The sequence below is a fragment of the Poecile atricapillus genome, chromosome 31, assembly GCF_030490865.1.
Source record: "Poecile atricapillus isolate bPoeAtr1 chromosome 31, bPoeAtr1.hap1, whole genome shotgun sequence".
Classification (NCBI taxonomy): domain Eukaryota; kingdom Metazoa; phylum Chordata; class Aves; order Passeriformes; family Paridae; genus Poecile; species Poecile atricapillus.
In genome coordinates, this window is record NC_081279.1 from 2,975,973 (window position 1) to 3,041,275 (window position 65,303).

The 65,303-nt window shown below is 61.0% G+C and overlaps 9 protein-coding genes across 23 annotated transcripts in view; 3 read left to right on the top strand and 6 right to left on the bottom strand.

The window, feature by feature from the left end:
- Window positions 1-7,284: 7,284 nt before the first annotated feature.
- SIRT2 (sirtuin 2) lies at window positions 7,285-15,940 on the bottom strand. Of its 5 annotated transcripts, XM_058859907.1 has the most exons (17): window positions 15,602-15,940; window positions 15,480-15,519; window positions 14,148-14,264; window positions 12,743-12,784; window positions 12,559-12,665; window positions 12,415-12,471; window positions 12,261-12,329; window positions 11,615-11,744; window positions 11,353-11,412; window positions 11,209-11,264; window positions 11,027-11,103; window positions 10,871-10,922; window positions 10,274-10,338; window positions 9,285-9,351; window positions 7,503-7,706; window positions 7,419-7,460; window positions 7,285-7,376 (listed from the first exon to the last, which is right to left on the bottom strand). In XM_058859907.1, the coding sequence occupies exons 1-17, from the start codon at window positions 15,938-15,940 to the stop codon at window positions 7,299-7,301; spliced, it is 1,602 nt and encodes a 533-aa protein (XP_058715890.1). In that variant the 3' UTR covers window positions 7,285-7,298. The 5 variants fall into 5 exon arrangements, with proteins under 5 accessions (XP_058715890.1, XP_058715889.1, XP_058715888.1 ...); XM_058859906.1 differs by having other exon boundaries at window positions 7,285-7,460; XM_058859905.1 differs by having other exon boundaries at window positions 7,419-7,706.
- Window positions 15,941-15,969: 29 nt separating this feature from the next.
- Window positions 15,970-21,789, top strand: NFKBIB (NFKB inhibitor beta). 3 transcript variants are annotated; one of them, XM_058859914.1, is made up of 7 exons: window positions 15,970-16,184; window positions 16,416-16,521; window positions 18,902-19,064; window positions 19,125-19,241; window positions 21,029-21,117; window positions 21,197-21,448; window positions 21,588-21,789. In XM_058859914.1, the coding sequence occupies exons 1-7, from the start codon at window positions 15,970-15,972 to the stop codon at window positions 21,633-21,635; spliced, it is 990 nt and encodes a 329-aa protein (XP_058715897.1). In that variant the 3' UTR covers window positions 21,636-21,789. The 3 variants fall into 3 exon arrangements, with proteins under 3 accessions (XP_058715897.1, XP_058715896.1, XP_058715895.1); XM_058859913.1 differs by having other exon boundaries at window positions 18,902-19,059; window positions 19,099-19,241; XM_058859912.1 differs by having other exon boundaries at window positions 18,902-19,241.
- An 89-nt stretch (window positions 21,790-21,878) lies between these two features.
- Window positions 21,879-29,339, bottom strand: SARS2 (seryl-tRNA synthetase 2, mitochondrial). Of its 2 annotated transcripts, XM_058859910.1 has the most exons (17): window positions 29,212-29,339; window positions 28,914-29,166; window positions 27,315-27,410; window positions 27,083-27,112; window positions 26,868-27,008; window positions 26,189-26,243; window positions 25,701-25,764; window positions 25,224-25,329; window positions 24,129-24,176; window positions 23,947-24,055; window positions 23,491-23,536; window positions 23,287-23,374; window positions 23,095-23,207; window positions 22,918-23,011; window positions 22,455-22,547; window positions 22,301-22,366; window positions 21,880-22,223 (listed from the first exon to the last, which is right to left on the bottom strand). In XM_058859910.1, the coding sequence occupies exons 1-17, from the start codon at window positions 29,322-29,324 to the stop codon at window positions 22,098-22,100; spliced, it is 1,641 nt and encodes a 546-aa protein (XP_058715893.1). In that variant the 5' UTR covers window positions 29,325-29,339; the 3' UTR covers window positions 21,880-22,097. The 2 variants fall into 2 exon arrangements, with proteins under 2 accessions (XP_058715892.1, XP_058715893.1); XM_058859909.1 differs by having other exon boundaries at window positions 21,879-22,223; window positions 28,914-29,339.
- Window positions 29,340-31,105: 1,766 nt separating this feature from the next.
- On the bottom strand, window positions 31,106-33,032 carry MRPS12 (mitochondrial ribosomal protein S12). Of its 2 annotated transcripts, XM_058859926.1 has the most exons (3): window positions 32,944-33,032; window positions 32,767-32,825; window positions 31,106-31,586 (listed from the first exon to the last, which is right to left on the bottom strand). In XM_058859926.1, the coding sequence occupies exons 2-3, from the start codon at window positions 32,813-32,815 to the stop codon at window positions 31,216-31,218; spliced, it is 420 nt and encodes a 139-aa protein (XP_058715909.1). In that variant the 5' UTR covers window positions 32,816-32,825; window positions 32,944-33,032; the 3' UTR covers window positions 31,106-31,215. The 2 variants fall into 2 exon arrangements, with proteins under 2 accessions (XP_058715909.1, XP_058715908.1); XM_058859925.1 differs by lacking the exon at window positions 32,944-33,032 and having other exon boundaries at window positions 32,767-32,937.
- Window positions 33,033-33,250: 218 nt separating this feature from the next.
- PAK4 (p21 (RAC1) activated kinase 4) lies at window positions 33,251-45,996 on the top strand. 7 transcript variants are annotated; one of them, XM_058859919.1, is made up of 10 exons: window positions 33,251-33,318; window positions 33,647-33,707; window positions 37,396-37,612; window positions 39,326-39,850; window positions 40,544-40,933; window positions 42,274-42,407; window positions 43,189-43,315; window positions 43,398-43,523; window positions 45,022-45,156; window positions 45,232-45,996. In XM_058859919.1, the coding sequence occupies exons 3-10, from the start codon at window positions 37,412-37,414 to the stop codon at window positions 45,385-45,387; spliced, it is 1,794 nt and encodes a 597-aa protein (XP_058715902.1). In that variant the 5' UTR covers window positions 33,251-33,318; window positions 33,647-33,707; window positions 37,396-37,411; the 3' UTR covers window positions 45,388-45,996. The 7 variants fall into 7 exon arrangements, with proteins under 7 accessions (XP_058715902.1, XP_058715900.1, XP_058715901.1 ...); XM_058859917.1 differs by having other exon boundaries at window positions 33,305-33,440; window positions 34,965-37,612; XM_058859918.1 differs by having other exon boundaries at window positions 33,305-33,440.
- A 698-nt stretch (window positions 45,997-46,694) lies between these two features.
- On the bottom strand, window positions 46,695-47,310 carry SYCN (syncollin). Its single transcript, XM_058859934.1, has one exon. It carries the CDS (start codon window positions 47,115-47,117, stop codon window positions 46,710-46,712), a length of 408 nt encoding a protein of 135 aa, XP_058715917.1. The 5' UTR covers window positions 47,118-47,310; the 3' UTR covers window positions 46,695-46,709.
- A 1,561-nt stretch (window positions 47,311-48,871) lies between these two features.
- On the bottom strand, window positions 48,872-59,694 carry LRFN1 (leucine rich repeat and fibronectin type III domain containing 1). Its single transcript, XM_058859927.1, is given in 5 exon segments — window positions 48,872-49,928; window positions 51,284-51,792; window positions 51,795-52,672; window positions 54,031-54,078; window positions 59,613-59,694. Coding segments are annotated over 3 exon segments (1,950 nt in total). The 5' UTR covers window positions 52,659-52,672; window positions 54,031-54,078; window positions 59,613-59,694; the 3' UTR covers window positions 48,872-49,351.
- Window positions 59,695-62,780: 3,086 nt separating this feature from the next.
- Window positions 62,781-64,905, bottom strand: LOC131590005 (collagen alpha-1(I) chain-like). Its single transcript, XM_058859795.1, has 2 exons — window positions 64,372-64,905; window positions 62,781-63,158 (listed from the first exon to the last, which is right to left on the bottom strand). The coding sequence occupies exons 1-2, from the start codon at window positions 64,903-64,905 to the stop codon at window positions 62,781-62,783; spliced, it is 912 nt and encodes a 303-aa protein (XP_058715778.1).
- The window catches only part of SAMD4B (sterile alpha motif domain containing 4B), a 12,442-nt gene continuing 11,923 nt past the window's right edge, over window positions 64,785-65,303 (top strand). Inside the window, exon 1 of the mRNA XM_058859973.1 lies at window positions 64,785-65,099. Within this exon, the coding sequence (XP_058715956.1) occupies window positions 64,904-65,099 (196 nt within the window). The 5' untranslated portion in view covers window positions 64,785-64,903. The remainder of the gene's footprint in view (window positions 65,100-65,303) is intronic.

Sequence of the window (65,303 nt, forward strand, 5' to 3'; positions counted from 1 at the left end):
TTGTTTCTCGTGTTTATTGCAGGATCCTTACAAACCTTAACAGCTCTCTCCAGGCTGGTTACAAGTTTAATCTTTGCAATTTGGTACATTTCTTTCTTCTGATGGTACAAACAAGGCCTTGTGGCTCACTTCATGTCTGATACACAAAATGGCCCCGAATTATGCAGTTCTTTTATCTTTATACCTATTTTTATCCAGTTAACAATAGACACGTATATTATTTTTCTTAATGACCCAATGACCCATCACCTCTGTGATGCACTGCGGCATTTTCTATCCAATCACTAACTATTACCCAAAAACCTCCAGGAGCAGAACATGAAGAAGAAAGAAGAAGGACAAGAGACAACACCCTAAATCCTCCATATTGTCTCCTCTTCTCTAAACTACTTTTTCACCCAGTGATTTAAGAAACTTTCTAATCTACACACCTACCTTTCTTATCTAACTTTAGCATTTGTTTTCATGTATCACTATGAAAACATGCTCATGAATTTCATATAATATGAAATTCAGTGTTCTCTTGAATCTTAGAACTAAAAATTAAAAACAAGGGCACACAGTCTGTATTTCAGACTCCAACAGTTCAGGGGCTCGTTTATGGCTTATCCTGAGAAACACAAACGAAATCTGAATACCCAGAATCACAGGGAGATAAGGATAAAGTTTATAAATATCCCCCTGCAACTCCCTGGCATTGACCTCCAACCTTGGATCCTTCACCTTTTACCCTTAACCTCTGAATTCTGACCTTTGACTCTTCTGCCCTTTGGATTTGATTCCCTGAGAATTGACCTTGGGCCACACAACCTTGGAAAATGAACCCGAAACGTTGGACCTTGGACCTTTCACTCTTGATCTTTGAGCCCTGACCGCTCACTTGTGACCCCTTGTAGTGGTTTAGGTTTGATAATTTCGTTTTTTGGTCAATCCATGAAATAAATGTCGTGGTTTTAAAGCAGTAACTAAAAAAATTACTGGAAAACTTACTTATTTTTTTCTGTGAGATATGGATTAGAACAAGAGCAAAACGGGCTTAAAACTTAAAAAAAATAAAGAAAGTTTACTAACAAAACTACAAGAATAAGAAAACCAGAATAAAACCTTTAGAAACCATTTTTTTCTCTCAACTACTCAACCATTTCTTTGTTCACATGACAACATAGAGACAAAAAAAAAAACTTTGGTGGTTAAAACAGTTCTAATTTTTGCTACACTCATTTCATCAGTCTTTGTAGAGAAAAAAAAAGTCTTTTTCTGCTAATTTATGGAGTTTTTTACAAGAAAACTGTTTTTCCTCATAGTTTCCTATTTCTCTGATGCCAGCTGCCTGGAAATTCTGCCATCAGTCATCCCCTCCCATTTCACATCACTCTGAGGTGCGTTATGGGACAAATGAGTTTAGGGATGTCATTTTTAAGGATGAGTTATTCAAAGGTAAAAGTTCTCCTCATCTGGTTTTCTGAGCACCCCTGGAAACAGAATTTTTCTCTTTGCCTCTTAAAGGCCACAAATCTTCAGCTGTTACTTCTGTTTCTGTTTCAATATCTCACAGCATCACAATCACTTCACCATTTCCTCAAAATCCACACTTTGAACACTCCGTTCCTCCCAATATACTCTGGCATGAATGAGAGGAGCTTGTTACTTCTGTCTCTCTTTTCTTTGCCTCCTTTGGGCTCTGTTCTCTGTGGATATAACTCTCTATAGTCCCCCAGCCTCCTCTGGGCTGAATTCTCTGTAGATACAGTTCTTCTTTAATTCCCCAGCCTCCTCTGGGCTGAATTCTCTGTAGATACAGCTTTTCTCTAATTCCCCAGCCTTCTCTGGGCTGAATTCTCTGTAGATACAGTTCTTCTCTAATTCCTCAGCCTCCTCTGGGCTGAATTCTCTGTAGATACAGTTCTTCTCTAATTCCCCAGCCTCCTCTGGGCTGAATTCTCTGTGAATACAGTTCTTCTCTAATTCCTCAGCCTCCTCTGGGCTGAATTCTCTGTAGATACAGTTCTTCTCTAATTCCTCAGCCTCCTCTGGGCTGAATTCTCTGTAGATACAGCTCTCTATAGTCCCTCAGCCTCCTCTGGGCTGAATTCTCTGTAGATACAGTTCTTCTCTAATTCCCCAGCCTCCTCTGGGCTGAATTCTCTGTAGATACAGCTCTCTATAGTCCCTCAGCCTCCTCTGGGCTGAATTCTCTGTAGATACAGTCTCTCTTTAATTCCCCAGCCTCCTCTGGGCTGAATTCTCTGTAGATACAGTTCTTCTCTAATTCCTCAGCCTCCTCTGGGCTGAATTCTCTGTAGATACAGTCTCTCTTTAGTTCCTCAGCCTCCTCTGGGCTGAATTCTCTGTAGATACAGTCTCTCTTTAATTCCCCAACCTCCTCTGGGCTGAATTCTCTGTAGATACAGCTTTTCTCTAATTCCCCAGCCTTCTCTGGGCTGAATTCTCTGTAGATACAGTTCTTCTCTAATTCCCCAGCCTCCTCTGGGCTGAATTCTCTGTAGATACAGTTCTTCTCTAATTCCCCAGCCTTCTCTGGGCTGAATTCTCTGTGAATACAGTTCTTCTCTAATTCCCCAGCCTCCTCTGGGCTGAATTCTCTGTAGATACAGTTCTTCTCTAATTCCCCAGCCTCCTCTGGGCTGAATTCTCCCGGGATCCTCCCTCGTGGGGAGTTCCACTTATCTCAGTTCTCGTCACTTGAAGAAAGCTCCCGGACTCATTATGTTCAGATTTCTTGGGTTTATTAAAGGATCTTTACAAAACTTGGCAGGTCCATCCAGACTAACTGCACAAGCTTAAATCACCACAGCCTGGCTCATCTTGCTCTAATGATACAAAATGGCCCCGAAACACGCGGCCTTTTCACTCTTATACTAATTTCTATCCTATTAACTACTGACACGTGTATTGTTATCATACTTTAACAAATAAGTTTTCTATATCTACTCACGTAACCAAAAGTGCGACTAACTCTAAACCAATTATATTCTGTGCTTTTATAAACTGCAGAAGCATGGAGAAGAAGGAAGAAGAAGGACTAAAAACTACACCCTTTTTCCTCCATCTTTACTCCACGTGTGGAACCCTCTTAAAACCTATACTTTCACCTCTGTGTCAAAAAAAACTATTTTTCTACTTTTTATTTAATCTCTTACAAACTCTGGCTTATTCAGGGATAATTGGAAGCCTTTTTATCAGTATTATATACAAGTGATGTATTTTTCAGAGAATTACTTAAGCAGAGAAATGTTCCTGCATTTCTAGACTCCTACACTTAAAGGCCACAAATCTTCAGCTGTTACTTCTGTTTCTGTTTCAATATCTCACAGTATCACAATCACTTCACCATTTCCTCAAAATCCACACTTTGAACACTCCATTCCTCCCAATATACTCTGGCATGAATTAAAGGAGTTTTTTTTCAGAACACTATTGTCCATCTCCATAGCTCTAACAGAAAAATATTTCAGCTTAATTGAAGCATCTCCTTATTTCTCTTCCTCCTCTAGACTTCATTCCTTTCTATGGAGGCTAGCTTCGGAGCAAGCTGCCGGCCCCATGGGCTGCCAGCCCTGCCTGAGAAGCTAGCCTGGGAAATTCATGGGAGGATTCAAAACAATCCTCAAAGACAGAAAACAGCCTGCAGGTGCTGTTTGTCTGTTCCCGTGTTTTCCTTGCAGGAGAAGGTCAGGGGGGTGGTGAACACCACTGATCAATGATGGTAATGTAGCACTTTACTAACCAATAAGAGTTTCCTTTCTGTACTTTCGAGGAACTAGTCTATATAACATGACTGAAGCAATAAACTAGAGATTCTCTCCTGTTCTGACTCCCTTGAGAGTCCTGTCGTTCTTCCTGCCGTTCTCAATTAGAACGACACCTTCCTACACTGTTTTTGATAGTTTATGGTGTCTCCTTACATGTTGATCACTCTCTCTCTCTTCTCTCTCTCCGGGAAAAACAAGGATTAATCTGCAAGTCTCATCTGGGCAGTAAAAGAGTTAAAGCCTTGGAAAGCTGCCGATGTTCAGGGTGTCAGGTTTCAGTTCAGGGGCAGAAACTGCAAACCAAGCCAGGCCAGCTCTGCTTTTCCTCCTCCCATGGCCTTGGCTGGCCTGGGGGGAAGGAGGCTGAAGGGGAGCCCTGGTACCTCTTGAAAAGGCGGAAAGCAAAGAGAGCAAGGAATTGCCGGCCTTAGGTCTTCAAGTGGTGTTCCCAGGTTGATGTCACTTTTCAATGGTCCCAACTGCTGTCAGTGCTCAGTCATTTGATGGCCAGGAGAAAAACTCCTCTCAGCCTCCTGCAGTCTGAACTTCCCCAGCTCCCAAAGCCAATCTTAAAGGTGCAGAACTTAATATATAACATTTATATATATATAACATTTATATATATAATTTTTATATATAGATAACAATTATATATATAAACCATGTATATATATACATAATATTTATATAAATATAAAATTTATATACATAACATTTATATATAACATTTATATATATACATAACATTTATATATATAACATTTATATATATAGCATTTATATATATATGACATTTATATATACATAACATTTTATATATATATATATAACATTTATATACATATATAACATTTATATATATATAACATTTTTATATATAACAATTATATATATAAACCATGTCTATATATACATAATATTTATATATATATAAAATTTATATACATAATATTTATATATATAACATTTATATATATACATAGCATTTATATATATAACATTTATATATATATAACATTTATATATATAACATTTATATATATATGACATTTATATATACATAACATTATATATATATAACATTTATATACATATATAACATTTTTATATATATGACATTTATATATATAACATTTATATATATGACATTTATATATACATAACATTTTATATATATATATAACATTTATATACATATATAACATTTTTATATATATAACATTTTTATACATAACAATTATATATATAAACCATGTATATATATACATAATATTTATATATATATAAAATTTATATACATAACATTTATATATATAACATTTATATATATACATAGCATTCATATATATAACATTTATATATATATAACATTTATATATATAACATTTATATATATATGACATTTATATATACATAACATTATATATATATATAACATTTATATACATAACATTTATATATATATATAACATTTTTATATATAACAATTATATATATAAACCATGTATATATATACATAATATTTATATATATATAAAATTTATATACATAACATTTATATATATAACATTTATATATATATGACATTTATATATACATAACATTTTATATATATATAACATTTATATATATATAACATTTTATATATATAACATTTTTATATATATGACATTTATATATATAACATTTTTATATATATGACATTTATATATATAACATTTTTATATATATAACATTTATATATATATAAAAGCTTTTGCTTTTAGAGTAAAACTTTCACTACATCTGGGTTTCTGAATAAAATAAATTCATGTTTGATGGTCACTGGGGGAAAGTTTTGCAGTAGAGAAAAATCTCATTTTTGGTATCACACATCCCATTGTGTCAATAACGGATTGGTTTGGGAATCCGTCCTGTATAAAACAGCTGAGAATTGTTATTCGGAATTTGATGTGCTGGAATTGAGACATTTTGGTACTTTGGGACTCCTGGTATTGTGAATCTGAGTTCCTTTGGTATTTTGGGACTCCTGGTATTGTGAATCTGAGTTATTTTGGTGTTTTGGAATCCATCCCTCCTCCAGCATCATCCTCCCTGCAGCCTGGGTGGGTTCCTGGATCTTGGGAAGAGTTTGGGTGTGGAGAAGTGTCCTGGGCACAGGGTGGGGCTGGATGGCCCTTGGAACATTCTGGAACAGTTCTGTGGAATATTCTGGAACAGTTCTGTGGAACATTCTGGAACAATTCTGTGGAATATTCTGGGACAATTCTGTGGAATATTCTGGGACAATTCTGTGGAATATTCTGGGACAATTCTGTGGAATATTCTGGGACAATTCTGTGGAACATTCTGGAACAATTCTGTGGAATATTCTGGGACAATTCTGTGGAATATTCTGGAACAATTCTGTGGAACATTCTGGAACAATTCTGTGGAATATTCTGGGACAATTCTGTGGAATATTCTGGGACAATTCTGTGGAACATTCTGGAACAATTCTGTGGAATATTCTGGGACAATTCTGTGGAATATTCTGGGACAATTCTGTGGAATATTCTGTGGAGTATTCTGGGACAATTCTGTGGAATATTCTGGGAATATTCTGGGACAATTCTGTGGAATATTCTGTGGAATATTCTGTGACAATTCCATGGAATATTCTGGGATAATTCCGTGGAATATTCTGGGACAATTCTGTGGAACATTCTGGGACAATTCTGTGGAATATTCTGGGACAATTCTGTGGAATATTCTGGGACATTTCTGTGGAATATTCTGTGGAACATTCCGTGACAATTCCATGGAATATTCTGTGACAATTCTGTGGAATATTCTGGGACAATTCTGTGGAATATTCTGGGACAATTCTGTGGAATATTCTGGGACAATTCTGTGGAATATTCTGTGGAATATTCTGGGACATTTCTGTGGAATATTCTGTGGAATATTCTGGGACATTTCCCACCCCCATCTCAGCTCCAAGGGGCCCAGCCAGACCCATCTGTCATTTTCCCAGGAGGAAACCCTGGATTATGGAGGTGCAATCCAAATTTTGGCCAATTTTGGTTTATTTGCCACTCCAAAAACCTCACATTTGCGTTTTCCAACCCCACAGATGCACACACACTCTCCCTTCCATCCCAAACCCCCAGGTATCACACAGCAGACACAGAGCTTTACTTTAAAACTATTTATTTTTTTTAATGTAAATTAATGTTATTTCTCAGTAGGTACAAAAGTGAGAAACTTTACAGGTTTCAGTGTTTTCCACACACTTCCCCTTCACCCTCCGTGTGAATTCCCACACATTTTGGAGCTCTAACACCCCTTTTTAAAGGAGGAAAAAAAAACCTTTTTGCACCCCAAACCTCCCCATTCCCTTTCTTAACTTATTTTTCCTCTTTCCTGTATTTTTCTTTTGTTTTACTCTGTTTTCCTTTAAGGAAAAAAAAAGTGCCCAAGTCCCTCGACCCCCCCCTCCAACCCCCAGTGACAACACAAAGCCAAAACCTCCTCTGTGACCATTTAATTTTGGGGTGTCCCTCCTGTGCTGTTTGGGGGGTCCTCGCTGCTGCCCTGGGACTTTTTGGGGTCACTTTGAGCCTTGGCTTTGTCCCCCTGGGGCTTTTTGGGGTCACTTTGAGCCTTGGCTTTGTCCCCTTGGGGCTTTTTGGGGTCACTTTGAGCCTTGGCTTTGTCCCCCAAGCTCTTTTTGGGGTCACTTTGAGCCTTGGCTTTGTCCCCCAAGCTCTTTTTGGGGTCACCTTGAGCTTTTTCCTTGTCCCCCAGGCTCTCCTCGGGGTCCCTGTGAGCCTTGGCCTCGTCCCCCAGGCTCTTTCTGGGGTTCCCCCCATCCTTGTCCTCCTTTTGGGGGTCCCCCCCCCTGGCATCGATGGCCGCGTGTTCCCTGCGCACGAGCTCCTGCAGCTCCTCCTGAGGGGGGGACACGGGGGGCAGGGGGGGTTTGGGGGTTCAGGGGGGGTTTGGGGGGTCCCAGGAGGTGTCAGGGGGGGTCCCAGGAGGGTTCGGGGGGGTCCCAGGAGGTGTCAGAGGGGTCCCAGGAGGGTTTGGGGTTCAGGGGGGTCCCAGGAGGGTTTGGGGTTCAGGGAGGGTTTGGGGTTCAGGGGGTCCCAGGAGGGTTTGGGGGGTCCCAGGAGGGTTTGGGGGTTCAGGGGGTCCCAGGAAGGTTTGGGGTTCAGGGGGGTCCCAGGAGGGTTTGGGGTTCAGGGAGGGTTTGGGGTTCAGGGGGGTCCCAGGAGGTGTCAGAGGGGTCCCAGGAGGGTTTGGGGTTCAGGGGGTCCCAGGAGGGTTTGGGGTTCAGGGAGGGTTTGGGGTTCAGGGGGGTTCCAGGAGGGTTTGGGGGTTCAGGGGGGTCCCAGGAAGGTTTGGGGTTCAGGGGGTCCCAGGAGGGTTTGGGGGGTCCCAGGAGGGTTTGGGGGTTCAGGGGGGGGTCCCAGGAGGGTTTGGGGTTCAGGGAGGGTTTGGGGTTCAGGGGTGTCCCAGGAGGGTTTGGGGGTTCAGGGGGGGTTTGGGGGGTCCCAGGAGGTTTTGGGGGGGGTCCCAGGGGGGTTTGGGGGTTCAGGGGGGTCCCAGGAGGTGTCAGGGGGGTTCCCAGGAGGGTTTGGGGTTCAGGGGGTCCCAGGAGGGTTTGGGGGGTTCCAGGAAGGTTTGGGGGGTCCCAGGAAGGTTTGGGGTTCAGGGGGTCCCAGGAGGGTTTGGGGGTCAGGGGGGGTTTGGGGTTCAGGGAGGGTTTGGGGTTCAGAGGGGTCCCTGGAGGTGTCAGGGGGGGTCCCAGGAGGGTTTGGGGGTTCAGGGGGGTCCCTGGAGGTGTCAGGGGGGGTCCCAGGAGGGTTTGGGGGTTCAGGGGGGGTCCCAGGAGGTGTCAGGGGGGGGTCCCAGGAGGTTTTGGGGGTTCAGGGGGGTCCCAGGAGGGTTTGGGGGGGTCCCAGGAGGTGTCAGGGGGGTCCCAGGAGGGTTTGGGGTTCGGGGGGGGCCGGGAGGGTTTGGGGGGTCCCAGGAAGGTTTGGGGTTCAGGGGGGTCCCAGGAGGTTCAGGGGGTCCCAGGAAGGTTTGGGGTTCAGGGGGGTCCCAGGAGGGTTTGGGGGTTCAGGGGGTTCCCAGGAGGGTTTGGGGGGTCCCAGGAGGGTTTGGGGGTTCAGGGGGGTCCCAGGAGGGTTTGGAGGCTCCCAGGAGGGTTTGGGGGTTCAGGGGGGTCCCAGGAGAGTTTGGGGGGTCCCAGGAGGGTTTGGGGGTTCAGGGGGGTCCCAGGAGGGTTTGGGGGTTCAGGGGGGGTCCCAGGAGGATTTGGGGGTTTGGGGGGGTCCCAGGAGGGTTTGGGGGGTACCAGGAGGGTTTGGGGGTTCAGGGGGGTCCCAGGAGGGTTTGGAGGCTCCCAGGAGGGTTTGGGGGTTCAGGGGGGTCCCAGGAGGGTTTGGGGGTTCAGGGGGGGTCCCAGGAGGGTTTGGGGGGTCCCAGGAGGGTTTGGGGGGTCCCAGGAGGGTTTGGGGGTACCTTCCAGCCCAGCAGCTCAGCCAGAGCCAGGCACCCACTGTCACAGTCCCCCAGCCAGGCCACGTCCCTGCAGGGACACAGGGACCCCAAAATCACCCTGGGGGGGCCCTAAAAAACCTGGGGGGCCTCAGAACCAACTTGGGCTTGCCCAAACCACCTTGAGGGTGCTCGAAATCACCCCAAAACCACCTTGAGTGGCCCCAAAAGCACCTTGGAGTGCTCCAAACCTTCATGGGAATGCTCCAAACCACCTTCAGAGATCCCCAAAACCACCTTGGGGGTCCCCAAAACCACTTTGAGGGTCCCCAAAACCACCCTGGGGGTCCCAAAACCTCTTTGAGGGTCCCCAAAACCACCCTGGGGGGTCCCAAAACCATCCTGGGGGTCCCCAAAACCACTCTGGGGGTCCCAAAATCTCTTTGAGGGTCCCCAAAACCACCCTGGGGGTCCCAAAACCTCTTTGAGGGTCCCCAAAACCACCCTGGGGGGTCCCCAAACCACCCTCAGGGTCCCAAAACCACCCTGGGGGGTCCCAAAATCTCTTTGAGGGTTCCCAAAACTACCCTGGGGGTCCCAAAACCTCTTTGAGGGTCCCCAAAACCACCCTGGGGGGTCCCCAAACCACCCTCAGGGTCCCAAAACCACCCTGGGGGATCCCAAAACCACTTTGAGGGTCCCCAAAACCACCCTGGGGCGTCCCAAGACCACTTCGAGGGTCCCCAAAACCACTCCGCGGGGGTCCCAAAACCACCCTGGGGGATCCCAAAATCTCTTTGAGGGTCCCCAAAACTACCCTGGGGGTCCCAAAATCTCTTTGAGGGTCCCTAAAACCACTTGGAGGGTCCTCAAAACCACTCTGGGGGTCCCAAAACCCCTTTGAGGGTCCCCAAAACCACCCTGGGGGGTCCCCAAACCCCTCTGAGGGTCTCCAGAGCCCCAGTCCAGTTCCCAACCCCACGGGGGGAGGACAGAGCCCCCCCTGCCCGTACCTGTAGGCCTTGTCTGAGTCAAAGTCCATCCCCCCAAAGCCCATCAGGGACATCAGGGGGTCACTCTGGGGGGACACAACGGGTGACAGGGGGGGGAACCTGCCCCACACCCCCCCAGTGCCCCCCAACCTGCCCCACACCCCCCCAGTGCCCCCCAACCTGCCCCAAACCCCCCAGTGCCCCCCAACCTGCCCCAAACCCCCCCAGTGCCCCCCAAGCTGCCCCAAACCCCCCCAGTGCCCCCCAACCTGCCCCACACCTCCCCAGTGCCCCCCAACCTGCCCCAAACCCCCCCAGTGCCTCCCAACCTGCCCCACACCCCCCCAGTGCCCCCCAACCTGCCCCACACCCCCCCAGTGCCCCCCAACCTGCTCCAAACCCCCCCAGTGCCCCCCAACCTGCCCCAAACCCCCCCAGTGCCTCCCAACCTGCCCCACACCCCCCCAGTGCCCCCCAACCTGCTCCAAACCCCCCCCGTGCCCCCCAACCTGCCCCAAACCCCCCCAGTGCCCCCCAACCTGCCCCACACCTCACCTGCCCCACACCTCACCTGTCACTGACCTCACCTGCCCCACACCTCACCTGTCCCCCCCTCACCTGTCCCGTCTTCTCCTTGTTGATCAGGAGTCTGGGGGTGTTGGTGGGGACCCTGCAGGAGCAGAGAGTCTCAGGGTGGTCTGGGGGGGTTCTAGAAGGTTCTAGAAGGTTCTAGAAGGTTCTAGGAGGTTCTAGGGGTTGTAGGAGGGGTCTCACCTGCTGATGAGGGAGGCGAAGGGCTGCACCTGCAGCGAGGTGCCCATGATGAGCAGGAGATCAACCTTCTCAAAGTCCTGTTGAGGGAGGGGGTGTCACTGAGGGGTGGGGTGGCCTCAGCAGCCCCCACCCCAAATTCAGGCTGGGGAGGGGAATTCTGGGCCCCCCCAAACCCCACTCACCGACTCCAGGAGGGTGAAGAAGCGCGAGGGGAGGTTCTCCCCAAAAAACACAATGTCTGGGGAAGAGGGGTGGCAGGTGAGGGGAGGGGGGTGAAGACCCCTTACCCCCCCCCAAATTCCTCCTGAGCACCCCCCAAAACTCACCAGGCTTCACCAGCCCCTGGCACTTCTCACATTTCGGGACCAGGGAGGAGAAAATCCTCTCTGGAAAACAGGGGGGGGTGGAACCTCAGTGGGGAAAGGGAGCAGGGGAATTTGGGGGCGCACAGGGAAATTCGGGGGGTGCTGGGGAAGAACAACCCGAGGCAAAGCAGGGGGGGGACACCCCCCCAGCCAGCTGTGGGGGGATGAGGGGAGGTCCCCGTGGGTCCCCAGCACCCGGGGGGTCCCCAGAGCCCTCCCCTACCCCTCATCCAGGCCAGGTCGTAGCGCTGGCGGCACGAGGAGCGCAGGCAGTGCGACGTGAAGAACGTGCCGTGAGCCTCCACCAGCAGCTCCGGCTCCAGCCCTGCCACCCTCTCCAGAGTGTCGATGTTCTGGGGGGCACCACGGGGACATCAGGGGTCCCCAAGGTCCCTGTGACCCCCAAAGCAGCCAGGGGAGAGGGGGCTGTGTCCTACCTGGGGGAGGGGTCCCCAAGGTCCCTGTGACCCCCAAAGCAGCCAGGGCAGAGGGGGCTGTGCCCTACCTGGGGGACATCAGCGGGTCCCCAAGGTCCCTGTGACCCCCACAGCAGCCAGGGGAGAGGGGGCTGTGCCCTACCTGGGGGACATCAGGGGGTCCCCAAGGTCCCTGTGACCCCCAAAGCAGCCAGGGGAGAGGGGGCTGTGCCCTACCTGGGGGACATCAGGGGGTCCCCAAGGCCCCTGTGACCCCCACAGCAGCCAGGGGAGAGGGGGCTGTGCCCTACCTGGGGGACATCAGGGGGTCCCCAAGGTCCCTGTGACCCCCAAAGCAGCCAGGGGAGAGGGGGCTGTGCCCTACCTGGGGGAGGGGTCCCCAAGGTCCCCATGACCCCCAAACCAGCCAGGGGAGGGGGGGCTGTGCCCTACCTGGGTGTAGCAGCGCAGCAAGAGCCCCTTGTCCTGCAGCAGCCTCATGAAGTAGTGACACACGGTGGGCTGGGGGAATTTGGGGAGTCATTTGGGGGATTCTTGGGCCCCCACGTGAGGGGGGAGGTTGGAAGGAGGTTTGGGAGAACATTACCTTGAACTGCCCTGGGTAGAGCTCACGGGCAAGGGCGAAAAAAGGCTCTGGGTGTTTCTGGGGAGCACAGGGAGGTCAGGGGGGGCTTGGAGAGCCCCCAGAAACCCAGCCCCCCCTCAGAATTTGGGGAGGAAAGGGGGGTACCTTGAAGAAACCGATCTCAAAGATGGCCTCGGGGTAGGGGAGGTTGTAACTCTGCAGGTTGGAGTAGAGGCCGGTGCCGGGGGAGCGGAAATCCGGGATCCCGGCAGCTGGGGGGGTTGTGGGGCTCAGGAGCCACCCCGGGTGTCCCCGAGCCCCCCCGGTGCCCCCCACAACGAGCACTCACAGGTGGAGATGCCAGCGCCCACCATGCACACGATGTTCTTACCTGGGGGAGGGACACAAGGGTGAACCCCAAATCTGCCCCCAAGAACCCCAAAACCGCCCCTTCCCCCCCAACCCCGCACTGTGAACCCCCAAATCCACCCCATTCCCAATGCACCCCCCTCCCCATGCCCCATTTTCCCCCTCCCCATTCCCGATTTTCCACCTCCCGGTTCTTGGTGCCCCCCATTCCCGTTCCCATTCCCGGTGTCCTCCCGTTCCCGTTCCCAGTGTCCCCCTCCCGGTTGTTGGTGCCCCCCATTCCCGTTCCCATTCCTGGTGTCCCCCCCCTCCCCATTCTCCATTTTCTTCCTCCCCGTTCTTGGTGCCCATTCCCGTTCCCGGTGTTGTTCCCCTCCCCGTTCCCGATTTTCCTCCTCCCGGCTCTTGGTGTCCCCCATTCCTGTTCCCGGTGTCCCCCCCTCTCCATGCCCGATTTTCCCGCTTCCCCTTCCCCGTTCTTGGTGCCCATTCCCGTTCCCAGTGTCCCCCCACCCCGTTCTTGGTGCCCCCCATTCCCGTTCCCATTCCCGGTGTCCTCCCGTTCCCGTTCCCAGTGTCCCCCTCCCGGTTCTTGGTGCCCCCCAATTCCCGTTCCCGGTGTCCCCCCTCCCCATGCCCGACTTTCCCGGTGTCCCCCCCCCGTTCCCGGTGCCCATTCCCGTTCCCGGTGTCACCCCCCTGTTCCCGGTGCCCATTCCCGTTCCTGGTGTGTCCCCCCCATTCCCAGTGCCCATTCCCGTTCCTGGTGTTCCCCCTCCCCATGCCCGACTTTCCCGGTGTCCCCCCCCTGTTCCCAGTGCCCATTCCCATTCCCGGTGTGTCCCCCCCATTCCTGATTTTCCTGCTTCCCCATCCCCGTTCTTGGTGTCCGTTCCCGTTCCTACTCCCATTCCCGGTGTCCCTGTTCCCGTTCCCGGTGTCCGTTCCCGCTGTCCCAGTGTCCCGCTGTCCCCGTTCCCGGTGTCCCCGTTCCCGTTGTCCCTCCCTGTTCCCGTTCCCGGTGTCCCGGTTCCAGTTGCCGGTGTCCGTTCCCGGTGTCCCCGTTCCCGGTGTCCCCGTTCCCGGTGTCCCCGTTCCCGGTTCCCTCCCCCGGTTCCGGTTCCCGGTGTCCCCGTTCCCAGTGTCCCTCCCCCGTTCCCGGTTCCCTCCCCCATTCCCGTTCCCGGTTCCCTCCCCCGGTTCCGGTTCCTGGTGTCCCCGTTCCCGGTGTCCCTCCCCCATTCCCGTTCCCGGTTCCGTCCCCCGTTCCCGTTCCCGGTGTCCCTCCCCCGTTCCCGTTCCCGGTTCCGTCCCCCGTTCCCGGTTCCGTCCCCCGTTCCGGTGTCCCGGTGTCCCTGCCCCGTTCCCGTTCCCGGTGTCCGTACAGCGGTCACTCCTGAGGAAGCGGCTCACGCCCTGCAGGCTCAGCTCGTCCAGCACCGGCTCCGGTTTGTCCCCGCCGAGCCCGAGGCTCCGGGACAGGAGCGTCCTCAGCAGCTCCACTGCGGGGACAGCGAGCAGTGTCCGAACAGCGCCACAGACACCCCAAAACCCACAGAAACACCCCAAAAAAACCCACAGAAACACCCCAAAACCCACAGAAACACCCCAAAAACTGCCCGGAATGGCCCCAAAACCCACAGAAACACCCCAAAACCCACAGAAACACCCCAAAAAAACCCACAGAAACACCCCAAAAACTGCCCGGAATGGCCCCAAAACCCACAGAAACACCCCAAAACCCACAGAAACACCCCAAAACCCACAGAAACACCCCAAAAACTGCCCGGAATGGCCCCAAAACCCACAGAAACACCCCAAAACCCACAGAAACACCCCAAAACCCACAGAAACACCCCAAAACCCACAGAAATACCCCAAAACCCACAGAAACACCCCAAAACCCACAGAAACACCCCAAAACCCACAGAAACACCCCAAAATCCACAGAAACACCCCAAAACCCACAGAAACACCCCAAAACCCACAGAAACACCCCAAAAAAACCCACAGAAACACCCCAAAAACTGCCTGGAATGGCCCCAAAACCCACAGAAACACCCCAAAACCCACAGAAACACCCCAAAACCCACAGAAATACCCCAAAACCCACAGAAACACCCCAAAACCCACAGAAACACCCCAAAACCCACAGAAACACCCCAAAACCCACAGAAACACCCCAAAACCCACAGAAACACCCCAAAACCCACAGAAACACCCCAAAACCCACAGAAACACCCCAAAACCCACAGAAACACCTCAAAAACTGCCCGGAATGGCCCCAAAACCCACAGAAACACCCCAAAACCCACAGAAACACCCCAAAACCCACAGAAACACCCCAAAAACTGCCCGGAATGGCCCCAAAAATCCCTAAAATTAAAATATAAAAATTAAAATAAAAATTAAAAAACCCAAAGGACCCCCAAGAGACCCAAAACGTCCCATTCCAACATCCCCGTCCTAAAAACATCCCAAATGTCCCACAGAGCGCCAAGGGCCCAAGAAAAGTTCCCAAATATTCCCCAAAATGTCCCCAAAGGGCCCCGTGATGTCCCCAAAGGCCCCGAATTGTCCCCAAAGCCCCGGGATGTCCCCAAAGGCCCCGAATTGTCCCCAAAGGCCCCGGGATGTCCCCAAAGGCCCCGGGATGTCCCCAAAGGCCCCGGGATGTCCCCAGAGCGTCTCCGGTGTCCCGGAGCCCCCACACCCACTGTCAGCGTCCGCTGAAGCGCCCGCCTCGGGCTCCGACACCTGCGGGGAGGAGAGCGAGGGGTCACCGGGCTGCCGGGGGCGGTCACGGGGGCGGGGACCGAGGGGACACCGGGGGCGTTACCGGAGACTCGGCGTCCTGCTCCGCCTCCTCCTCGCGGGCACCGGGAGCTGCGGGGACAGCGGGGGGATCCCCGGCGGGATCCCCGGCGGGGGCGGGAGGAGAGGCAGCCCCAGCCCCCGGGCCGGTGCCGGCGCCGCCGGTGCTGCCCCGCTCCTCCATGGGCGCGGCCTCGCCCTCACGGCGGCTCCCGGCGTGCCCCGCGCGCCCCCCGCGGCTCCGGTTGGCGGGAGCAGCGGGCGCGGTCACACGGAGGCCGCTGATTGGCTGAGGCACCCGGAAGCGCGGCCGCGGACTACGGGTCCCGGGAGGCGCCGGGCCGGGGATTCCCCGCTCCGCCATGGCGGCCGCGGCCTGAGGCGGCCCCGGCGATGGCGGCCGCGGCCCCCGCGGCCCCCGCGGCTCCCGGCGAGGCGAAGCGGGCTGATGGCGACGAGTGGTGCGACAGCGGGCTGGGCTCGCTGGGCGAGGGGCCGCTGGGGCCGCCGCTGCCGGCCAGTCCCGGAGCGGAGTCCCCCGAGACCCTCACCGACCCCGCGGCCTGGCTGCGGCACGTCCTGAGCTTCGTCACCGAGGACGGGGACACGTGAGGGCGGGGAGGGACGAGGGACCTTCCCCCCACACACCCTGGGCTTGGGGGGTCGCGGTCCTGGCTCCTCCGGGGGCTCCGGTGCGACCCTCCCGGGAGCGCCGGGCCCCGCGGGGCTCCCTCGGTAACCCCCAAAAAAACCGCCCGGAACCCCCCCCGCTCTCCCGGGGACCCCCGGTGGGTCTGGGGGTGTCGGGACAGCCCCGCCCAGCCCGTGCCCACCCGCAGGGCGCTGCACCTGGCCGTGATCCACGAGCACGAGGAGTTCCTGGAGTCCATCCTGCGGCACACGCGGCACTCGCCCTACCTGGACCTGCAGAACCACCTGGGACAGGTGCGGCACCGGGAATTTGGGGGTCCTGGGGGGTTTGGGGGGTCCTGGGACCACCCCGGGCACTCGCCCTACCTGGACCTGCAGAACCACCTGGGACAGGTGCGGCACCGGGAATTTGGGGGGTTTGGGGGGTCCTGGGACCACCCCGGGGCACTCGCCCTACCTGGACCTGCAGAACCACCTGGGGCAGGTGCGGGAGGGGGGGAATTTGGGGGGTTTTGGGGGTCCTGAGATCACCCCGGGCACTCGCCCCACCTGGACCTGCAGAACCACCTGGGACAGGTGCAGGAGGAATTTGGGGGTCCTGGGGGGTTTGGGGGGTTCTGGGACCCCCCTGCGGCACTCGCCCTACCTGGACCTGCAGAACCACCTGGGACAGGTGCACCAGGGGGGGAATTTGGGGGTCCCAGACGGGGTTTGGGGGGTCCTGGGACCACCCTGGGGCACTCGCCCTACCTGGACCTGCAGAACCACCTGGGACAGGTGCGCCAGGGGGGGAATTTGGGGGTCCTGGGGGGTTTGGGGGGTCCTGGGACCACCCCGGGGCACTCGCCCTACCTGGACCTGCAGAACCACCTGGGACAGGTGCGGCACCGGGAATTTGGGGGTCCCAGACGGGGTTTGGGGGCTCCTGAGATCACCCCGGGGCACTCGCCCCACCTGGACCTGCAGAACCACCTGGGACAGGTGCGGGACCAGGAGAAATTTGGGGGTTCTGGGGGGGTTTGGGGGGTCCTGGGACCACCCCGGGGCACTCGCCCTACCTGGACCTGCAGAACCACCTGGGACAGGTGTGGCAGGAGGGAAATTTGGGGGTCCTGGGGGGTTTGGGGGGTCCTGGGACCACCCCGGGCACTCGCCCTACCTGGACCTGCAGAACCATCTGGGACAGGTGCGGGACAGGGGGAATTTGGGGGTCCTGGTGGGGTTTGGGGGGTCCTGAGATCACCCCGGGGCACTCGCCCTACCTGGACCTGCAGAACCACCTGGGACAGGTGCGGGAGGAATTTGGGGGTCCCAGACGGGGTTTGGGGGGTCCTGGGACCACCCCGGGCACTCGCCCTACCTGGACCTGCAGAACCACCTGGGACAGGTGCGCCAGGAGGGAAATTTGGGGGTCCCGGAGGGGTTTGGGGGGTCCTGGGACCACCCTGCGGCACTCGCCCTACCTGGACCTGCAGAACCACCTGGGACAGGTGCGCCAGGAGGGAAATTTGGGGGTCCGGGAGGGGTTTGGGGGGTCCTGCGGCACTCGCCCTACCTGGACCTGCAGAACCACCTGGGACAGGTGCGCCAGGGGAATTTGGGGGTCCCAGACGGGGTTTGGGGGGTCCTGAGATCACCCCGGGCACTCGCCCTACCTGGACCTGCAGAACCACCTGGGACAGGTGCGGCACCGGGAATTTGGGGGGTTTGGGGGGTCCTGGGACCACCCCGGGGCACTCGCCCTACCTGGACCTGCAGAACCACCTGGGACAGGTGCGCCAGGGGGGGAATTTGGGGGTCCTGGGGGGTTTGGGGGTCCTGGGACCACCCCGGGCACTCGCCCTACCTGGACCTGCAGAACCACCTGGGACAGGTGCGGGACAGGGGGAATTTGGGGGGTTTGGGGGGTCCTGAGATCACCCCGGGGCACTCGCCCTACCTGGACCTGTAGAACCACCTGGGACAGGTGCGCCAGGGGAATTTGGGGGTCCCGGAGGGGTTTGGGGGGTCCCGGGACCACCCCAAATGTCCACAGCGTCGGGTGGGGGTGGGTGAGGAGCTGGGGAAGGGGAAATTTTGGGGTTCCAGCGGGGTGGAGCTGCAGGAGGAGGGGACGAGTCTCTGGGGGAATTTTGGGTGAGGTTTTGACCCTCCCAATCGTGCCGCACCTCACACCCCCCGAGCACACCGCGCATCGGGCCGGGGCCGAGGTTTTTGGGGTGGTTTAACAGCAGTTTTGGGGTGCTTTAACAGCAGTTTTGGGGTGCTTTAATAGCAGTTTTGGGGTGCTTTAACAGCAGTTTTGGAGTGGTTTCTCCCGCAGAGCACTCTGCACATCGCCGTGGTGCTGGGGCTGGGGTTTTTGGGGTGGTTTAACAGCATTTTCTCCCGCAGAGCGCTCTGCACATCGCTGTGGTGCTGGGGCTGAGGTTTTTGGGGTGCTTTAACCACAGTTTCTCCCCACAGAGCGCTCTGCACATCGCCGTGGTGCTGGGGCTGGGGTTTTTGGGGTGGTTTAACAGCACTTTTGGGGTGGTTTAACAGCATTTTCTCCCGCAGAGCGCTCTGCACATCGCCGTGGTGCTGGGGCTGGGGTTTTTGGGGTGGTTTAACAGCAGTTTTGGGGTGCTTTAACAGCAGTTTTGGGGTGGTTTAACAGCATTTTCTCCCACAGAGCGCTCTGCACATCGCCGTGGTGCTGGGGCTGGCCGGGGCCGTGCGGCGGCTGCGGGCGGCGGGCGCGGGGCTGGCGGTGCGGGAGCGGGGCGGGCACACCCCGCTGCACCTCGCCTGCCGAGAGGGGCACCCCGCCTGTGCCCGCGCCCTGCTCGGGGAGCCCCCCGAGCCCCGGGAGACCCCCGAGCCCCGGGAGGAGCCCCCCGAGCCCCGGGAGGAGACCCCCGAGCCCCGGGAGGAGACCCCCGAGCCCCGGGAGGAGCCCCGGGAGCCGCCCCGGGACCCCCGCAAGGAGGAGGAGGAGCGGCGGGCGCAGCTGGAGAGCGTCAACTACGATGGTGCGAGGGGGAACCGTGGGTTGGGGGGATGGTTTTGGGGGATCGCGTGGATTTGGGCTCATCGGGGTTTTTACAGGGGTCGCTCAGTTTTTGGGATGGGGGATGTGGTTTTGGGGATGGTGACAGGGTTTTGGGGATGGTGACAGAGTTTTGGGGATGGTGACAGGGTTTTGGGACAGGGTTTTGGGACAGGGTTTTGGGGATGGTGACAGGGTTTTGGGACAGGGTTTTGGGGATGGTGACAGAGTTTTGGGACAGGGTTTTGGGGATGGTGACAGGGTTTTGGGGATGGTGACAGTTTTGGGACAGGGTTTTGGGGATGGTGACAGGGTTTTGGGACAGGGTTTTGGGGATGGTGACAGGGTTTCGGGGATGGGAACAGGGTTTTGGGGATGGTGACAGGGTTTTGGGGATGGTGACAGGGTTTTGGGACAGGGTTTTGGGGATGGTGGCAGGGTTTTGGGGATGGTGACAGGGTTTTGGGGATGGTGACAGAGTTTTGGAGATGGTGACAGGGTTTTGGGGATGGTGACAGGGTTTTGGGGATGGTGACAGGGTTTTGGGGATGGTGACAGGGTTTTGGGGATGGTGACAGGGTTTTGGGACAGGGTTTTGGGGATGGTGGCAGGGTTTTGGGGATGGTGACAGGGTTTTGGGGATGGTGACAGGGTTTTGGGGATGGTGACAGAGTTTTGGAGATGGTGACAGGGTTTTGGGGATGGTGACAGGGTTTTGGGGATGGTGACAGAGTTTTGGGGATGGTGACAGGGTTTTGGGGATGGTGACAGGGTTTTGGGGATGGTGACAGGGTTTTGGGACAGGGTTTTGGGGATGGTGGCAGGGTTTTGGGGATGGTGACAGGGTTTTGGGGATGGTGACAGGGTTTTGGGGATGATGACAGAGTTTTGGAGATGGTGACAGGGTTTTGGGGATGGTGACAGGGTTTTGGGGATGGTGACAGAGTTTTGGGGATGGTGACAGGGTTTTGGGGATGGTGACAGGGTTTTGGGGATGGTGACAGGGTTTTGGGACAGGGTTTTGGGGATGGTGACAGGGTTTTGGGACAGGGTTTTGGAGATGGTGACAGGGTTTTGGGGATGGTGACAGGGTTTTGGGACAGGGTTTTGGGGATGGTGACAGAGTTTTGGGACAGGGTTTTGGGATGGTGACAGGGTTTTGGAAATGGTGACAGGGTTTTGGGGATGGTGACAGGGTTTTGGGGCAGGGTTTTGGAGATGGTGACAGGGTTTTGGGACAGGGTTTTGGAGATGGTGCCAGGGTTTTGGGGATGGTGACAGAGTTTTGGAGATGGTGACAGGGTTTTGGGGATGGTGACAGGGTTTTGGGACAGGGTTTTGGGGATGGGGGCAGGGTTTTGGGGATGGTGACAGGGTTTTGGGGATGGTGACAGGGTTTTGGGGATGGTGACAGGGTTTTGGGACAGGGTTTTGGAGATGGTGACAGGGTTTTGGGGATGGTGACAGGGTTTTGGGGTGGACACAGTTCGGGGGTATGGCATGGGTTTGGTGGGGGGAGAGGGGTCAGGAGGTTTCGGGTACCCCCCCCCTCCACCACTCCAGGGACACCCCAAAATGGGGGTCCTGATCCAGCAGAAAGAAAGGGGAACCATAAACAGGGAATAAAGGGGGGGTATCACCCTGGGCACCTCTGAATTTTTAGAGTTTTCCCAGAATTGGTTTTGGGGGGAGGTCCCAGGCAGCGGGAGGGGGTCCCACGTGCTCAGGCAGGGTTTTGGGGATCCCCGGTCCCCGTTTCCCCCCCCACAGGTTACACCCCCCTGCACGTGGCCGTCCTGCGCCGGGACCTGGAGCTGGTGCAGCTCCTGCTCCGCGCCGGCGCTGACCCCGACCGGCCGGTGGGTGCCCCCAAAAGAACCCAAAAGCGGGGCTGGGGGGGGGTCCCCGGCGCCCCCTGACCCCGCCGTGCCCCCCCAGGAGCCCAGCTGTGGCCGCAGCCCCCTGCACTTGGCCGTGGAGGCTCAGAGCCCCGAGGTGGCCGAGTGCCTCCTGCGGGGGGGGGCGCGGCCGGAGCCCCGCACGTTCTCGGGGTTCACCCCCCTGTACAGCGCCCGGCGCCGCCCCGACCCCCGCCTGCCGCCCCTCCTGCGCCGCTTCGGGGCCCGAGACCCCCCCAGCAGCGACAGCAGCGACAGCAGCGACAGCCAGAGTGGAACCGAGGACAGCGAGGTCAGCCAGGGACCCCCCCCCCATCCCCAGTGTCCCCCCGCCCCCCCGGGACAGCCCAGCAGCACCGGGGGGACCCCCAAACCCTTCCAAGCTTCCCCCCCATTCGAACTTTTCCAGCCCCCACAAACTTCTCCCCCAGGACGAGTACGACGACATCGTCATCAACAGCGGGCACTGCCCGGCCTGAGGGAGCCCTTGGGACCCCCCTGGATGGACTTGGAGGACCCTGCCACCCCCAGCCGGGGGGACCCCCTGAGGAGGCGCCCCCACCCCCCAAAATCCCAGGAGAGCCCCGAGGGCTGTGGGGGGCAGCGGGAAATAAAGCGGAGGCTGCGCTCGGAGCAAGGACAACGTGACAATGGAGGGGACAGGTGGGGGGACATTTGGGAGTGGGGGGGACACGTGTGGCACTGGGGGACACCCGAGTGTCCCCAGAGCACCCACGGAGCAAAGGACACGCGCGTGGCAGGGGAGGATTTCCAGGTTTTATTCTGGGGATTTGGGATTTCACCCTGGGGACACGCTGGACAGGGTTCTCAGTGTCCCCCGTGTCCCCTGTCCCATGTGTCGTGTCCATCCCTCGAAGTCCCAGCTCCAGCCATGCTCTGCCTCCTCCACGGGGACCCCTCCCCACCTCAGGACCCCCTCTCTATTTTGGGGGGCCCCCCCCGGGCTGGTTGGGGCCGATGTAGCGCAGGAGGGGGGCGGGGGGCCGGGCCAGCACCTCCTGCCCCACCAGCGGCTGCAGCACAGGGGGCACCCGGACACGGCCGTCCTGGGGGGGTGACACAGCGTGGGGTGAGCCCCCCCGAGCCCCCCAACTCCCGCGGGACCCCCCCCAAAAACACTCACCGGGAGCTGGTTGCACTCGAGGAGCGCGATGAGCATCCGGGACACGGCGCAGGCGGTGCCGTTCACCTGGGGGGGGGACACGGGGTCAGGGGGGGCTCAGGGACCCCCCCCGGGGGTTTTGGGGCTCTCCTGTGGATTTTGGGGGGTCACCCACCGTGTGGGCATGGCTCAGCCGGCCCCCCTCCCCGCTGTACATGATGTTCAGCCGCCGGCTCTGGTAATCCGTGCAGTTGGAAGCACTGGAAATCTGCGGGGGTGGGGGGAGAGGGGTCAGGAGGTTTTGGGTACCCCCCCCTCTCCACCACTCCAGGGACACCCCAAAATGGGGGTCCCGATCCAGCAGCAAGGGCAGGAAGAAAGGGGAACCATAAACAGGGAATAAAGGGGGGTGTCACCCTGGGCACCTCTGAATTTTTAGAGTTTTCCCAGAATAAAGTTCTCCCCAAGTTATTGGGGCTCTCCCCGAATTATCAGGGTTCTCCCCACATTATTTGGGGCTCTCCCCGAATTATCAGGGTTCTCCCCACATTATTTGGGGCTCTCCCCGAATTATCAGGGTTCTCCCCACATTATTTGGGGCTCTCCCTGAATTGTTGGGGTCCCAGACTCCCCCTCACCTCCCCGAATTTGCCCCGTCCAGGCATCCAGGCCTCGATGTCAAACTTGCGGTAGGCGGGGAGCCCCAACTCCTCCGTGGGCATGTCCAGGACGCTGGGGGGCCCGGGGGGGGAACAGTTACGATGGATTTTGGGGTCCCACGGATTGGGGGAGACTCCCCCAAAAATTCCCCTCACCGGTAATGGAGCCCCAGCTCTGAGAAAATCTCCTTCTGGAGCGCCAGGAACTCCTCCAGCAGCTCCTCGCTCTCCGTCCCGCGCTCGGCCGCCGTCACCCCGAACATCTCCACCTTGTGGGGTGGGGGGACACGGGGTCACCCCCTGCCTTTCCCCCCACCCTCCCCAGGGGTCTCCCAGTGCTCCCAGTACCTTGGTGAACTGGTGGACGCGGTAGAGCCCCCAGGGCTCCTGGCCCGTGTCGGTCTCAGCGCGGTAGCAGGTGCTGGAACACACGACCCTGGTGGGGGGACACGGGTAAGGGGGACCCCAAAACACCCCAGACCCCCCCAGAGGATTGGGGTGGGGTCCCCAGAAGGGGAGGGGGTCTCTGGGGGGGACACAAGACCCCTGTACCTGACAGGCAGGTCCTGCAGCTGCACCGCGTGGTCCATGAAATAGCCTGGATGGGAGGGCACAGGGTGACCCCTAAATCCATCTGCTCCCCTCTTTCTCCACTTTTTCCCTGTTTTCCCCCATTTTTTTTCCTGTTTTCCCATGGTTTTCCTGCTTTTCCTCCTCCTTTTTTCCCTATTTGCTCATTCTCCTGATGGTTTTCCCCATTTTCCCTCCTGGATTTTCCCTGCTTCTTCTCCCCTTTCTTCCCCATTTTTCTCCCATTCTCCCCCTATTGTTACTTCTTTTTCCCCTTTTCCCCCTATTTTTTCCCATTTTCCTCATGTTCTTCCCTGGTCTTCCCCATTTTCACACGTTTTCCCATTCTCCCCCTGGTTCTCCCCGATTCTCCCCCTCCCCTGCTCCATTTCTCCCCCGGCTTTTCCCAATTTCCCCACATTTTGCCCCATTTCCCACCTGCAATTCCCACTTCCGAGGTGCCAGCCAGGCACAGATCCTCGAAGCGTGCAGGGTCAATGGTGTAAACTGGGGAGGGGGTAGCGCTGGGCTGGACCCCACAGCCCTCCTGGGGGGCACAGGGGGTCACTTGGGATCACAGAGGGGCCGGGAAGGTCTCGGGGGGCTCAGGGCTCACTCACAAAAACGGCTCCTCGCAGCAGGTCCGGCACCGTCATGGGCAGGAAACCCTGGGGAAAAGGGAGGGCTGGAGATCCCCACCCTCCTGGGAGCCCCCCAAGCCTCCCTGGAGCCCCCCAGAGCTTCCCTGGAGTCCCCCAGACCATCCCAGAGCCTCCTTGGAGCCCCCCAGACCATCCCAGAGCCTCCTTGGAGCCCCCCAGATCATCCCAGAGCCTCCTTGGAGCCCCCCCAGATCATCCCAGATCATCCTTGGATCCCCCAGACCATCCCAGATCATCCCTGGATCCCCCCAAACCATTCCAAAGACTCCCTGGATCCCCCCAGAGCTTCCCTGGATCCCCCCAGATCATCCCAGAGCTTCCCTGGATCCCCCCAGAGACCCCCAGACCATCCCAGAGCCTTTCCTGGATCCCCCCAGACCATCCCAGAGCCTCCCTGGATCCCCCCAGAGACCCCCTGGATCCCCCCAGACCATCCCAGAGCCTCCCTGGATCCCCCCAGACCATCCCAGAGCCTTTCCTGGATCCCCCCAGATCATCCCAGACCCCCCTGGATCCCCCCAGACCATCCCTGGATCCCCCCAGACCATCCCAGAGCCTCCCTGGATCCCCCCAGACCATCCCAGACCCTTTCCTGGATCCCCCCAGATCATCCCAGAGCCTTTCCTGGATCCCCCCAGAGACCCCCTGGATCCCCCCAGACCATCCCAGAGCTCCCTTGGATTCCCCCAGACCATCCCAGAGCCTCCCTGGATCCCCCCAGATCATCCCAGAGCCTCCCTGGATCCCCCCAGAGACCCCCTGGATCCCCCCAGACCATCCCAGAGCTCCCTTGGATTCCCCCAGATCATCCCAGAGCCTCCCTGGATCCCCCCAGACCATCCCAGAGCCTTTCCTGGATCCCCCCAGAGACCCCCTGGATCCCCCCAGACCGTCCCAGAGCCTCCCTGGATCCCCCCAGATCATCCCAGACCCCCCTGGATCCCCCCAGACCATCCCTGGATCCCCCCAGATCATCCCAGAGCTTCCCTGGATCCCCCCAGATCCCCTCAGAGACCCCCTGGATCCCCCCAGACCCCCCCAGCTCAGCCCCACCTTGCTGAGCAGTTTCCTCAGGGTGAAGGTGACGAGGGCGTGCTGCAGCAGGGCCCCAGCCCCGCACAGGTAATAGGAGCGATGGCCTGACACGTGTGACAGGCGCCTGCGGGGGACAGGCGGGGACAGGGGTTGGTGATGGACAGGTGATGGACAGGTGTTGGACAGGGGTTGGACAGGTGATGGACAGGGGTGGGACAGGGGTTGGACAGGTGATGGACAGGTGATGGACAGGGGTGGGACAGGGGTTGGTGATGGACAGGGGTGGGACAGGGGTTGGACAGGTGATGGACAGGGGTTGGACAGGTGATGGACAGGGGTGGGACAGGGGTGGGACAGGGGTTGGACAGATGATGGACAGGTGTTGGACAGGGGTTGGACAGGCATTGGACAGGTGTTGCACAGGTGTCACACAGGTGTCACACAGGTGTCACACAGGTGTTGCACAGGCCTGTCCCCTCTCCAGGTGTTGCTCACCTTTGCCGGATGATGTCCAGCCCCTCCCCCAGCTCCAGGTGTCCCTTTGGCTTGAAATCAAACACTGGGGGAGGGGGGGAGAGAGGGGGAACCTTCATCCCTTTGTCACCTTTGTCACCTTTTGTCACCCCAAATCCTCCAAACCTCCCCCCAATCCTCCATAACACCTGAGACCCCCCAGACCCTCCATTTCCCCCCCAAACCCTTCATCACCCCCCCAAACCCTTCATCACCCCCAAACCCTTCATCACCCCCCCAAACCCTTCATCACCCCCAGACCCTTCATCACCCCCCCAGACCCTTCATCACCCCCCCCAGACCCTCCATTTCCCCCCCAAATCCTTCATCACCCCCCCAGACCCTTCATCATCCCCCCAAACCCTTCATCACCCCCAGACCCTTCATCACCCCCCAAGGACCCTTCTCCTCCTTCCCCCCACAACAAAACCCCCCCAGGACCCCCCAAAACCCCCTCAACCCCTCCTTACCTGGTTTCTCACCAACCACTTCCAGCAGCCGGGCCTGGCTCTGGTCCCCAACAGGCTGGGGGGGCACAAGGGGGAGTTTGGGGGAGCCACGAGACCCCCGAACCACCAAAGGGGGTGTTGGGGGATTTTGGGGGGGTTTGTGGGGGTCTCACCACATCATGGTGGGTTCTGTTGGGTTTGGGGGAATTTTGGGGAGGTTTTTGGGGGTCTCACCACATCATGGTGGGTTCTGTTTGGTTTGGGGAGGTTTTTGGGGGTCTCACCACATCAGGGTGTGTTCTGTTGGGTTTGGGGGGATTTTGGGGGGGTTTGTGGGGGTCTCACCACATCAGGGTGGGTTCTGTTGGGTTTGGGGGGATTTTGGGGAGGTTTTTGGGGGTCTCACCACATCAGGGTGGGTTCTGTTGGGTTTGGGGGAATTTTGGGGAGGTTTTTGGGGGTCTCACCACATCATGGTGGGTTCTGTTTGGTTTGGGGAGGTTTTTGGGGGTCTCACCACATCAGGGTGTGTTCTGTTGGGTTTGGGGGGATTTTGGGGAGGTTTTTGGGGGTCTCACCACATCAGGGTGTGTTCTGTTGGGTTTGGGGGGATTTTGGGGAGGTTTTTGGGGGTCTCACCACATCAGGGTGGGTTCTGTTGGGTTTGGGGGGATTTTGGGGAGGTTTTTGGGGGTCTCACCACATCAGGGTGGGTTCTGTTGGGCAGCTGCAGAGCCCCCAGGTAAAATCTCTGCTCCAGGTCAGATTCCTCGGCCTCAAGCTCCCGGAGCTGCCCCCGGAGGCTCCGGCCCCGTTCCTTCAGCGCTGCCAATTCCGGGAGCTGCCGGGGGGCTGCCATGAGGGCACGGGGGGAGCAGGAATCCCCCCGAGACCCCCCCAAAATTCGATTCCTACCGTCTTGGCCGCTGATTTGTCGTGGGAAGCCTGGGAGGGAAAAGGAGTCAGGAGGTCCTGAGGGTCCTGAGGGGTTTGGGGGCAGGAAAGGGGGTCGGGGGTGGGGGGGAACCTTGGAATGGTTTAGGGGGAAAGGCAGGGGGGTCCTGGGGGGTTCCAGGGGGAAGCGAGTGGGGAGCAGAGGGACCCAGGGGGGAGTTTGGGGGTCCAAGGGGGAACGGAGGGTTCTCACCATGATCCTGCGGACCCCCTGGGCCACGCGGCCCTTCTCGGCCTCCAGCCGGGCGATGCCATCCCGGACCTGCCCCAGCCGCCGCCACGTCCGCACCTGAGGGGGCGGCGCAGGTGGGCTCAGGCAGCCGAGCCCAGGGAGCCCAGGGAGCCCAGAGCTGAGCCCAGAGAGCCCAGAGCCGAGCCCAGAGAGCCCAGAGCCGAGCCCAGAGCCGAGCCCAGGGAGCCCAGGGAGCCCAGAGAGCCCAGAGCCGAGCCCGGGGAGCCCAGAGAGCCCAGAGACGAGCCCAGAGAGCCCAGGGAGCCCAGAGCCGAGCCCGGGGAGCCCAGAGCTGAGCCGGGGGAGCCCAGAGCCCAGAGCCCAGCCCGGGGAGCCCAGAGAGCCCAGAGCCGAGCCCAGAGAGCCCAGAGCCCAGAGCTGAGCCCGGGGAGCCCAGAGAGCCCAGAGCCGAGCCCAGAGAGCCCAGAGCCGAGCCCGGAGAGCCCAGAGCCCAGCCCAGGGAGCCCAGGGAGCCCAGCCCGGGGAGCCCAGAGCCGAGCCCGGGGAGCCCAGAGAGCCCAGAGCCGAGCCGGGGGAGCCCAGAGAGCCCAGAGCCGAGCCCGGGGAGCCCAGAGAGCCCAGAGCCGAGCCCGGGGAGCCCAGAGAGCCCAGAGCTGAGCCTGGGGAGCCCAGAGAGCCCAGAGCCGAGCCCGGGGAGCCCAGAGAGCCCAGAGCTGAGCCCGGGGAGCCCAGAGCCCAGAGCCGAGCCCGGGGAGCCCAGAGCCGAGCCCGGGGAGCCCAGAGCCGAGCCCGGGGAGCCCAGAGCCGAGCCCGGGGAGCCCAGAGCCCAGAGCCGAGCCCGGGGAGCCCAGAGCCCAGAGCCGAGCCCGGGGAGCCCAGAGAGCCCAGAGCCGAGCCCGGGGAGCCCAGAGCCCAGCCGGGGGAGACCAGAGCCCAGCCCAGGGAGCCCAGAGCCGAGCCCGGGGAGCCCAGAGCCCAGCCCAGGGAGCCCAGAGCCGAGCCCGGGGAGCCCAGAGCCGAGCCCAGAGAGCCCAGAGCCCAGCCCGGGGAGCCCAGAGCCCAGCCCAGAGAGCCCAGGGAGCCCAGAGCCGAGCCCGGGGAGCCCAGAGCCCAGTCGGGGGAGCCCAGAGCCGAGCCCGGGGAGCCCAGAGCCCAGCCCAGGGAGCCCAGAGCCGAGCCCGGGGAGCCCAGAGCCGAGCCCAGAGAGCCCAGAGCCCAGCCCGGGGAGCCCAGAGCCCAGCCCAGAGAGCCCAGGGAGCCCAGAGCCGAGCCCGGGGAGCCCAGAGCCCAGTCGGGGGAGCCCAGAGCCCAGTCGGGGGAGCCCAGAGCCCAGTCGGGGGAGCCCAGAGCCCAGCCGGGGAGCCCAGAGCCCAGCCGGGGAGCCCAGAGCCCAGCCCGGGGAGCCCAGAGCCCAGCCCGGGGAGCCCAGAGCCCAGCCGGGGAGCCCAGAGCCCAGCCGGGGGAGCCCAGAGCCCAGAGCCCAGCCGGGGGAGCCCAGAGCCCAGCCGGGGGAGCCCACAGTCCAGCCAGGGGAGCCCAGAGCCGAGCCGGGGCAGCCCACAGCCTCTCACCCCGTCCCGAACCGGCCCCGCCACTCACGATCTCCCGGAGCCCGGCGCTCCCCAGCGGCCCGCGCCGCTGCTCCACGTCCCGCTCGCTGAGCGCCGTCACGTCCAGCTGCGGCCGCGCCGAGAGCCCCTCCCGGACGTGCTCGTACAGGCGGCTCCGCCCCGCCGCGGGCCCGGCAGCGGGACCCGGGCCGGGAGCGGCTCCCCCCGCCGGGGCCCTAGCAGCGGGACCCGGGCCGGGAGCGGCTCCCGCGGGCCCGGCAGCGGGACCCGGGCCGGGAGCGGCTCCCCCCGCCGGGGCCCTAGCAGCGGGACCCGGGCCGGGAGCAGCTCCCCCCGCCGGGGCCCCAGCAACGGGACCCGGGCCGGGAGCGGCTCCCGCGGCCCCGCGCCGCCCGCCCACCGCCCGTCCCGCCGCCAGCAGCGCCCGCCGCGCCGCCATCTTGGGCGCGGGTCACGGGGAGCACGAGCCGGGGGCGGAGCCGAACGCGCGTGCGGACCGCGCCTCCCCCTCACGGCAAGGCCACGCCCCCTCACGGCCAGGCCACGCCTCCTCACCACCAGACCACGCCCCTTCAGTGCTTTGGTCACGCCCCCTCACCACCAGGCCACGCCCCTCGTTGCCAGGCCACGCCCCTTCATGGCCAGGCCACGCCCCTTCATGGCCAGGCCACGCCCCTTCATGGCCAGGCCACGCCCCTTCATGGCCAGGCCACGCCCCTCGCTGCCAGGCCACGCCCCTTCATGGCCAGGCCACGCCCCCTCACGGCCAGGCCACGCCCCCAGGCTCATGGCCGGAGCTCTCCGGGTCCGGTGACCTCGCTGACCTCGGAGAGGCTTTAAAAGAGGGGGAGAAACAGAAATTACAGCTCAGAAGCGTGGAAACACCATGTATGTATGTTAGATTGTGGAAAAAGCGTAAAGATCTTATATCTATTGCAAATAATTCCTGAACAGTCCTTTTTAAACAAGTCTGTTACAAAGCCAATTCCATCCATTACCAGGCATTCTTCTAACAGTACTCAAGCAAAGTTGAGAGAGAATTCTTTGGTTCTGGTCAAAGATTCAGAAGTGAGAAGATTAAAAATCCATTTCAATTAATAATTTGGAGGAAAGTGTATGTTTGTGTATTCAGAGGTTCAGAGTGGAAGTAATTTCCTAACGAAGAACACGGAAACTCATCAGCTGCAGAGACAAACAGCCCAAAGAGCAGCAGAGCGAGCACGCAGATGCAGGAAATGTACACAGGTACATCCTTCTGATGGTACAAACAAGATTTTGTGGCACACTTCGTGTCTGATGCACAAAATGCCCCCAAAGTACGCAGTTCTTTTATCTTTATACCTATTTTTACCCAATTAACAACACACACGTAGATTATTTCTCTTAATCACCCAATGACCCTTCACCTCTGTGCTGCACTGCGGCATTTTATGTCCAATCACTGTCACCCACTGACCCCCCCGGTGACCCCTGTGACACCCCCGGGCTCCTCTCACTGAACACCCTGAGCGACCCCCCCGAACCCCCGGATCCCTCCCCGTCCTCCTCCGTGCCCTTGCAGCCACTTCCCAGCACTCCCAGGAGCCTTCCCTGCCCACCAGACCACCTCAGTCTCTCCAAAGGCTCCTTCCCAGCACCTCCAGGACCCTTCCCCTGCCCACCAGACCACCTCAGTCTCTCCAAAGGCTCCTCCCCAGCACCTCCAGGAGCCTTCCCTGCCCACCAAACCACCCAGAGTCTCCAAAGGCTCCTCCCCAGCACCTCCAGGAGCCTTCCCTGCCCACCAAACCACCCAGAGTCTCCAAAGGCTCCTTCCCAGCACCTCCAGGACCCATTCCCTGTCCACCAGACCACCTCGGTCTCCAAAGGCTCCTTCCCAGTGCCTCCAGGACCCATTCCCTGCCCACCAAACCACCCAGAGTCTCCAAAGGCTCCTCCCCAGCACCTCCAGGACCCTTCCCCTGCCCACCAAACCACCCAGAGTCTCCAAAAGCTCCTTCCCAGCACCTCCAGGACCCTTCCCCTGCCCACCAGACCACCTCAGTCTCTCCAAAGGCTCCTTCCCAGCACTTCCAGGACCCCTTGGTCTCTCCCAAGGCTCCTCCCCAGTGGCTCCAGGACCCTTCCCTGCCCACCAGACCACCTCAGTCTCTCCAAAGGCTCCTTCCCAGCACTCCCAGGGACCCTTCCCAACACCCCCACCACACACCACACCCCACATCACCACCAGCTTTTATTCCAAACAGCACCCAGGGGCAGCATATCCCCACCTGGGGACCCTCATCCTGGGCTGGGCACCTTCCCAGGACCCCCATGCCAGGGTCCCCCCATCATTTCTTGGCCTGTACGTGGGCACAGTCGTACTTCCCGCGCACCACGGTGAGTTTGACGCCGGGCAGGTCCTGTGTGCGCCCGCCCTGCACCAGCACGATGTGGTGCTCCTGCAGGTTGTGGCCCTCGCCGGGCACGAAGGCGATCACCTCGCGGCCGGTGCTGAGCCGCACCCGCACGCATCGCCGGTTCGCCGAGTTCGGCTTCTTGGGCTTTCGGATCAGGTTCTTCAGCACCACCCCCTTGATCTGGGGCCGGCCCAGGGTGGGCCCCGGTTTGCGGGGAGGGGGCGCGGGGCGGCCCTGCCGGTGCATCTGGTTCAGGGTGGCCATGGAGGCAGAGAGAGGAGGGGGCGGCAGCGGGAACGGCCCTGAGGAGGGGAGGGGAGAGGAGGGGAGAGGAGTCAGGGGCTTTGTGGAAGGTTTAGAGAGGAGGGATCGGCCCTGAGGAGCGGAGAGGAGTCAGGGGCTTGGCAGAGGGTTTAGAGAGGAGGGCACGGCCCTGAGGAGGGGAGCGGAGAGGAGTCAGGGGCTTTGCGGAGGGTTTAGAGAGGAGGGCACGGCCCTGAGGAGGGGAGAGGAGAGGAGTCAGGGGCTTTGTGGAGAGTTTAGAGAGGAGGACACGGGCCTGAGGAGGGGAGGGGTGAGGAGTCAGGGGCTTTGTGGAGGGTTTAGAGAGGAGGGCACGGCCCTGAGGAGGGGAGAGGAGTCAGGGGCTTGGCAGAGGGTTTAGAGAGGAGGGCACGGCCCTGAGGAGGGGAGAGGAGTCAGGGGCTTTGTGGAGGGTTTAGAGAGGAGGGATCGGCCCTGCGGAGGGGAGAGGAGAGGAGTCAGGGGCTTTGCGGAGAGTTTAGAGAGGAGGGCACGGCCCTGCGGAGGGGAGAGGAGAGGAGTCAGGGGCTTTGTGGAGGGTTTAGAGAGGAGGGCACGGCCCTGCGGAGGGGAGAGGAGAGGAGTCAGGGGCTTTGCGGAGGGTTTTAGGAAGGCACGGCCCTGAGGAGGGGAGCGGAGAGGAGTCAGGGGCTTTGCGGAGGGTTTTAGGAAGGCACGGCCCTGAGGAGGGGAGCGGAGAGGAGTCAGGGGCTTTGCGGAGGGTTTAGGGAGGAGGGCACGGCCCTGCGGAGGGGAGAGGAGTCAGGGGCTTTGCAGAGGGTTTTAGGAAGGCACGGCCCTGCGGAGGGGAGAGGAGAGGAGTCAGGGGCTTTGTGGAAGGTTTAGAGAGGAGGGCACGGCCCTGAGGAGGGGAGAGGAGTCAGGGGCTTTGCAGAGGGTTTAGGGAGGAGGGCACGGCCCTGCGGAGGGGAGAGGAGTCAGGGGCTTTGCGGAGGGTTTTAGGAAGGCACGGCCCTGAGGAGGGGAGAGGAGAGGAGTCAGGGGCTTTGTGGAGGGGTTTAGGGAGGAGGGCACAGCCCTGAGGAGGGGAGAGGAGAGGAGTCAGGGGCTTGGCGGAGGGTTTAGGGAGGAGGGCACAGCCCTGAGGAGGGGAGCGGAGAGGAGTCAGGGGCCTGGCGGAGCGCGGCAGGGTTTAGGGAGGAGGGGGAATTTACGCACTGCAGAGGGGCAGCGAGGCGGCGGTCCTGAGCAAGGCGCGCAGCGACATCTCCGAGGCTCTGAGGGAAGAATGCGCGGTCAGCACTGCCATGAGAAGGCACCGGGAACCTCCCGGGAACCAGAGGAGAGCGGCGGGACCGGAACCCCCACCTTCCCCTCAGCGCGCCGCCATCTTACCCAGATCCGAGCGCGCCACGCTGCGATTGGATGGCGGAGATGCCAATCTCCGTGATTCGTGCGGTGATTGGTCAGACTCCTCTTAGTCCCGCCCTAATCGCTGCAAAACCGCCGTCTGGCGACTCGGCCCCGCCCAGACCCGCCCTAAGCTCCGCCCCAAACGGCCGGGCCCGCCCATATAAGGCTTCGCTCCGCCCTAGGCCACGCCCCCTTTCCCATATTAGGCTCCCCATGGGCCGCTCCATGCCCATATATGGGTGGCCACGCCCCTTTCTCCGCTGGCCCCGCCCCCTGAGGGCTCGGCCTGTCTCCGCGGCGACGCGGGCGTGGGAGGACCCGGATGTGGCTCGGTCCCAACATGGCGGCGGCGGCCGAGTGAGGCCTGAGGGGGCCCGGCGGGGGAGGGGCTGAGCGCGCCCGGGAGGAATTTCGGGATTTCGGGGGGAATCTGGAGTTTGGAGAGCCGCCCTCCCCTCCCGGGGAAAAGGAATTCTGTGGTGATGGAGCTGGGAGGTTGGGGATGGGCTTTGGGGCAGTTTGAGGATCTCTCAATCCCTGGGGGGGGGCGGAAGCAACAGCCTTGGGGAACTCTGGAATTGTCGGAGAGCATCGGGATATGGGTTTAAACACCCCCCGCCCCAAAAACACCCCAAGAGGGGAGGTGTGGGGTGCTCCTGAGGGAATTCCCTTCTTCCCCGTGCAGCACTTTTCCCGGAGGAGCCGGAATGCGGAGCTGAGGCAGGAAAGTTTTCCCTTCCTGGAAGGTAGGAAACGGATCCGGAATTAATTCCCAGAATTTTTTATCTCACGGGGATTTTTGGGGGTCTCCTCCCCACGCTCCCATCCAGGAGCCCTCGGATGGATTTTTCCAGCGTTTCTTATGGATTTGGGTCAGGAACTCCAAGGCAGAGGAGCACTGGGATTCCTCAGGAATGTTCTAACTCCTCAAAATCAGCGTTTTCCCCCAATTTTGGTGCAGTGGAAAGGGAAATCACCATCCCCACTGGGTTTTTTTGTGCTGTTCCTGTCACCGCTCCTCGATGGAAAAGGAGGAAAATCAGAAAAAGCCTCTGGATTTGGGCTTTTAGTTGTGTTTTTTCTGTCCTTTAGTGAATTTTCAAATAAGGAATGGTGGGACAGAGGGATTGGCCCGTGCTCGGCTTGGAAATAAGTGGAAATTTGGATTATGGGGAATATCCAGATGTGGAAAAGATCCAGCAATCCTTTGGAAATGGCCAAAAACTTCTCCCTCCCGCCATTCCCTGCTGGGGTTTGGGGGCAAAAGGTGGGAATTTGGTCACCAACATCTTGTTAATTCCATGCGGGATGAGCAGAAATCTCTCCGGATTTTCCAGGAAGAAATTCCAAGGATATTCCTGCCAGAGGTTTTAATTAATCTTTTAATTTGTTCGTTCCCATGGGATAAAACCTGGGCTCCCCGGAGCCCTGGGAGGAATATCTGGGTTTTCTGGAGGTGTTCCCGAAGCAGCCCCAGCAGGGATTTGCCGTTTTCCTGGATTTTAGTGAACCGGATCCTCACGGACAGACGGGATCGTTACTGATTAATTGGTTCCAATTAATTGGCCCTTCCTTTGCCCCAAGCTGGAGATTCCCGACGTTCCTCCCTCTCTCTCCCCCTGCACTTCCAGCTCTGGGGAAACTTCCTGCTGCAGGAAGGGAGGTGAATTCTGCCAGAATTCCTATTCTTCCTCTTTCTTTTCCACTTTTTTCCCTTCTCCTCCCCTTTCCTGCTTCTCCTTTTCCCGTTCCTTCCTCCTTTCCCTTCCCTCCCGTCCTGGTTTTCCCAGGGATCAGGGAAGCTCTGAGCAGTGGATTCCCTTTTCCCAGGAGTTCAGATCTCCTCTTTCCCTTCCCGGGTTTTTCCCGTGAGCTTTGGAGGCTCCTCGTGGGTCACCAGATTCCTGGAATTCCGGGATTCCTCCAGGCAAAGGCTGACTCTTCTCCTCCTCTTCCTCCTCCTCCTCTTCCTCTTCCTCCTCCTCCTCCTCCTCCTCCGGCAGATCCAGCTGGGCCAGTCCAACCCGCCTTTCCCGGCCGGAGCGCTCCGGCCTTCCCGGCCTCTCCTTGCCGGGAATGTCATCCCTTCCCAGGGAATCCCGGCGTTCCAGCCCAGGGCAGTGACCCTGTTGTGAGGAAAACACCCCCTGGGAGCAACCTGGCCCTGCTCCCTGCAGGATCCGAGCTCCAGGGATCACCGGGATCACCGGGATCACCGGGATCACCGGGATCAGGAGAACGCGCTTTCGCCCATCCCGCTGCAATTCCGGGAGCTTTGAGCCGTCCCTGTGAGGAGCTGCTTCCCCAGGACCCCAAACTCCTGCAGCTGGAAGTTTTTCATGGAAGATGTGGATTTGGAGGGTTTGGAGTCTCTTCCTGTTGTGGCTGACACCAGGGAAATAATTCCCCAAAAGGAAAAAAAAACACCAAACAGCTCAGGGATTTTCCAGCAGAGACTTTGGCTCTTCCGTTTCCTTCCCAAAAGGATCAAACCCAGCATGAGTTCAGGATTCAGGGAACTTTAGGGGGAAAAAAAAGCCAGGAATAAGCGGTGGGAATACGAGGTAAGTTTTTCAGCTGGTGGAGTTTTCTCACAGTGTCCCCTGAGGGATCCCAAGGAGGCTCCAGAGCAGGGATTCCATGGGAATCCCTTGGTGTTCCCTTGGGATCTACCCTGACTTTCCCTGGGGGTTCTCCTCATCTTCCTGGGACTCTCTGGTTCCGTAGGAATCTCGGGGGAAAATGGAGCAATTTGGGGCAAAGAGAGGAGAGATGGGATGGATGGACCAGCTCCACACAGGGGGTGAAGAAATGGGAATATTGGAATTTGGGAAGCGGGATGAAGCCAAATGCAATGTCTGGAATGCCATGATGCCACCCTGGCTGTTTGTTTTCCTGAAGTTCACCTACCTCCAGTCTGAAAATCCTGAAATCCCATTTCAGTCCCTTCCTGGATGCTCTCCTGCCCTATCAGCAGTCAGAAAATCAGTAACATCTGATTTTCTGGGATTTGGGGTTTATGGGAAGGTGTGAAGCGCCTCCATCCACCTTTTTATCCCCTTTTCCATCCCAAAGTACGATTCTCACCAGGATACAGCCTAAATGCCACTGATTTGGGAGGGAATTTTAGGGAAAATACAAGAATATTCCAGCTGGTGTGGCCTCAGTTCCTTGTTAATTGGTAACTAATTAAACCGAGCTGGGATCCCAGGAATGCAGCCTGGGAAGGGCTGAGGAATAAGTTCACCCCTCTGGAATTCTTCAGGACCCCTCTGCCCCTGCCAAGTGCCACCAGTTTTTCCCCAACCATCTGAAAAACAAAAAAAGAGTTTTTTTTGGGATGAAATCCTGTGGCTTTGGTGTCCAGAAGCCCTGGATTCTGCACTTCCCCGACTTTCTGACCGACCTGGGCCATCCTTGGATATTTCCCGTGCAGTTCCCAGCAGGAAAAGCCCAAATGCAGCAGGTTTTAATCCTCCCACTCCAAATTCAGCTACGATTTCCCCAAACCAGGAGAATTTTCCATGTGAAAATGGGATTTAGGCAATCCAGGGAGGATCCCAGCAGTGTCTTGGAAAGGTGGAAGGAAGGATCAGCCTAGGATGAGAAAGGAAAATGGGGAATATGCAGAATTCTGACGGTTTTTGGCTGGGGTCGAAGTGGAGGAGGAGAAAAACTTCATAATGGATCATTGATTTAAGGAGAAATCCTTCAATACTGGGAAAAACCAGTGAGAAAACCTTAGAAGCAGTGGGGTTCTGGAGCCTGGAAAATGGGATTGAGCCAGGGAGCTGGAAAGAGATGGAAGGAAGCAGCAGGAAATTGGCACTGGGAAAAATGGAAGTGGGAAAAATGGACCTGCCCGGGATCCTTGGGATTTTGGGGCCATTCCCAGTGGGATTCATGGCCCCACTGAGATCACATTCCCAAAACCCTCCCAGCTCAGCTCGTTCTGGGCCTGGAAACTGCAGGAAAAACAGGGAATGAAATCAGTCAAATCCTCAGATTGTGCCCCAGAGCACTGATCCTGGCACTGGGAAAAGTGGATTTTTGGGGCTTTTGAGGTGTTTTAAATCTGTTTGTTGGTGCAGGTGAGGTAACTGATGCATTAATCCCATTTCCAAGCGGGAATTTCAGGTGCTCCTGGTGTTTCCAAGCTTGGATTTGGGAAAAAATGGGAAGTAATGGGATCAAAGTGGGGGATGTTGGACAGAAGTGGCCAATGGATGGATAAAAACCCTTCCAACAGCGGGACTTTTGGGGTCCATCCCAACACATTTCATCCCAACATTCCCAATTTATCTCATCCTAACGCTGGGATTTGGGCACCGATCCCATTCCCAGGGACATCCCCGGATTTAAGGGGCTGACCCGGTTCCTGGTGCCGGTTCCTCTTTCCCTCAGCCGGGGTTTTGGCTCTGCTCCCGTTGCCAGGAGCGTGTCCTGGGCCATGTTCTCCAAGAAGAAGAAGCGGGTGGAGATCTCGGCGCCGTCCAACTTCGAGCACCGGGTGCACACGGGCTACGACCCCTCGGAGCAGCGCTTCACCGGGCTGCCCCGCCAGTGGCAGGGGCTGCTCGAGGAGTCCGCGCGCCGCCCCAAACCTCTGGTGGACCCCGCCTGCATCACCGCCATCCGCGGGGCACACAAGGTGAGGAACAGCAGCAGGAGTTCGGGGCAGGGACGGGCTGAGGGAGGGGCAGGGTTTGGGTCTGGGGTCTCAGAAAATGTAGTTCTGGGTGTTCTTTGGGGGTTGAGTTGGGGGTCTTGGAACAAGGGAATTTTTGGGATCAGTCGATGTTCAGAGGTTGTGGAGCAGGTAAAGGAGTTGGCGGCCGTCCTTGGAGCTCCAAAAGACAAATTTGGGGGTCAGGGAGGTGGGAGCTGGGTGCCCACCCCTTTCCTATCTTTTAAAAACACAAATTTGGGGTAGTTTGGGGCTCAGGGAGGTGGGAGCCGGGTGCCCACCCCTTTCTTACCTTTTAAAAACACAAATTTGGGGCTCAGGGAGGTGGGAGCCAGGTGCCCACCCCTTTCCTACCTTCCAAAAACACAAATTTGGGGCTCAGGGAGGTGGGAGCCGGGTGCCCACCCCTTTCCTACCTTTTAAAAACACAAATTTGGGGCAGTTTGGGGCTCAGGGAGGTGGGAGCTGGGTGCCCACCCCTTTCCTACCTTCCAAAAACACAAATTTGGGGGCCAGGGAGGTGGGAGCTGGGTGCCCACCCCTTTCCTACCTTCCAAAAACACAAATTTGGGGCTCAGGGAGGTGGGAGCTGGGTGCCCATGCCTTTCTTACCTTCCAAAAAGACAAATTTGGGGCAGTTTGGGGGTCAGGGAGGTGGGAGCTGGGTGCCCACGCCTTTCCTACCTTTTAAAAACACAAATTTGAGGCAGTTTGGGGCTCAGGGAGGTGGGAGCTGGGTGCCCACCCCTTTCCTACCTTCCAAAAACACAAATTTGGGGCCAGGGAGGTGGGAGCCGGGTGCCCACCCCTTTCCTACCTTTTAAAAACACAAATTTGAGGCAGTTTGGGGCTCAGGGAGGTGGGAGCCGGGTGCCCACCCCTTTCCTACCTTCCAAAAACACAAATTTGGGGCTCAGGGAGGTGGGAGCTGGGTGCCCACCCCTTTCCTACCTTCCAAAAACACAAATTTGGGGCTCAGGGAGGTGGGAGCTGGGTGCCCACCCCTTCCCTACCTTCCAAAAAGACAAATTTGGGGCAGTTTGGGGCTCAGGGAGGTGGGAGCTGGGGTGCCCACCCCTTTCCTACCTTCCAAAAACACAAATTTGGGGGTGTCATGGACCAGGCGATTTTGGGATCATGGGAGGGGGGGGGCTCATTCAGTCCCCGGGGTGGGTTTGGGGGAATTTGGGGTCTTAGAGTACGTGAAGGGGTCCTGGATGCTCTTTGGGGTCAAACTGGGAGGAGTTTGGGGGTCTTGGGGCAGGGAGGTGACAATTGGGTCCCCAGGACAGGGGTCCCCCCGCAGTGAGAGTCGTCCCCACACCTGGAACCAGCCCACATTTTGGGAACTCGGGGTCATTCCTGCCTGATCTCCCCATTGTGTGTGTTCCCAATTGTTTTAGCCCCCCATTCCCACATCCCCTCATTCCCACCCCATCAAACCCCCCCAGTATTCTCCCCCCTTGCCATCGAGGCTGGACCCCCATCCCTGGGGGGCACCCGGGGTCATTTTGGGATCTGGGACTCTTCTCCAGAGGGAGCCCCCAGCCAAGCCCCGTCCCCTCTGCTCATCCAGCCATCCCCCTGCAGCCATTCCACGTCATCTTTCTGTTGTTTTTGTTTTGTTTTTTTTCCTTTTTTCCCCCGTTTTCCCCATGTGTTCCCCCCTCCCCGCAGCCCATCGTGCGCGGCTCCAAAGGGACCCAGGATGGGAGCCCCGGGGGCCGGGACGGAGCCCTGGCGTGGCTCCTGGACGAGCTGGAGGCCGTGTCCGTGTCCCGCTCCAACTCCCTGCGCCGGGACAGCCCCCCCTGCCCCTCCCGGCACCCCCCGGAGAACGGCCTGGCCCCGGGGCCGCCCCGCTCCCGGCCGGAGCCCGGCAGGAGCCGCCGCCGCGGGGAGCCGGAGCCCAGCCCGCCCCGGGCCCGGGAGGACCCCAAAGCTGCGGCCGGGCGGGAGCCCCCCCACCCTCACCCTCACCCCCACCCCTCCGGGGGCCGCCCCAAATCCAGCTCGGCCGGAGAGGGGCCCCCACGGCCCCCGGCCCGCGAGCAGCGCCCGCTCTCGGGGCCCGACCTGCGGCCCCCCGACATTGCCGGCGTTCCTGGGGCTCCCACGGCGGGGCTGAAGACGGCGCCCGGACGCCCCTTCCACACCTATCCCCGCGCCGACACCGACCCCGGCCGGGGCGGCAGCGCGCAGGTAAAGGGCTGTCCCCAGGCCCTTCCCTGTCCTCCTCTTCCTGCTCTTCTTCCTCTTCCAGAGCGGCTTCTCTGCTCTTCTTCCTCACAGCTTCCCGTGCTCCGCTGGGATCAGCAGCAGCTTCCTTACCCAGGGTCACTCACTTGGCTCTGGAGCGATTTCCTTTTCTTCTGATTCTGCTGCTTCTGATTCTGCTTCTGATTCTGCTTCTGATTCTGCTTCTTCTTCTGATTCTGCTTCTTCTTCTGATTCTGCTTCTGCTTCTGATTCTGCTTCTTCTGATCCTGCTTCTTCCTTCTTGCTGTGCTTGCCCCGTTCTTCCTCGGAAGCAGTTTCTCTGCTTCCCTTCTCCGCAGCTTCCCAGAGCTGGGATGTGCAGGGGCCACGGCTTCCCCTGCCCAGCGCTGCATCATCATCATCGCCACTAAAGCCCTTTCCTCTTCTTCGCTCTGCCTCTTCTCTTCCTCCTTGGAAGAAACTCCTCTGCTCCTCTTCCTCACAGCTTGTCCCAGTCGGAGCTGTGGCATCCCGAAGGGGCTGGGGGCTCCGTGGCTCCGGAGTCTTTTCCTCTTTTCCACTGGGCCCTTCCCTTTGGCCTCTGCCCAGAGGGAGGGGCGCCGGCCCCCCACATTCCCAGCGGGAATTCCCAGCGGGAATTCCGGGGGCTGACACCCCTCTGTCCCGTCCCCACAGGCCGAGCAGCGCCCGGGACGGCCGCAGGAGGTGACCCCCAACGGGCCGGTCCCCGCCGGCCCTCCCGGCGCCTCCCACGGCGCCCCCGGCCCCCCGCGCCCCAAAGCCCCGGAGCCGCCTCCCCCCGCCCCGGAGCCCCCGGCCCCGCGTCCCCCCGCGCCCGCCGCGGCCGGGGGTCCCCAGCGCGTGTCCCACGAGCAGTTCCGGGCGGCGCTGCAGATGGTGGTGGACCCCGGAGACCCCCGCACGTACCTGGACAACTTCATCAAGATCGGCGAGGGCTCCACGGGCGTCGTCTGCATCGCCACCGTGCGCGGCTCCGGCAAGCTGGTGGCCGTCAAGAAGATGGACCTGCGCAAGCAGCAGCGGCGAGAGCTGCTCTTCAACGAGGTGAGGGCAGCCCTGGGCACCCCTGGAGAGCCTCAGGAACCCCTTGGATCCCCTCAGGAGGCCCTCAGAGCCTTGGTGGCCCAGTAGGGACCTCCCGAAGCCCTGGAGAGCCTTGGGGACCTTCAGGAACCCCTTGGATCCCCTCAGGAGGCCCTCAGAGCCTTGGTGACCCACTAGGGACCTCCCAAAGCCCTGGGGACCCCTGGAGAGCCTTGGGGACCCTCAGGGAGGGAACTTTGGAGACCCTCAGGAGCCCCTTGGATCCCTTCAGGAGACCCTCAGGGACCTCTTGGTGACCCACTAGGGACCTCCCAAAGCCCTGGAGAGCCTTGGGGACCCTCAGGAACCCCTGGGATCCCTTCAGGAGACCCTCAGGGACCTCTTGGTGACCCACTAGGGACCTCCTGGAGACCCTCAGGAGCCCCTTGGATCCCTTCAGGAGACCCTCAGGGACCTCTTGGTGACCCACTAGGGACCTCCCAAAGCCCTGGGGACCCCTGGAGAGCCTTGGGGACCTTCAGGAACCCCTTGGATCCCCTCAGGAGACCCTCAAGGACCTCTTGGTGACCCACTGGGGACCTCCCGAAGCCCTGGAGAGCCTTGGGGACCCTCAGGAACCCCTTGGATCCTTTCAGGAGACCCTCAGGGACCTCTTGGTGACCCACTGGGGACCTCCCAAAGCCCTGGGCACCCCTGGAGAGCCTTGGGGACCTTCAGGGAGGGAACTTTGGAGACCCTCAGGAACCCCTTGGATCCCTTCAGGAGACCCTCAGAGCCTTGGTGACCCACTAGGGACCTCCTGGAGAGCCTCAGGAACCCCTTGGATCCCCTCAGGAGGCCCTCAGAGCCTTGGTGACCCACTAGGGACCTCCCAAAGCCCTGGAGAGCCTTGGGGACCCTCAGGGAGGAACCTCCCGGAGACCCTCAGGAACCCCTTGGATCCCTTCAGGAGACCCTCAAGGACCTCTTGGTGACCCACTTGGGACCTCCCAAAGCCCTGGAGAGCCTTGGGGACCCTCAGGAACCCCTTGGATCCCTTCAGGAGACCCTCAAGGACCTCTGGGTGACCCACCAGGGACCTCCCAAAGCCCTGGAGAGCCTTGGAGAGCCTTGGGGACCCTCAGGAACCCCTTGGATCCCTTCAGGAGACCCTCAAGGACCTCTTGGTGACCCACTAGGGACCTCCCAAAGCCCTGGAGAGCCTTGGGGACCCTCAGGAACCCCTTGGATCCCTTCAGGAGACCCTCAGGGACCTCTTGGTGACCCACTGGGGGCCTCCCGAAGCGCTGGGGACCCCCAGGGACAGTCCCGGGGTGTCACCCCCATGTGTCCCCCCCCAGGTGGTGATCATGAGGGACCACCAGCACGAGAACGTGGTGGAGATGTACAACAGTTACCTGGTGGGCGACGAGCTCTGGGTGGTCATGGAGTTCCTGGAGGGCGGCGCCCTGACTGACATCGTCACCCACACCAGGTGACAGCGGCTGGGGAGACCATGGGGCGGGGACAGAGGTGGCACAGGTGGCAGGGTGGTGACAGGGCGGTGACAGGGTGGTGACAGAGGTGGCACAGGTGGCAGGGTGGTGACAGAGGTGGCACAGGTGATAGGGTGGTGACAGAGGTGTCAGGGTGGTGACAGGGGGGTGACAGGACAGTGACAGAGGTGACAGGGCAGTGACAGGGTGGTGACAGGGCGGTGTCAGGGCAGTGACAGAGGTGACAGGGCAGTGACAGGGCAGTGACAGGGCAGTGACAGAGGTGACAGGGCAGTGACAGGACAGTGACAGTGCAGTGACAGAGATGACAGGACAGTGACAGGACAGTGACAGTGCAGTGACAGGGTGGTGACAGAGGTGACAGGACAGTGACAGGGCAGTGACAGTGCAGTGACAGGGCAGTGTCAGGGCAGTGTCAGAGGTGTCAGGGCAGTGACAGGGCAGTGACAGGGCAGTGACAGGGCAGTGACAGGGCAGTGTCAGAGGTGTCAGGGCAGTGACAGGGCGGTGACAGGGCAGTGTCAGAGGTGTCAGGACAGTGATAGGGTGGTGACAGGGTGGTGATAGGGTGGTGACAGAGGTGACAGGGTGGTGACAGAGGTGTCAGGACAGTGACAGTGCAGTGACAGGGCGGTGACAGGGTGGTGACAGAGGTGACAGGACAGTGACAGGGCAGTGTCAGAGGTGTCAGGGCGGTGACAGGGTGGTGACAGAGGTGACAGGACAGTGACAGGGCAGTGACAGGGTGCTGTCCCCCAGGATGTCGGAGGAGCAGATCGCGGCCGTGTGCCGCTCCGTGCTGCGGGCGCTCGCCGTGCTCCATGCCCAGGGCGTTATCCACCGCGACATCAAGAGCGACTCCATCCTCCTCACGCACGATGGCCGGGTAGGAACGGCCAGAAATCCCCCCCAAACCTCCCCCTGAGCCTTGGGGACCCCTCCCCAACCATCCCCGCCCTCCTTGGCAGGTGAAACTCTCAGATTTCGGCTTCTGCGCCCAAGTGAACAAGGAGGTGCCGCGGCGCAAGTCCCTGGTGGGGACTCCCTACTGGATGGCCCCCGAGCTCATCTCCCGCCTGCCCTACGGCCCAGAGGTGATCCCGGGGCTGGGGAGAGTCTGGGGGGTCCTGGGGTGCACTAGGGGGTGTTTAAGGTGGGTTTTGGGGGGTTTGGGGTGGGTTTAGAGGGGTTGGGAGAGTTTGGGGGGTCCTGGGGTGCACTAGGGGGTGTTTAAGGTGGGTTTTGGGGGGTTTGGGGTGGGTTTAGAGGGGTTGGGAGAGTTTAGGGGGTCCTGGGGTGCACTAGGGGGTGTTTAAGGTGGGTTTTGGGGGGTTTGGGGTGGGTTTAGAGGGGTTGGGAGAGTTTAGGGGGTCCTGGGGTGCACTAGGGGGTGTTTAAGGTGGGTTTTGGGGGGTTTGGGGTGGGTTTAGAGGGGTTGGGAGAGTTTGGGGGGTCCTGGGGTGCACTAGGGGGTGTTTAAGGTGGGTTTTGGGGGGTTTGGGGTGGGTTTAGAGGGGTTGGGAGAGTTTGGGGGGTCCTGGGGTGCACTAGGGGGTGTTTCAGGTGGGTTTTGGGGGGTTTGGGGTGGGTTTAGAGGGGCTGGGGAGAGTTTGGGGGGTCCTGGGGTGCACTAGGGGGTGTTTAAGGTGGGTTTTGGGGGGTTTGGGGTGGGTTTAGAGGGTTGGGATGGGGGTGTGGGTCCCCAAGCTCATCTCCTGCCTTCTTTACCACCCTGAGGTGTCTTGAGGGGAGGTTGGGATGGGTTTGAGGCTTCCCAGGGTGGGTTTGGAATGGGATTAGGGTTGCCCAGGGTGGGTTTGGATTTGGGATTAGGGTTGCCCAGGGTGGGTTGGAATGGGATTAGGGTTGCCCAGAGTGGGTTGGAATGGGATTAGGGTTGCCCAGGGTGGGTTTGGAATGGGATTAGGGTTGCCCAGGGTGGGTTTGGAATGGGATTAGGGTTGCCCAGGGTGGGTTTGAATGGGATTAGGGTTGCCCAGGGTGGGTTTGGATTTGGGATTAGGGTTGCCCAGGGTGGGTTGGAATGGGATTAGTGTTGCCCAGGGTGGGTTTGGAATGGGATTAGGGTTGCCCAGGGTGGGGTTGGAATGGGATTAGGGTTGCCCAGGGTGGGTTGGAATGGGATTAGGGTTGCCCAGGGTGGGTTTGGAATGGGATTAGGGTTGCCCAGGGTGGGTTTGGAATGGGATTAGGGTTGCCCAGGGTGGGTTTGGATTTGGGATTAGGGTTGCCCAGGGTGGGTTGGAATGGGATTAGGGTTGCCCAGGGTGGGTTTGGATTTGGGATTAGGGTTGCCCAGGGTGGGTTGGAATGGGATTGGGGTTGCCCAGGGTGGGTTTGGAATGGGATTAGGGTTGCCCAGGGTGGGTTTGGATTTGGGATTGGGGTTGCCCAGGGTGGGTTTGGATTTGGGATTAGGGTTGCCCAGGGTGGGTTTGGGGGTACCCAGCGTAGGTACGAGGGGCTCCAAGTGGCCTCCCCTCCAGACCCCCCCCCATTCTGGGGCACGGAGGGGGTTGAGGGGCTCCCCCCTAGCCCCCTCCTCACTTTTGGGGTGACCCTCCCCACCAGGTGGACATCTGGTCCCTGGGGGTGATGGTCATCGAGATGGTGGATGGGGAACCCCCCTATTTCAACGAGCCCCCCCTCAAAGCCATGAAGCTGATCCGGGACAACCTTCCCCCCCGGCTCAAGAACGGCCACAAGGTAACTCGGGGGGAGTCCCCCCCTTTTCCAGAGAGTCCCGGGGGGTGTCCAACACCCCTGATTTGTTCCCCTCAGGTGTCCCCGTCCCTGAAGGGCTTCCTGGAGCGGATGCTGGTGCGGGACCCGGCGCAGCGGGCCAGCGCCCCGGAGCTGCTCCGTCACCCCTTCCTGGGTGTGGCGGGGCCCCCCGCCTGCATCGTGCCCCTCATGCGGCAGCACCGGCTGCGGTGAGACCCCTCCCCACCCTGGGGGGGTCCCCTGGCCCCCTCCCGCTCCTCCTGCTCCTCCTCCTCGGCAGCACCCCCAAACAGGAGCGGGATTGGGGTGTTCCTGGGGGGCAGCGGCCCCCCCAACCTGTACTACTGAGCTGGGGACCACACAGCGAGATTCTGGGGGGGAGGGGAGGGCAGCTGTCACCCCAGAGATTTGGGGGTGCAGGGGCTCATCCTGGTCCCTCCCGCCTTTGGGACCCATTTTGGGGCATTTTCCCCCCTTTTTTTTTTTTTAGTCCCCTCTTTTCTGCCCCCTTTGGGCACTGGGGTATGGCCCCCCTACATCTCTGTGAGAGGGGGGGTCCCCGAAACTGCAGTCCCCCCTCTCCCCCCACCACACCACACTACTGATTCGGGGTGTGCCCCCCCCGGGCCCTCCTCGCCTGTTTTTTGTTGATTTTGGGGTTTTTTTTTGTTGTTGTTGGTTCCTCCTCCCCGGAACTCCCCCCCGCTCCCACGGTTTTGTTTTTTAACAAAGTGATATTTATATGGTCAGGTTTTGTACCGCGCGGGACGGGGGGGCCCCGGGGGGACACGGGGCCCCCCCAAATTACACGTGTCCTTTTGGAGCCCCTGTGTGCTGTGTGCTTCTTTTGGGGGGGCGGGAGGGCACAGGGTGGGGGGCACAGGGTGGGGGGCACAGGGCGGGGGTCCCCACGGGGTGGAGGGGCACAGAGACCACCCCCCAGCAATAAAGGACCCCCCAGGCGGGAGCTGCTGCTGCCTCAGGGCTTTATTGACTGCAGGGGGGGCGGTGGGGGCGGCTCTGTCAGCCCAGGGTCACGCAGGGTCCCACCAGAGGCTCGGCCCGGGTTGACTCACACTGGCCAAGGCTGGCTTGGTTTGGCCACCGATGGCGGATCTTGGCCGATGCCGGCTCGTGTTGACTCGGCCAAGGTCGGCTTGAGTTGGTTCATCTTGGCCAAGGTCGCCTTGTGTTGGTTCATCTCGGCCAAGGTCGGCTCGTGTTGGTTCATCTCGGCCAAGGTCGGCTCGTGTTGGTTCATCTCGGCCAAGGTCGGCTCGTGTTGGTTCATCTCGGCCAAGGTCGGCTCGTGTTGGTTCATCTCGGCCAAGGTCGCCCTTGTGTTGGTTCATCTCGGCCAAGGTCGGCTCGTGTTGGTTCATCTCGGCCAATGTTGAGTGTGGCTGACCCATCCTGGCCTGGACGGACTCGTGGTGGCCACGCCGGCACGTCCTGACCCGCGCTGGCTGGTGTCACCTCTCAGTGTCACCCGTCGTCGCCCGGTGTCACCCCCGCCCCGTCCCCGGCGCCGCCGCTCACTTGCAGGTGCAGTAGTAGCCCCGGATGGCGTCGTTCCAGTCCCCAAAGAGCCCCCGGCGCACCTCCTGCAGCCGCGGCACCGCGCCGGCACCGAACTTGTGCTTGTCGCCCTTCTTGCCGCGGCGCGACCACACGGTGAGCTCGCACCTGGTGCCCACCACGAGGGAGGAGGCGCGGGCGGACCAGCCTCGGGGCATGTAGGGCGCGTCGCTGTCGGGTGGCACCAGCAGCACGTCCCCGGCGCAGCACTGGTCGTAGTAGGGGCTGTTGTCGGCGTAGAGCTGGGCGCACACCCGCGTGCCGTTGACGGGCCGCAGCTCAGCGGGTTTGGGGCACTGCGCCTCCACCCCCGCGGCCAGCACGGCCACCGCGGCCACCAGCGTCACCAGCAGCGCCGACGCCATCGCCGTCACCTCCCGTCACCTCCCGGGCTGGGCCGGGGACTTCACCGGGCACTTATAGACCAAAGCAAGGCCACGGGGCGGGGCCCACCTGGGAGGGGACACAGGTGTGTGACAGGGGAAGGGACACAGGTGTGGTGGCACCCACGGCCAGCAGACACCCCCTGCCACGGGAAGGGACACAGGTGTGGGGACACCCCCATGGTGACAGCCCCTCCTGCCACGGGAAGGGACACAGGTGTGGGGGACACCCCCATGGTGACAGCCCCTCCTGCCACAGGAAGGGACACAGGTGTGGGGACACCCCCATGGTGACAGCCCCTCCTGCCACGGGAAGGGACACAGGTGTGGGGACACCCCCCCATTGTCACCCCCTGCCATGGGAGGGGACACAGGTGTGGGGACACCCCCATTGTCACCCCCCCGTGCAATGGGAAGGGACACAGGTGTGGGGGACACACCCCCATTGTCACCCCCTGCCACGGGAAGGGACACAGGTGTGGGGGACACCCCCCCATTGTCACCCCCTGCCATGGGGACAGAGGCGTTGGGGACCTTCACACTGGCTGTGTCCTCTGGAAGGGAGGGGCCGGGACCCCCCAAATCTGCCACCCCCCAAGGGGGGATCCCCCAAAGTCTGCAGCCCCCCAAGTGTTTGGGGATCCCCCAAAGTCTGCAGCCCCCCAAGGGGGGGATCCCCCAAAGTCTGCACCCCCCAAGGGGGGGATCCCCTAAAGTCTGCAGCCCCCCAAGTGTTTGGGGATCCCCCAAATCTGCCATCCCCAAGGGGGGATCCCCCAAAGTCTGCAGCCCCCCAAGGGGGGATCCCCCAAAGTCTGCAGCCCCCACAGGAGAGGTCTCGGCTGTTGGGGGGAGCACCAAAGGCCCGCCAGGGGCCCGGGGCTATGTATGCAAATGAGGCATAATTAGCTGGGGGCTTTGCTGCTGGGCCCCGCCCCCTCTTTGCATATTCATGAGCCCGTCCTGGCCTCGCTGCGCTGCCCCCGGCGGTCACCGTGGCAACCACGGGGGCGGGGATTGCAGCCTCATTAGCATATCCCAGACACGCCCACATCGGGGGCCTCGTACGGGGCCGGGACCCCTCGGAAATGAGAGACCCCCCCCCCCCCCAAAACACAGCGGGGACCCCCCAGGCTCACCCAGCCCCCCCTGCCCCACTCACACTCGTGTTTCTGCCCCGGGGGGGGCACCGGTTTTTAATGTAAAAACTCGTGTTAAACACTGCGGGGGTCCCGGGGGGGGCGGCTGGTGGGGAGGGGGGCGTTCTGGGGAGGGGAGGGGGATGGGGAAGAGCCGAGGCTTTTGGGGGGGGGGGGGGGAATCGGGCTGGGAGGGAAATGGGGGGGGGCTGGGGGAGCCCCCCCAGGGTTATCCAGACCAGCCAGATAGGAACCCCCGGGTCGAGTTGGGGAGGGGGCAGAGGCCACGGGGGAGGGGGACACACGGGGGGGTCCCCAGGCATCCGGGGGAGCCCCCCCCTTTTTTCCCCCCCCCTCCCCACGGGGGGGGGTTATTTTTGGGGGGGGGCTGCGGGTCTCGTGTCATCTGTGCAGAGATGTCGGGGGCGTGTGCGGGGTCCCCCCCGGCCCGGCCGAAGGCACCGCGGGGGGCGAGGGGGGCACACAAATGTTGGGGCGCACACACAAGTCCCAAGTGCGCATTCCGGGGGGGCACGGGGGGGGCTGGACACGCGTGGGGGCGACACGCGAGAGTGTCCGGGGTTTTTTTTTTTGGGGGGGGGGGGGGGGGGGAAGGTTTCCGGACACGCCAGGCGCGATTCGGGGCGCACCGGAGCCCCCATCGCTGCTGGGGTGGCCCCTGTCGCGGTCCCTGTCGCGGCCCCTGTCGCGGTCCCTGTCGCGGCCCCTGTCGCGGTCCCCACGCGTGTGGCGCTGCCCCCGCACGCCGGGGGTCCCCACGCGGGTTTTTTCGGGGGGGGAGGTTTGCATACAGGTACCCCCAGGGCAGGGGAGGGGCACCTGGGGGGCTCCCAATGGCACCCACGGGGGATCCCGGATGGGTCTGGGGGGGCACCCGGGCGAGCTCGGACGCTCCCAGGACGCCCCCCCCCAACAAGAGCCGCCGGGGCCGGGCTCGGTCGCCCGGGACCACCCGGGGGAGCCGCCCAAGGGGGGGTCCCGGGGGTCCCGGTGGGTGCCGCCGCCGAAGAACACAAGAGAGGGGACCGGGGGGGGAGCTCCCACCGCTCCCCCCGCTCAGACGGTGCTCTCCAGCATCCAGTGGGTGCTGCCGAAGGAGGGGCGCAGGGGGGGTCCCAGGGGGCTCCCCTCGGGCGCGTCCAGCCGCGGGAGGGACCCGTGGCGCCGGGGCCGCGCCCGCCGGGGGTAGCTGTGGCTGGGGAACAACCCCCGCGCCCCCCCCGCCACGGGACCCCCGCCCGCGGGCGGCGGCAGCGGCGGCAGCGGGGGCAGCTCGGGGGTCTCGGCGGGCCGGGGGCCGCCGTTGGTCTGGGAGCAGACGCTGGTGAGCGCGGGCGGGGGGCGCCGCGCCCCCGCCGCCTTCCAGCGCGCCGTGAGGATGAGGATGAAGACGAGCACGGAGGCGGCGATGGCGGCGCCGATGACGATGATGACGGTGCCCCCCAGGAAGTGGGGCCGGGGGGGCGCGGCGCAGCCCGGGGGAGCGGCGGCCGTGGCGAAGGAGACGCAGCCGAGCGGGCGGGGGGCGGCGGGGGGGTCCCCCAGGACCCGCAGGGTGGACACGCAGAGCTCGTACAGGCGCCCGGGGGCCAAGTCCCGCAGCACGAACGTGCGGCTGGAGGGGGGCAACAACCTGGGGAGGGGGCGAGGGGGAGCCGGGGCTGGAGGTGCGAGACCCCGGCACCCCCAGTTCACCCCCCTGCAGGCGCTAAGAAACCTGCCCAAAAAACCCTCAAAGCCAGGAGCCCCCAAAACACCTCCTCAACCCCCCCCAACACCTCAAAGGCTCCTCAGGACCCCCCTGAGTGACCCCAAGACCTCCCCAGGGACCTCCCTGAAGCCTCCCGGACATCCAGAATTGCCTCGAAATCCCCCACATCCCCTCAGACCCCCCCAGACATCCAGAATTCCCGTGAAATCCCCCACATCCCCTCAGACCCCCCCAGACATCCAGAATTCCCTCGAAATCCCCCACATCCCCTCAGAGCCCCCCAGACATCCAGAATTGCCTCGAAATCCCCCACATCCCCTCAGAGCCCCCCAGATATCCAGAATTCCCGTGAAATCCCCCACATCCCCTCAGAGCCCCCCCAATGCGCACCTGAACATCCTCCCCCAGAACCCTCCAGAACACAGAAACCTTCCCCAGACCCCCCTGGAGCCCTCAAGGCCCCCCCAAAACCCACTTGAACCTCTCCGACCCCTCCCCAGCACTGCCCAAATCCACCTCAGCTCCCCCCGGAGCCCCCCAGACTCTTCCCAGCTCACCCTGGAGTCCCACAGGGCCCCCCAAAACCCACCTGAGCTCCCCCCAGAGCCCCCCAAGCTGTTCCCAGCTGCCCCTGGAGTCCCACAGAGCCCCCCAAAACCCACCTCAGCTCCCCCCAGACCACCCTGGAGCCCCCCAAGCTGTTCCCAGCTGCCCCTGGAGTCCCACAGGGCCCCCCAAATCCACCTCAGCTCCCCCCGGAGGCCCCCAGACCACCCTGGAGCCCTCAAGGACCCCCAAAACCCACTTGAACCTCTCCGACCCCTCCCCAGCACTGCCCCAAACCCACCTCAAGCTCTTCCCAGCTGCCCCTGGAGTCCCACAGGGCCCCCCAAAACCCACCTGAGTTCCCTCCAGAGCCCCCCAAGCTCTTCCCAGCTGCCCCTGGAGTCGCACAGGGCCCCCCAAAACCCACCTCAGCTCCCCCCAGAGCCCCCCAGACTCTCCTGGAGCCCTCAATGTGATAAACAGGCCCCCCAAAACCCACTGGAACCTCTCCGACCCCTCCCCAGTACTGCCCCAAACCCACCTGAGCTCCCCCAAGACCACCCTGGAGCCCCCCAAGCTGTTCCCACTGCCCCTCGAGTCCCACAGGGCCCCCCCAAAACCCACCTCAGCTCCCCCCAGAGCCCCCCAGGTCTCCCCGAGACCCACCGGAGCCTCCCCCAGCCCCTCCCCAGCCCCTCCCCAGCCCCTCGGGGACACCCCCCGGTCCCCACCTGTAGACGAGCGCGTCGTCGGCGGAGCTGTTGTACTGGATCTGCACCATGCGCACGCCGGGCACGTGGCGCTGCGGCAGCCACCGGATGCGCGCCGAGGACCCGGTCACCTCCGCCGCCACCACCCGCCGCTCCCCGGGGCCCCCCCAGGTGTCATTGCCGCCCGCCTGGGCCATATCCGAGGGCCCGGGCCCGGCCTCGGGAGCCGCCGCCGCCGCCGCCTCCCCGTCCCCGTCCCGTCCCCGCGGCACCGGCAGCGGCACCACCACCACGTCCACGCGCGCCGCCGCCTCTCCCGCCGCGTTGGCGGCCACGCAGGTGAAGCCGCCGTGGTCCCTCAGGGTGGCCACGCGGAGCTCCAGGGAGCCGTCGGCGCCCACCGAGCGCCGGGAGCCGTTCTGCACCAGGCGCCCGTCGGGGCCCAGCCAGTGCAGCGCGGGCGGAGGGTCCCCGACGGCGGCGCAGCCCAGGCGCAGCGGCTGCCCCTCGGTAACGGCGGGCGGTGGTGCGCGGCGGCGGCGGTGACGGCGGGGGCCCGGCAGGTCAGCTCCTCCTCGGGCACGGCTCCCAGCAGCCGCCCGGCCAGCGGCGCCGGTGTGGCGCAGGTCTCCAGGCGGCCCGGCTGGGCCACCCGCCGCAGCCACAGCAATTCGCAGTTGCAGTGCAAGGGGTTCCCCCCGGCCGCCAGCGCCGGCCCCGGCGGCCCCGGTACCGGCGGCAGCGCCCGCAGCCGGTTCGCCGTCAGGTCCAGCCGGGCCAGGCGCGGCAGCCGCGCCACGGCGCCCGCCGGGACCCGCTCCAGCAGGTTGTGGTCCAGCGTCAGCGTGGCCAGGCTGCCCATGGCGGCCACCGCGTCCCAGGGCAGGGCGGGCAGGTTGTTGTGCGACAGGTCCAGGTCCTCCACGGTGGCGGCGAAGGCGGCGAAGGCGGCGGCGTCGATGGCGGCCAGCTGGTTGTTGGCCAGGATGAGGTGGCGGAGGCTGGCGAGCCCGCGGAGCTGCGGCCCGCTCAGCGCCGGGAGCCGGTTCCCGTCCAGGTGCAGCGCTCGCAGGGCGCGCAGGTCGGCGAAGGCGCCGGGGGCGAGGCGGCGGAGCCCGTTCCGGGACAGCGTCAGGTGCACCAGGCTGCTCATGTTGGCGAAGTCCGCTCGCCCCACGGCGCCGATGAAGTTGTCGGCGAGGCGCAGCTCCACGGCCCCGCGGTCCAGGCTGGGCGGCACCGCCAGCAGCCCCGTGCGGGCGCACAGCAGCGTCGGGCTGGGAGCGGCCGCGGGGCACAGGCAGCGCGGGGGACACCGCGGGGACGGCGGCGACACCGGGACCCCCGCCCCGGACACGGCCCCCAGCACCACCAGCGGCACCAGCAGCTTCGCCATCCCCACGGCCGCGCCTGCCGGGAACCGAAGGGTCACGGGGCAGCGGAGGATACCGGAGGATCACGGTGGATCACGGAGGATCCCAGCGGATCCCAGCGGATCCCGCCGTCCCATGGTCAGAAGCCATCGGATCCCATCAGGTCTCCCCAGATCCCATCAGATCTCCCCACATCCCATCAGATCTCCCCGGATCCTGTCAGATCTCCCCAGATCCCATCAGATCTCCCCAGATCCCGCCAGATCTCCCCAGATCCCATCAGATCTCCCCTGATCCCGTCAGATCTCCCCTGATCCCGTCAGATCTCCCCAGATCCCGTCAGATCTCCCCAGATCCCATCAGATCTCCCCAGATCCTGTCAGATCTCCCCAGACCCCATCAGATCCCCCCGGATCCCATCAGATCTCCCCCAATCCCATCAGATCTCCCCAGATCCCATCAGATCTCCCCTGATCCCATCAGATCTCCCCAGATCCCGTCAGATCTCCCCAGATCCTGTCAGATCTCCCCCGATCCCGTCAGATCTCCCCAGATCCCATCAGATCTCCCCGGATCACATCAGATCTCCCCAGATCCCGTCAGATCTCCCCAGATCTCCCCAGATCCTGCTCCATCGCCCATGAGATCCCCCCAGGGGGTGCCAGGAGATCCCATCGGATCCCCGTGAGATCCCGGGGGGCTCCGGGACACCCCACACAGCCCCAGGATCCCCTCTGGGCCAAGGGATCCTGAGAGATCCTGAGGGTCCCACCCGATCCCACCCGGTCCCGACAGATCCCAGCAGGTCCTGACAGATCCCAGCAGATCCCCTTGGGTCCCGCCCGATCCCACCCGGTCCCAGCAGATCCTGACAGATCCCACCCGGTCCCGACAGATCCCAGCAGATCCTCTCGGGTCACACCAGATCCCAGCAGATCCCACAACACACACGATCCCAGTTGTCCCAGTGATCCCAGTGAGGTCCCAGTGACCCCAGTGATCCCAGTGAGGTCCCAGTGATCCCAGTGATCCCAGTGAGGTCCCAGTGATCCCAGTGACTCCAGTGATCCCAGTGAGGTCCCAGTGAGGTCCCAGTGATCCCAGTGATCCCAGTGAGGTCCCAGTTGTCCCAGTGATCCCAGTGACTCCAGTGATCCCAGTGATCCCAGTTCTCCCAGTTGTCCCAGTGATCCCAGTGAGGTCCCAGTTGTCCCAGTGATCCCAGTGGATCCCAGTGACCCCAGTGATCCCAGTGATCCCAGCGATCCCAGTTGTCCCAGTGAGGTCCCAGTGATCCCAGTGACCCCAGTTCTCCCAGTTCTCCCAGTGATCCCAGTTCTCCCAGTGACTCCAGTGAGGTCCCAGTTCTCCCAGTTCTCCCAGTTCTCCCAGTACCTCCTCTCAGGGCTCCATGTTGGTCCTGTCTGGGCGTCGCCGTGGGGCCTGTGGGGACAGGGACAGGCCAGTATGGACCAGTACAGACCAGTATGGATCGGTATGAACCAGTACAGACCAGTATGGACCAGTACAGACCAGTATGGATCGGTATGAACCAGTACAGACCAGTATGGACCAGTACAGACCAGTATGGATCGGTATGAACCAGTACAGACCAGTATGGACCAGTACGGACCAGTATGGACCAGTACAGACCAGTATGGACCGGTATGGACCAGTACAGACCAGTATGGACCGGTATGGACCAGTACAGACCAGTATGGACCAGTACAGACTGGTATGGACCAGTACAGATTCACATCCACCAGTACTAACCAGTATGGACCAGTACAGATCAGCCCAGCAGCACACAGCCCAGTATGGCCCAGTATGGCCCAGTATGGCCAAATCCAGCCCAGTTCAGCCCAGTCCAGTCCAGCCCAGTCCAGTTCAGCCCAGTTCAGCCCAGTCCAGCCCAGTTCAGCCCAGTCCAGCCCAGTTCAGCCCAGTCCAGTCCAGCCCAGTCCAGCCCAGCCCAGCCCAGTTCAGCCCAGTCCAGCCCAGTCCAGCTCAGTTCAGCCCAGACCAGGCCAGTTCAGCCCAGTCCAGTCCAGTCCAGTCCAGTCCAGTCCAGTTCAGTCCAGTCCAGTCCAGTCCAGCCCAGTCCAGTCCAGCCCAGTCCAGCCCAGTTCAGCCCAGTCCAGCCCAGTTCAGCCCAGTTCAGCCCAGTCCAGCCCAGTTCAGCCCAGTATCTCCTGTGCACACCCCACAGTTCCCACTCCAGGCTAACATGGCCCAGTACATCCCAGTACGGCCCAGTACATCCCAGTATGGCCCAGTGCACCCCAGTACGGCCCAGTACATCCCAGTATGGCCCAGTACATCCCAGTATGGCCCAGTACATCCCAGTATGGACCAGTACACCCCAGTATGGCCCAATACATCCCAGTATGGCCCAGCACATCCCAGTATGGCCCAGCAAATCCCAGTATGGCCCAGCATGGCCCAGTATGGACCAGTACATCCCAGCACAGCCCAGTATGGCCCAGTACATCCCAGTATGGCCCAGCACATCCCAGTATGGCCCAGTACATCCCAGTATGGACCAGCATGGCCCAGTATGGACCAGTACATCCCAGCACAGCCCAGTATGGCCCAGTACATCCCAGTATGGCCCAGCACATCCCAGTATGGCCCAGCATGGCCCAGTATGGACCAGCATGGCCCAGTATGGACCAGTACATCCCAGCACAGCCCAGTATGGCCCAGCATGGCCCAGTATGGACCAGTACATCCCAGCACACCCCAGTATGGCCCAGCACATCCCAGTATGGCCCAGCACATCCCAGGATGGCCCAGTATGGACCAGTACATCCCAGCACAGCCCAGTATGGCCCAGTATGGCCCAGTACATCCCAGAATCACCCAGCGTGACCCAGCATGGCCCGGTATGGACCAGTATGGCCCAGCATCGCCCAGTATGGACCAGTATGGCCCAGTACATCCCAACATGGCCAAGTATGACCCAGTACGGCCCAGTACACCCTAGCATGGCCCAGTACATCCCAGTATGGCCCAGTATGGCCCAGTACAGCCCAGTACACCCTAGCATGGCCCAGTACATCCCAGTATGGCCCAGTATGGCCCAGTATGGCCCAGTATGGCCCAGTATGACCCAGTACGGCCCAGTACACCCTAGCATGGCCCAGTACATCCCAGTATGGCCCAGTATGGCCCAGTACGGCCCAGTACACCCTAGCATGGCCCAGTACATCCCAGTATGGCCCAGTATGGCCCAGTACACCCTAGGATGGCCCAGCACAGCCCAGTATGGCCCAGTATGACCCAGTATGGCCCAGTACACCCTAGCATGGCCCAGCACAGCCCAGTATGGCCCAGTATGGACCAGTAAAGAAGAGCACAGCCCAGTATAACCCAGTCCAGCCCAGTACAGGACAGCACCACCAGTAAAGACTGGTACATCCCAGCCCAGTATGGCCCAGTATAGCCCAGTACAGCCCAGTATAGCCCAGTATAACCCAGTACATCCCAGCCCAGTATGGCCCAGTATAACCCAGTACAGCCCAGTATAACCCAGAACATCCCAGCCCAGTATGGCCCAGTATAGCCCAGTACAGCCCAGTATAACCCAGTACAGCCCAGTACAGCCCAGTACAGCCCAGTATAACCCAGTACAGCCCAGTACAGCCCAGTACAGCCCAGTATAACCCAGTACAGCCCAGTACAGCCCAGTACAGCCCAGTATAACCCAGTACAGCCCAGTATAGCCCAGTACAGCCCAGTACAGGACAGCACCACCAGTAAAGACTGGTACATCCCAGCCCAGTATGGCCCAGTATAGCCCAGTACATCCCAGTATAGCCCAGTATAACCCAGTATATCCCAGCCCAGTATGGCCCAGTATAGCCCAGTACAGCCCAGTATAGCCCAGTATAACCCAGTACATCCCAGCCCAGTATGGCCCAGTATAACCCAGGACAGCCCAGTATAACCCAGTACAGCCCAGTATAACCCAGTACAGCCCAGTATAGCCCAGTACAGCCCAGTATAGCCCAGTATAACCCAGTACAGCCCAGTACAGCCCAGTATAACCCAGTACAGCCCAGTATAGCCCAGTACAGCCCAGTATGGCCCAGTACAGTCCAGTATAACCCAGTCCAGCCCAGTACAGGACAGCACCACCAGTAAAGATTGGTACATCCCAGCCCAGTATGGCCCAGTATAACCCAGTACATCCCAGTATAACCCAGTGCAGCCCAGTATAACCCAGTACAGCCCAGTATAACCCAGTACATCCCAGCCCAGTATGGCCCAGTATAACTCAGTACATTCCAGTATAGCCCAGTACAGCCCAGTATAACCCAGTACAGCCCAGCCCAGTATAACCCAGTACAGCCCAGCCCAGTATGGCCCAGTACAGCCCAGTACAGCCCAGTATAACCCAGTTCAGCCCAGTATAACCCAGTTCAGCCCAGTATAACCCAGTACAGCCCAGCATGGCCCAGCACAGCCCAGTATGGCCCAGTACAGACCAGTACAGCCCAGTACAGACCCAGCACATCCCAGTACATCCCAGCATGGCCCAGCACAGCCCAGTACAGCCCAGTATGGCCCAGTACAGACCAGTACATCCCAGTATGGCCCAGTACAGCCCAGTACATCCCAGTATGGCCCACTATAATCCAGTACGTCCCAGTATAACCCAGTACATCCCAGTACAGACCATTACAGACACTGCCCAGCCCAGTATAACCCAGTACAGCCCAGTACATCCCAGTACAGACCATTACAGACACTGCCCAGCCCAGTACAGCCCAGTACATCCCAGTACAGCCCAGTACATCCCAGTACATCCCAGTGCATCCCAGTGCATCCCAGTACAGCCCAGTGCATCCCAGTGCATCCCAGTATGGCCCAGTATATCCCAGTACAGACCATTACAGACACAGCCCAGCCCAGTACAGCCCAGTACATCCCAGTACAGCCCAGTACATCCCAGTACAGACCATTACAGACACTGCCCAGCCAGTACATGCCAGTACAGCCCAGTACATCCCAGTACAGACCATTACAGACACTGGCCAGCCCAGTACAGCCCAGTACATCCCAGTACAGCCCAGTACAGCCCAGTACAGACCATTACAGACACTGCCCAGCCCAGCAGAGTCCAGTATATCCCAGTACAGACCAGTATGGCCCAGTGTAGTGTGGCATGGCCCAGTGCAGGCCAACAGAGACCCAGCACCTCCCAGTACATCCCAGTATGGCCCAGTACAGCCCAGTACATCCCAGTACAGACCATTATGGACACTGCCCAGCCAGTAGAGCCCAGTACAGCCCAGTACAGCCCAGTACATCCCAGTACAGACCACTATAATCCAGTACATCCCAGTATGGCCCAGTACATCCCAGTATGGCCCAGTACAGCCCAGTACATCCCAGTACAGACCATTATGGACACTGCCCAGCCCAGTACAGCCCAGTACAGCCCAGTACAGCCCAGTACAGCCCAGTACATCCCAGTACGGCCCAGTACATCCCAGTACAGACCATTACAGACACTGGCCAGCCCAGTACAGCCCAGTATAGCCCAGTGCATCCCAGTATGGCCCAGTACAGCCCAGTACAGCCCAGTACATCCCAGTACATCCCAGTACAGACCATTACAGACACTGCCCAGCCCAGTACATCCCAGCATGGCCCAGTACGTCCCAGTGCAGACCACTATAATCCAGTACATCCCAGTATGACCCAGTACATCCCAGTATGGCCCAGTACAGCCCAGTACAGCCCAGTACAGCCCAGTACATCCCAGTACAGACCATTACGGACACTGCCCAGCCCAGTACAGCCCAGTACAGCCCAGTGCATCCCAGTACAGCCCAGTGCATCCCAGTGCATCCCAGTGCATCCCAGTGCATCCCAGTATGGCCCAGTACATCCCAGTACAGACCATTACAGACACAGCCCAGCCCAGCAGAGTCCAGTATATCCCAGTACAGACCAGTATGGCCCAGTGTAGTGTGGCATGGCCCAGTGCAGGCCAACACAGACCCAGCACCTCCCAGTACATCCCAGTATGGCCCAGTACAGCCCAGTACATCCCAGTACAGACCATTATGGACACTGCCCAGCCCAGTACAGCCCAGTACAGCCCAGTACAGCCCAGTACATCCCAGTACAGACCATTACAGACACTGCCCAGCCCAGTACAGACCAGCATGGCCCAGTACGTCCCAGTGCAGACCACTATAATCCAGCACATCCCAGTATGGCACAGTACATCCCAGTACAGCCCAGTACAGCCCAGTACAGCCCAGTGCATCCCAGTACATCCCAGTACATCCCAGTACAGACCATTACAGACACTGCCCAGCCCAGTAGAGCCCAGTGCATCCCAGTACATCCCAGTACAGCCCAGTACATCCCAGTACAGACCATTACAGACACTGCCCAGCCCAGTATGGCCCAGTACAGCCCAGTACATCCCAGTACAGCCCAGTACATCCCAGTGCAGACCATTACAGACACTGCCCAGCCCAGTACAGCCCAGTACAGCCCAGTACATCCCAGTACAGACCATTACAGACACTGCCCAGCCCAGTATGGCCCAGTACAGCCCAGTACAGCCCAGTACAGCCCAGTACATCCCAGTGCAGACCATTACAGACACTGCCCAGCCCAGTACAGCCCAGTACAGCCCAGTATGGCCCATTACATCCCATGATGGCCCAGTACAGCCCAGTACATCCCAGTGCAGACCATTACAGACACTGCCCAGCCCAGTACATCCCAGTGCATCCCAGTATGGCCCAGCACATCCCAGTATGGCCCAGTACATCCCAGTATGGCCCAGTACATCCCAGTGCATCCCAGTATGGCCCAGTACATCCCAGTATGGCCCAGTACATCCCAGTACACCCCAGTATGGCCCAGTACATCCCAGTGCATCCCAGTACACCCCAGTATGGCCCAGTACATCCCAGTTCCCCCAGCCCCATCCCCGGCCCCGGCGGTACCTGGGGGGGCTCAGCCCACGGCCGCTCCCATCGCTGCTCCGGGGGGGGGCGGCCTCGCCCTGCCGGGGAACCGGGAACGGGGAAAAACCGGGAACGGGGAAAAACCGGGAATGGGGAAAAACCGGGAATGGGGGGGGAAACCGGGAATGGGGGAGAACCGGGAATGGGGGAGGAAACCGGGAATGGCGGGGGGGAAACCGGGAATGGGAGGGGGAACCGGGAACGGGGGAGAACCGGGAATGGGGGGGGAAACCGGGAATGGGGGCGGGGGAGCACCGGGCCCGGCCGCACCGGGGATGGGGAGGGGCGGGGGGGGGAGGGATGAGGGGAATCACGGGGATGGGGCGGGGGGGACACCGGGATGGAGCCGGGATGGAGCCGGGATGGAACCGGGATGGAACCGGGATGGAGCCGGGATGGAGCCGGGATGGAACCGGGATGGAGCCGGGATGGAACCGGGATGGAGCCGGGATGGAGCCGGGGGGGCCCCGGGAGCGGCCCCGGGCGGGGGTGCCGGGGGTCCCGGAGCGGCCCCGGACCCGGAGAGGCCCCGGTGAGGCCCCGGTGAGGCCCCGGTGAGGCCGCGGCCGCCGCTCGGAGCCGCAGAACCGGCGGGGCGGGGCCGGGCGGGGCCGGGGCGGGGCCGGGAGGGGCGGGGCCAGCGCGGACACACGGACAGAGCGACGGACACGGGGATGGACACACGGACACGGGGATGGACACACGGACACACGGACAGAGCGACGGACACGGGGACACACGGACACACGGACAGAGCGACGGACACGGGGACACACGGACACGGGGATGGACACACGGACACACGGACAGAGCGACGGACACGGGGACACACGGACACACGGACACGGGGATGGACACACGGACACACGGACACGGGGACACACGGACACGGGGATGGACACACGGACAGAGCGACGGACACGGGGACACACGGACACGGGGATGGACACACGGACACACGGACACACGGACACGGGGATGGACACACGGACAGAGCGACGGACACGGGGATGGACACACGGACAGACGGACACGGGGATGGACACACGGACAGAGCGACGGACACGGGGACACACGGACACACGGACAGAGCGACGGACACGGGGACACACGGACACGGGGATGGACACACGGACACACGGACAGACGGACACGGGGACACACGGACACGGGGATGGACACACGGACACACGGACAGAGCCACGGACACGGGGACACACGGACACGGGGATGGACACACGGACACACGGACACGGGGATGGACACACGGACACACGGACAGAGCCACGGACACGGGGACACACAGACACGGGGATGGACACACGGACACACGGACAGAGCGACGGACACGGGGACACACGGACACGGGGACACACGGACACACGGACACGGGGATGGACACACGGACACACGGACAGAGCCACGGACACACGGACAGACACACGGACAGAGCGACGGACACAGGGACACACGGACAGACGGACAGACACACGGACAGAGCGACGGACACGGGGACACACGGACACGGGGATGGACACACGGACACATGGACAGACGGACAGAGCCACGGACACACGGACAGACACACGGACAGAGCGACGGACACAGGGACACACGGACAGACACACGGACAGACACACGGACAGACACACAGACAGACACACGGACACAGGGACGGACACATGGACACAGGGATGGACACACGGACACAGGGATGGACACAGGGACAGACACCGGCATGGACGCACAGACATAGGGACAGAGCCACAGACGGACACACGGACACAGGGATGGACACACGGACACAGGGATGGACACACGGACACACGGACACAGGGACAGACACACGGACACACGGACACAGGGATGGACACACGGACACAGGGACAGACATACGGACAGACACACAGAGCAATGGACACACGGACACAGGGACGGACACAGGGACAGACACACGGACGGACACACGGACACGCGGCCCCTTCAGACCCCCCCGCCCGTGGGACCCCCCCCTCGTGTCCCCCGGTTCTGTCCCTGCAGCCCCTCCCTGTCACACACGGACACACGGACAGACGGACAGACGGACAGACACACACAGACACACACACGGACAGACACACGGACAGACACACGGACACACACACGGACAGACACACGGACACACACAGGGACACACGGACAGACACACGGACACACGGACAGACAGACACACGGACACACACACGGACACACACACGGACAGACACACGGACACATGGACACACACAGGGACACACGGACAGACGGACACACGGACAGACACACGGACACACCAGGGACACACGGACACCAGGGACACGGGGACACGGGGACACTGGGGGACACTGGGGGACATTGGGGGGCACTGGGGGGACATTGGGGACACTGGGGGGGACACTGGGGGGACACTGGGGGACACTGGAGGACACTGGGGGACACTGGGGGACACTGGAGGACACTGGGGGACACTGGGGGGGACACTGGGGGACACTGGGGGATACTGGGGGATACTGGGGGACACTGGAGGACACTGGGGGACACTGGGGGGGACACTGGGGGACACTGGGGGACACTGGAGGACACTGGGGGACACTGGGGGGACATTGGGGACACTGGGGGGACACTGGGGGACACTGGGGGACACTGGGGGACACTGGGGGACACTGGGGGGACACTGGGGGACACTGGGGGACACTGGGGGGACACTGGGGGACACTGGGGGGCACTGGGGGGACACTGGGGGGACACTGGGGGACACTGGGGGACACTGGGGGACACTGGGGGGACACTGGGGGGACACTGGGGGACACTGGGAGGACACTGGGGGATACTGGGGGGACACTGGGGGACACTGGGGAGACACTGGGGGACACTGGGGGGACACTGGGGGACACTGGAGGACACTGGGGGGACATTGGGGACACTGGGGGGGGGGTCCCTGGGGCTCCCAGGCCCCACCCACGTCGCGGGCTGCGCGCGCTGCGGGGGAGGGCGTGGCCGCGGGGCGGGGCCTCTTTGATTGACAGCTGCGCTTCGGGGGCGGGGCCGCGGGGCGGGGCCTCTTTGATTGACAGCTGCGCTGCGGGGGCGTGGCCTCCTTGATTGACAGCTGCGCTGATGGGGCGTAGCTCAGAACGGGGCGTGGCCTCTTTGATTGACAGCTGCGCTGATGGGGGCGTGGCCAGCGCCAGGGGCGTGGCCAGCGTGGCGCACACCAGGCCACGCCCCCACGTCGCGCGCGCCCGCCCGCGCGGGGTCTCCTATTGGTCGCCGCGCGCGGTGGGCGGGGTCTCGAGGGGACCCCGCGCCGCTCAGCCCTCCCATTGGCCCGTCGGCGGCGGCGCCGTGACGCAGCGACGCAGCGTGCGTGTCGTACGCGCTGACGTTGCGCGGCGGCGGCGGCGGTGGTGAGTGAGGGGCGGCCGCGACCCCCGGGACCCCCCCGGGCTCCGGCGGATCCTCCCCGGCACCCCCGGGACGGGACCCCCCGCGCCCTCCGGGCCCCCCCTGGGCTCACCGAGCCCTCCCGGTCCTGGCCCCGGCTCCTGGAACTGGCCCCGGCCCCGCCGGGCCTGCGCCCCCTCCCTCCCCCGCCCCGCGCTGAGGGGAGAACGGGGGCGGCGGGAGCGGCGGGAGCGGGATCGGGCGGGCTGAGGGGACCGGGAGCGGCGGGAGCGGGATCGGGCGGGCTGAGGGGACCGGGAGCGGAGGGAGCGGGATCGGGCGGGCTGAGGGGACCGGGAGCGGCGGGAGCGGGATCGGGCGGGCTGAGGGGGCCGGGGGTGTCCCGGCAGGGGGACACCGGGGGGGTCCCGGCAGGGGGAGACCGGGGGGGTCCCGGCAGGGGGACACCGGCGGGTCCCGGCAGGGGGACACCGGCGGCTCCGTGCGGGGTCCCTGCAATCCGGGGGATCCCCGTGTTTGAGGGGGGCTCCGCGCGCCTTGGGAGCGCCCCCGGTCGCTTTGGGGCTCCTTGTCCGTTCTGGGGTGGCCCCGATTCCCGCCGGGGGTCACCGGTGCCCTGAGGGGGGATCCCTGATCTACCGGGGGTCTCTTGTCCCCTGAGGGGGGATCCCCGATTCCCCCGGGGATCACCGGTCCCCTGAGGGGGGATCCCCGATTCTCGCCGGGGGTCACCGGTTCCCGAGGGGGGACCCCCGATCTCCCGGGGGTCTCCTGTTCCCCGAGGGGGGATCCCTGATCTCCCGGGGGTCTCCTGTCCCCTGAGGGGGGATCCCCGATCTCCCAGGGGTCTCCTGTTCCCCGAGGGGGATCCCCGATCTCCCGGGGGTCTCCGGTTCCCCGAGGGGGATCCCCGATCTCCCGGGGGGTGAAGCCGCTCCGGGGGTCCCTGCGGGGGGGGTTCCTCGTCGCTTTTGGGGGTCTCCGGTTCCCCGAGGGGGATCCCCGATCTCCCGGGGGTGAAGCCGCTCCGGGGGTCCCTGCGGGGGGGGTTTCTCGTCGCTTTTGGGGGTCACCGGTCCCCTGAGGGGGGATCCCCGATCTCCCGGGGGGTCTCCGGTCCCCTGAGGGGGGATCCCCGATTCCCCCGGGGATCACCGGTCCCCCGAGTGGGGATCCCCGATCTCCCGGAGGTCTCCGGTTCCCCGAGGGGGGATCCCCGATCTCCCGGGGGTCTCCTGTTCCCCGAGTGGGGATCCCCGATCTCCCGGGGGTCTCCTGTTCCCCGAGTGGGGATCCCCGATCTCCCGCGGGTCACCGGTTCCCGAGGGGGGATCCCCGATCTCCCGGGGGTCTCCTGTCCCCTGAGGGGGGATCCCCGATCTCCCGGGGGTCTCCGGTTCCCCGAGGGGGGATCCCCGATCTCCCGGGGGTCTCCGGTTCCCCGAGGGGGATCCCCGATCTCCCGGGGGTCTCCGGTTCCCCGAGGGGGATCCCCGATCTCCCGGGGGTGAAGCCGCTCCGGGGGTCCCTGCGGGGGGGGTTCCTCGTCGCTTTTGGGGTTCGCTGTCCCGCCGGGGGTGGGGGTGGTCTGTTCCCCGCGGTTCCTGACCGTCCTCCCGGGGGGGATCTCCCGGTCCGGGGGATGCCGAGCCCCGAGCCCGTGTCCCGTCTCTCCGCAGGACTCTCCGGACCCTCCCCCGCGCTCCCAGCCCGGGGGGGCCCCTCGGCACCCCCCGCCCGCACCCCCCATGCGCTGCCCGGCCCGGGGGGGCCCCCCCGCCACGTGAGGGGGGGCAGGGCCGCCTCCCCTTTCCCCCCACCCCGGCCCCGCCGCCCCCAGCCCAGCCATGATGTTCCGGGACCAGGTGGGGATCGTGGCCGGCTGGTTCCGGGGCTGGAGCGAGTGCGAGCAGACGGTGGCACTGCTGGCGCTGCTCAAGCGCGTCACCCGCACCCAGGCGCGCTTCCTGCAGCTCTGCCTCGAGCACTCGCTGGCCGACTGTCCTGACATCCACCTGCTCGAGGCCGAGGCCAACAGCGCCGGTGAGGGGCGGCACCACGGGACTGGGGGGTGGAGAGGGGTTACGGGGGTCCTTGGGGGTGTTATGGGGTTTCTTGGGGGTGTTACGGGGTTCCTTGGGGGTGTTCCAGGGTTCCTTGGAGGTGTACCAGGGTTTCTTGGGGGTGTTACGGGGTTTCTTGGGGGTGTTCCAGGGTTCTTTGGGGGTGTTTTAGGGTTCCTTGGGG

Excerpts from the sequence above, each read along its gene's own strand:
- SIRT2 (XM_058859904.1), bottom strand. The coding sequence starts at position 15,940 with ATGGCGGAGCGGGGAATCCCCGGCCCGGCGCCTCCCGGGACCCGTAGT. Across the intron at positions 10,923-11,026 it reads TTCGCCTCCCTCATCAGCAG|GGTCCCCACCAACACCCCCA; the intron begins GTGAGACCCCTC and ends CTGCTCCTGCAG. Across the intron at positions 7,707-9,284 it reads CTGAGCTGCTGGGCTGGAAG|GAGGAGCTGCAGGAGCTCGT; the intron begins GTACCCCCAAAC and ends TCCCCCCCTCAG.
- NFKBIB (XM_058859912.1), top strand. The coding sequence starts at position 15,970 with ATGGCGGCCGCGGCCCCCGCGGCCCCCGCGGCTCCCGGCGAGGCGAAG. Across the intron at positions 16,522-18,901 it reads TGCAGAACCACCTGGGACAG|AGCGCTCTGCACATCGCCGT; the intron begins GTGCGGCACCGG and ends TTTCTCCCACAG. Across the intron at positions 21,449-21,587 it reads GTGGAACCGAGGACAGCGAG|GACGAGTACGACGACATCGT; the intron begins GTCAGCCAGGGA and ends CTTCTCCCCCAG.
- SARS2 (XM_058859909.1), bottom strand. The coding sequence starts at position 29,324 with ATGGCGGCGCGGCGGGCGCTGCTGGCGGCGGGACGGGCGGTGGGCGGG. Across the intron at positions 25,765-26,188 it reads AGTGGTTGGTGAGAAACCAG|TGTTTGATTTCAAGCCAAAG; the intron begins GTAAGGAGGGGT and ends CCCCTCCCCCAG. Across the intron at positions 23,012-23,094 it reads GAGCTGGGGCTCCATTACCG|CGTCCTGGACATGCCCACGG; the intron begins GTGAGGGGAATT and ends CGGGCCCCCCAG.
- MRPS12 (XM_058859925.1), bottom strand. The coding sequence starts at position 32,857 with ATGGCAGTGCTGACCGCGCATTCTTCCCTCAGAGCCTCGGAGATGTCG. Across the intron at positions 31,587-32,766 it reads CGCCTCGCTGCCCCTCTGCA|GGCCGTTCCCGCTGCCGCCC; the intron begins GTGCGTAAATTC and ends TCCCCTCCTCAG.
- PAK4 (XM_058859916.1), top strand. Across the intron at positions 39,851-40,543 it reads GCCGGGGCGGCAGCGCGCAG|GCCGAGCAGCGCCCGGGACG; the intron begins GTAAAGGGCTGT and ends CCGTCCCCACAG. Across the intron at positions 43,316-43,397 it reads TCCTCACGCACGATGGCCGG|GTGAAACTCTCAGATTTCGG; the intron begins GTAGGAACGGCC and ends CCTCCTTGGCAG.
- SYCN (XM_058859934.1), bottom strand. The coding sequence starts at position 47,117 with ATGGCGTCGGCGCTGCTGGTGACGCTGGTGGCCGCGGTGGCCGTGCTG.
- LOC131590005 (XM_058859795.1), bottom strand. The coding sequence starts at position 64,905 with ATGGCTGGGCTGGGGGCGGCGGGGCCGGGGTGGGGGGAAAGGGGAGGC. Across the intron at positions 63,159-64,371 it reads GGATCCCCCCTCGGGAACCG|GGGGGGCCCGGAGGGCGCGG; the intron begins GTGACCCGCGGG and ends CGGTGAGCCCAG.